The sequence below is a fragment of the Watersipora subatra genome, chromosome 1, assembly GCF_963576615.1.
Source record: "Watersipora subatra chromosome 1, tzWatSuba1.1, whole genome shotgun sequence".
Taxonomy (NCBI): Eukaryota; Metazoa; Bryozoa; class Gymnolaemata; order Cheilostomatida; family Watersiporidae; genus Watersipora; species Watersipora subatra.
This window is the reverse complement of record NC_088708.1, coordinates 60867402-60939490: the sequence shown is the minus strand read 5'-3', so window position 1 is coordinate 60939490 and position 72089 is coordinate 60867402. Positions and strand designations below refer to the sequence as shown.

The window sequence follows — 72089 nt, the reverse complement described above, 5'->3', positions numbered from 1 at the left end:
GTACTCCTGCCAAGCTCTCATCAAAATGCAGTTCTTTTGGTTTTAGATCAGCTCCTCTTTTAAATCCGAAATTACTCCCTGGTTCAACGTCAGTCGTTTCACTCTCACTTTCGCCATCGGATTCACTCTGTTGATCTTCTTTTTCACTTTCATCGTCTTTCCCACATTTTTCTGACCTGAAATCCTCTTCTTTACATTCGAACCAGTCGATATCATCCTCTAAACGAATTTTTTTAGCCAAGCTCAAATAATCACTTCCGTCCATGTTGATCAGCTTTCATAAAGAAAGATCAAATCTTTACAACGTGTTCTTTTTGCACATGCGCATAAGAGATTATTTATAGCCTCAAAACAGTAGTAAAAAACTTACTGAAATTGCTCAAATTATTAATTTTAACACTGGTTTTAAAATAAATAAAACGTTTTAAAGAAGGTCCATCGAAAACGGAAAGATATCGGGATTTTCGGTTTTGGTACTCTGAGACATTGCTCGTAAACAGATAAAGTTCGGTTTTGGATCGCAAAGGGCTGACTGCATTTTTCTCTAGGTAAGCCTTGTGGTGTAGTAACTAGGTGTTTCGATTGATTCTGGCACTAAAAATAAATGGGCTGATCATGAGCAATACACTCTGATCATTCTTAATCAGTCAATCAATGACTCTCAAAATCATCAATCTTTCCTCATAGCATCAATAAAACCATACCAATGAAAATGCTTGCTGGATAAGATGTTGATCTCAATGGAGAGTGCAGTGATTGGTGATATCATTACACATTGAATCTAGATTCTTGCCCACTTCATTAATCAAGCAAACCAGTCAAACATGTTAGACCATGCCAACAATGAATCATGAGCATAAGCTGGATGTGACTGATAGTGATGACACATCCATCCACAGACCAATGATATTACAATCAGTCAAAGTCACTATGCCAGTCATTACTTTCATTAACTATTTAGTAATAGTTAATGAAAGTGCAATGAGGGCGTGCAAAAATCGACCTCCCAGCTGGAGCTGGTTCACACATTTATAGATAAAACTCCTGAATCAATTTTGGAATTTGTGGCCTGACTCCAAAATAGTATCAGTAGGATGTTTCTTGATGAAGTGGAGAGGCTCACTATTCTAGTATTGGTTTTGCCTGCAACTAATGCAGCAGTTGAGAGATCCTTTTTTGCATTGAAGCAAATCGAAACATCGATGATGAGAACTATGGGGCAGGCTCATCTAAATAATCGTCTAATATTACACATATATAAAGATGTTGAAATAGATAAAGAATCAGTTGTAAAAGATTTCTGCCATGGGCACATCGACAGAACAAGAGCCATTGCAATATAAAAATACAGTCAAACATTAATAACTCGCCCACGGATAGCTCGAACACATGGTAAACTCGAACGGCTTCTTTGGTCCGTTCCCACGTAATGATAAATTGCTATAAATAACTCAACCTCAACTCTGTTAACTCGAACAGTTTTTTGCCCAACGGCTACCGAAACGGTTGTTATCGCTCTAGAAAATCACTTTATTCCAAGCCATAGAGGTAAACCTCAACTTTTCGTAGTTCATATGTGTCGTTATTACCACCATCGGCAAAATATTTTTGTCAACGACTTTTCTAAAGGTTTGGTGAAATTTGATTTATACCAAACATCCGCTTAGCAATCGCCCTTTGGAAGCAAGGAAAAGTGAGGTAATCTTTGCATAAACTTCAAGAAAAATCGGCAAAATTGATCGTGAGTAAAACGCTCAAAAGAAAAAGATGTCTTTTCTTTTGAGCATTCCAACAACGATCAAGTTTTGCCAATGTCAATCTAAAAAACGTCTTGGCAATAACATCACCTCAAACAACAAACCAATCTCAAGTGATAGAAAAATCTCTATACTTTTTGATAAAAACGTTTTAAACTTTACATTGGAAGCATTTAATTCGAAACAAGCCATTTGTGCTTTTGATTTATATTATAGCTTGTATATGTACATGTATCTACTAATAAATAAGTAAATACATGGACTTGTGACAGTGCTCTGATAACTTGAACGCTATGATAACTCGAACACTTTCGCTCGGTCCCGTGAAGTTTGAGTTATCCGTGTTTGACTGTATATTGCTCTTGTTCTGTCAATGTCTTTTACAAAAATCGGTAGTGTCATGAGTTTTATATCGTTCGTTGAATAAAGAAAAAGTTTTGCCTACCATGAACTATAAACAATATATTCATGTAGATTTTGTTGCTTACAATTGATTGCATTTATGCATACATTGAGGGTTGTAAATGCTTAAAAGGTCCAGATCTTCGGGACGCTGCTCCGAACCCCGTTTGGGGGCTTACACCGTTCTGTAAACCCCTAGGTGTTCATAATTAGTCACCTAACATTTGCAGCCCCAACTTACAACCACGCAGAGAATACAGGCTTGGCAACATTGTGGGAAATCCATTGCTAGATCTTTCAGCAAATGGTCTCATACAATATTTCCACAATAGTGGAAGAATGTTACATAATACTCCACAAGCATTCCTTCCATGATGTTGCTTCAAAGATATTAGCTAACGTCCCTGGAAAGTTACGTGCAGAAGATAAGGGGGATGTAAATGCGCAGACACTTAAACATTTTGATTACATTTCACAGAATTCTCTAACAAATTAAGTACAAGATTACTATAATGTACCTAGCATAACCTTTCTACAGCATTTCTTCCTCAAGCTGTACTGTTAGTAAATGCACAAATGGTAGCACGATATAACAACAAGAATAATAATATAAAACACAATTAAGACACGCGTATAGCTATAAAAATCTCTTGCGATTTATAAGAAAATCACTAATGGAACCTAGTCATTAATTAGGCTTCAGTAAAGTTTTCCTTCATTGAAACCTAGTTTTCAATGAATTTCAAAAATTGAAATTTGTATTGACCTTTATTTTTCTTGGAATAAATCATTTAAAATTGTTATGTTTCTGCACAGAAGCAATCAAATAGAGTATTAAATTAGAGAAATGTGGTTTATTGCACACTCCAGAGACAACTGATTTGATAACAGAAAACCCAAGTATTTATATGTTTGGTCATAGAAAAGCTTTGTAAAAAAGCTACAAGCATTATTAATAGCTACAGTACTATATAATATTAGCTTGTATAAAGCTTTAGCTAATAAGCATAATGTTTGTTGGCAAAGTACCAATAATACTTGGCACTTGCATGACACCTCCTCACTAAGCTAAAGGTTCTTTCTGGTTCTCTTAGACCTTCGGGGTTTGTCTCTGCTATACTCATCTCCATCAGGTAGACGAGGGTTGCGTGGTCTTCTTCTAGACGGAGGTTGCTCTGTTACAGTTGTAGGGGCTGGTAGTTGCAGTTTTGTCTCCTCTGTTATATCAGGTTTATCTCCAGGGTCTTGATCTTCTTCTGTTGAGTATCTTGGTCTGAGTTGTTCAACATGTCTTCTCCAAGTAGGTCCCTTTGGTACCACTTTGACATTGAGACTACGAGTTCCATATATCTTAGTAACAATGGCTGGAACCCATCTAGGTTGTCTGTTGCGTCTAGGTCCATGATACAAGGCATAGCATGGTGCTCCAAGATTGTAGCTGTGTATCTTGCTAACTGTCTTTTCTGCAGATCGGTTGACTTCTCTGGATTGATGAAACTGTGCTATGTGTGCGGGTGATGGCAATAGGGTGTCAATCTTGCATCTCATCTGTCTTCCATTCAGCAGCTGACTGGGAGAGTATCCTGTAGGAAGTGGTGTCCTTCTATAGTGCATCAGGAACTGTTGTAGTGCAGATTTAGGTGGGAGTGACGATTTCTTCATGGCTTGTTTGAAGGATTGTACTAGTCTTTCAGCTGCGCCATTTGTAGCTGGATGGTAGGGTGCTCCAGTGAGGTGAACAATGCTTCTCTCTTGACACCACTGCTGAAACTCTCCTGAGGTGAAGCTGGTAGCATTGTCAGTGAATATGGCGTGAGGGTATCCAAAGTGTGCGAATATCTCCTCTAAGATGTCTGTGGTAGCTCTGGTAGAAGTAGATGAAGTCCTGTGTATGCATGGATACTTTGAGTAGGCATCTATCATCACTAGCCATTGGCTGCCCATGAAGTTTACTGCATGATCTAAGTGAAGACGACTCCATGGCTTCTCAGGTAGCATCCAGGGATGTATAGGATACTTCTGTGGAAGCTTCTGGTGTTCCGCACAGGCAGTGCACTGTCGGCTTGTCTCCTCTATATCAGAGTCAATGCGAGGCCAATAGACAGCAGTTCGAGCTAGCTTCTTCATTCTTTCCATTCCAAAGTGTCCAAGGTGAAGGATCTTTAATACTTCCTGTTGTAACTTGACAGGAATGACTACTCTGTTGCCATATAGAAGACAACCTTCAGTGATAGAAAGTGAATCTGAGATCTTGTGGAAGAGTGACAGCTGAGTCTCCTTCATCTCTTTGTTACCAGGCCATCCTTCTGCTGTGTAGCGCATTACTGTGGCTAGTGTTGGGTCTTTCTTTGTCTCCTTTGCTAGAACATTGTAGTCTGTAGAGTTGAGCTGTTGTCCAATATTGTGAATAGTGCATACTGTATCAACATCATCCTCATCTTCTCTTGCATCAAACTCTTTATCAGGTCCAACTGGCAGTCTTGAGAGGACATCTGCATTTTGATGATGCTGGGTAGATCTGTATTCTATGGTGTAGTCATACTGATTTAGTACCAGTGCCCATCTTGCTAGTCTGTTGGCTGCTAGAGCTGGAACTCCTTTGGTAGGTCCTAGAAGTGTGAGAAGAGGTCTGTGGTCAGTTACCAAGATAAACCGTCGACCATACAGGTACTGGTGATACTTCTTTAGAGCAAATATGATTGAGAGAGCTTCTTTTTGTATTTGTCCATATTTCCTCTGTGTGCTGGTCAGTGTTTTTGAAACATTGGCTATTGGTCTCTCACTTCCATCAGGATAACGATGAAATAGTACAGCTCCCAGTCCAGTTTCTGAAGCATCACATGAGATTCCAATGTCAAGATCTGGGTTGAAGTGTGCTAAGACACTATCAGTTGATAGCATATCTTTCAGTTTGTTGAAGCTCTTTTCTTGTTCAGTGCCCCACTTCCAGGTCTCTCCTTTGCGTGTCAGTTTATGCAATGGTCCTGTGAGTTGTGACAGATTGGGTATGAACTTGCTGTAGAATTGTGTAGCTCCTAAGAAAGATCTTAGCTGAGTTAAGTCTGTTGGGACTGGCATCTGTTGTACTGCATCTGCCTTCTTTCCTTTAGTGATTCCCTTTGAAGTGAGTTTGTGTCCCAGATACTCTACTGTCGGTTGGGCAAAACAGCACTTGTCTTTTCTACATCTGAGCCCTCTTTCTTCTAATCTTTGAAGAAGTCGACGTAAGTTTTGTAGATGGCTCTCTGCATTGGCTCCACTCACTAGTATATCATCTAGGTATACTGCTACTCCTGGGAGGTCTTGTGTCAGTTGCTCCATGATTTCTTGAAAATACCCTGGTGCTGAGCTTATGCCAAAGGGCAACCTCTTCTGTAGTAGTACTCCTCGGTGTGTTGATAGTGCTAGTCGTCGTTGACTTTCTGGTGCCAACAATATTTGATTGTAGGCATCTGCTAAATCAATCTTTGTGTAGCAATAGCCTCCACCTAGTTTTCTGATTAAATCTTCTGGTAGTGGGATAGGTTTCCTATGTGTTTCTAGCTGATTATTGATAGTCTTGGAGTAGTCTCCACATACTCTGATCTTCCCTGCAGCTTGACCTGTTGTAGATTTGCGTACAGGTACAACTGGTGTTCCATACTGGTTGAATTGAGTTGGTTCCCATATGCCTTTAGCTACACCTGCTTCGTATGCTTGGTTGAGCTCTTCTGTCAAGGCAATAGGAACTGGTCTGGGTCGGCAGAAGACTGGCTTTGTTGAAGGTTTGAAGTTTATCTCTAGTTCAAAGTTCTTGAGACATCCTAGCTCGTCTTTGAATATTTCTGGAAATTCTTTGCACATCTCCTTACACTTGATTTGTAACCTCCCATCTGGCTGGTTCTCTGTGATTGTTGATACAAGGTTCTGTTGTAGCTTGTCATCAATAGAGATGCCTAGTTGCTGTATAGCAGTTCTTCCTAGTAGGTTGAGATTTTGTACAGCACTAATCACAAATGGTAGTCTGACTTCTTTCTGTGCATCCAATTGGGCAGTTAGCTCACATCTGCCAAGCGTCTCTATGAGATGTCCTGAGGCTGATTTGTAGTTAACTGTAGTAGGTTTTAGGTTTGGCTTTCCTAGCTTCTCCCATATTGATTTACAGATGAAGTTGTCACAAGCTCCAGTGTCCAGTTCAAGTGTGAAGTTGTCTCCCTCCAGTTTGATGTTTTCAGCAAGTTTCACCATCTTGGTTGATGTGCATTCTATCATCTTTACTGGTTTTCCTGCTGCAGATGATTTCTTTTTCTTGCATGCTCTTTCTATGTGACCTTGTTTAGAACAAAAATTGCAGGTGGCTGCTTTGAATCTGCAGTCATCCGCTGTATGGTTAGTTCGGTCACATCTGTAGCATAGCTTTCCTTCCTTCTGCTTGTCAGGTGTAGAGTTGTTTTTCTGGAGTGGTTTGTATCTTGATTTCTGTTGAGCAACCTTGTTGACTTTAGACGAGTTTCCATAAACTGTCTCTTTGGCAACTTTAGCTGCTTCTTCTGTTTCCTGTGCTACCTGTATAGCTTTGTTGAAGTTGAGTTCATTGTCCTTGACCTTGAAGAGAGATTTGAGAACTGCTTCATTGTTTACAGAGCAGATAAATCTTGTTCTGAGAGCCTCATCTAATGGATCTGTAATGTCTATGAAGGCACATGTAGTTGCATCTTGACGAATTCTGGCAGCTAACTCTTGAATAGTTTCTCCAGGTTTCCTCTGCATGTCACTCCAATACTTGTAACGCTCTCTAACAATGAAACGCTTAGGGTCATACTGGTCTTTGAGAAATTCCAGTATTTCATCCATGTTGAGGTCGTTGATCTGCTTGGGTGTTGAAAGCTGAGCTGCCATATTGCTAAGCTGCTTGTAGAGTGTAGGCTGCTGGTTGGTGAGAAAAGTGCCAGCAATCTTGTCTTGATTAATAGAATTTGCTGCAATGAAGGTGTTGAATCTGTCTATGTAATCTGTTAGTAGCTCTGCTGTTGGGTCAAAACCTGAGAAGGCTGGAACAGCGGTTGCAGCTGTTTCTTGTTTCCGTTGTAGGTTTTGTAGTAGTAGCTCCATCAGTTTCTTATTCTCCTCCATTCTTTCATCTTGCTGACGTCTGTATTCCTCTTGTTGCTGCTTGAACTCCTCATGCTGCTGTTGTCTATGCTCTTCTTGCTGACGTCTGTATTCCTCTTGCTGCTGTCTCTGGTCCTCCTGCTGCTTCTGCATTAGCTTGATCAGGTCTGCTACTTCTGCCATTGTAGTGGTGCAATTTTGAACAGTTATGATCCTTGTCCTTGTGAAATCCTTGTCGCCAATTAGCTTCTGTTATGTTTCTGCACAGAAGCAATCAAATAGAGTATTAAATTAGAGAAATGTGGTTTATTGCACACTCCAGAGACAACTGATTTGATAACAGAAAACCCAAGTATTTATATGTTTGGTCATAGAAAAGCTTTGTAAAAAAGCTACAAGCATTATTAATAGCTACAGTACTATATAATATTAGCTTGTATAAAGCTTTAGCTAATAAGCATAATGTTTGTTGGCAAAGTACCAATAATACTTGGCACTTGCATGACAAAAATTAACATAGTTTTTCCTACATTACTTTGCTTGTTTCTATATTTGTAATAAAAAATATATAAAACTTGTAATTTGCTTCATTTCATCTAATTTAAAATGATTTTTCATTATCAAAGGGCGACAACTTCCAAAAAAGACACTACGTTTCTGGCAAAACTAGCAAAGCTAAAGTTAACTTAGTTTTTAAAAAATTGTTGCCAGTGTATTTATTAAACTATCGAGAGCAGTTCTGAAAGAGCCAGCTAACTAGCAAGAGTAAAATGTTATTAAACTGCATTATAGGAAGAACATTTTTACACGATTTATTTGAGGGTAGAAACTATGTTGCATGATAATGTTCTATTTACATTGCAGGTCACTGTTATATGGTACATCCATATAGCAATTAATTGGATTCTCAAACGAATTTTCAAACAAGTAACAGATTTTTAAACATTAAAAATAGATTTCCTGTGACATGCAATTGAAGGTGTAAATTATGTTCCGCCATAATGTTCCCTTTACGTTGTAAGTCAATGTTATATGGATGTTTACATTCCAAAATTCCAAAACGACTTTTCTGTAACTTTGCTTAGGCATTTATTTGAAAGTAAAAATGATGTTGCGTCGTAACATTACAGTAATATTGCATGTCAATGTTATATGCATATTTATGCTCAAACATTTCAAAGTAACTTTTATGGAATAATACTGCGACATTCAATAACAATGTTCTCTAACAACGTTATGACAATGCTAGCAAAGTTTATTCCTGTAACATTCTATAGAACGTTACGATAACATTTTCGCACAACATTCTGCAAAATATTCCTGCCACATCGTTGTAACATAATGCAATAGTTATCACCAGATAAAATTTGTAGAACATTATGAAAATATTTTCATAGCATGTTATTTTACGCATAACTTCACAGAACATCAAGTTACTGCTGTTGTTAGTTGGGTTACTGCATTAACTTGAAGTATGAAATGAAGTTTCATCCTTTTCTGTGCATAGTCCACACAATGCCATGTCTATTTGCTTTCAATACGTTTCCTTCTCTATCTATTAGGTAGATGGAGAAGGAATAGAAAATTATAATAATATAATAATTATTATTATTGTCATTATTTTTATTATCACGACTTGTGGTTAATAGTTTTGGAACATTTATAGTTGAGCAATTCATGACTGTACTTAGAAATTTCTTGAATCAGCATGTTTGTTCTTTACAAATATGAATGTCTGGCACTTTTTAATTTAATTCAAGTGTAGAAACAGTTCAAGTTTTATCGTTTCTACCAATACCATTTAGCCCTATCTTCTGATGTAGGAACTATTGGAAAATAATTGCAAAAATATTGAGTCGATAGAACATAGTACACCTACAAACCAAGAGTCAATCAATTGAGGACAGGGACAACTTATTGAATTTTTAGAGTGCATCTGTCATGTTTTCTTAAGAATGAAATCAATTTTTGGCTATAACATGAATTTGGGAGGATCTTTAATAAAATAATTCTGATAATTGTATTGATGTTAAAGTGTTTATATGTATTTTGGCTATGATGTTTGATGTACCTTTAAAATCTATTATAACCTTACTGTAAGAAGCAGCTCTATTATATATATATATATATATATATATATATATATATATATATATATATATATATATATATATATATATATATATATATATATATATATATATATATATACATATATATTGAAATGTATCATACTTAGAACTAAAATCAGAGTGCTCAACATAGGTTGGAGCAGTATAAACTAGAAAATTAAACAGTTCACTAATCTTTCAGCTACTGACAGTTTCCTGCTAGTGCATTCTTCAAGCTGTAGACTTCCACTGGGAGAAGATGGTGACTTTTCAAACATCTCACTCTTCCACGTAATTGGTGGATTTTGTTGCGCTCTGATTAAATTATTACTAAAATTGCAGAGAAGATAAATCTTAGAATGAGGGCAGGATGAGGCAATTTCTGTTCTTTTATTAAGTGTTGACATATCTTTTATTAAGTGTTGAAGCCTACAGCCTGAAGGAATGCACTACAGTAATACTTCAACTTACGAGTGCTCCAACATACGAGAAACTTGAGATACGAACCAGCTTTTAAGCAAGTGTTAGCGCTAACATACGAGCCATGTTTGAAATACGAGCACGTGAGTCACTTGCCAAGTATGCCGGAGGTGTTTTATGAGAACAGCATCACTTTGTATTTTTCAACTGCTCAGGTTATACTTTTGTATCGTGTTTTTTTGTGCACGATTTTCAGTGCAGAATTATGTGAATTAAAAGTACTGTGCGTTGACCGAAAGTTTGCCAGTAAAATGAAAAATAATGCAAAGAAAAAGCGAATGATAACAGTTGATATTAAACGGAAAACTATTGAAAAATATGCGAAATATACATGCGTGATTGAGCTAGCTCAGCAATTTGACAGAAATACATCCACAATTATCAAACAAAAGGATAATATTCAGGGCATTTAGTTCGCAAAAGGACTAATGATAGTTTATAAACAGCACAGCGATCTTCACGATCGCTGATGGAGAGACTGCTCAGACATTAGATAAAAGATAAACAATTGGCCGGTGACAGCGTACTGAAACGATGCTATGTGAAAAGGCCGGGTGCTATCTATCAAAACTATAAAAATAGACATTCGGACAAGTTGGCTAGTGGTCGTGCATTAACCCTTTGTGATGACACCTGTGTTCGTCCTAATCGCAACATGTTGAAAGGCGACAAAGGCAAACGTCTTTAGATAGGTTCATCTTAAAACGGCTGGCTGGTTGTGAAAGCGAAACAAAAGAAAAATTAGCTAACCAGCGAGAAACTTCAAACTATGAGCGCCAAAGAAATTTTAATTACGTTAAGTTGAAAATGAAAGTTTGCTTTTAGGTTTGCTTCTAAGTTTGTTTGTTAAGACATTGATAAAATCCAGATTTATCAAAGTCAACTGTTGTAATGAAGGATAACTTATATCTCCCTCCTTGGCAAATGCTAGCGTTAGCTACTATTGTATGTATTTAATTTTATATTTTAATTAATCACATTTCCTTGCATTATTTTTTATTTGTTGCTTTTTGAAAGCATGTGGTAAGTTAGGACAATAACCAACATGTTCTTTCTGTTACAATATCTTGTTTCGAGTGTTTTATTTGCATTTTTAGAGTATGGAAACCAATCAATATATATTTAGTTGTTCTATATATAAATAAATTGCACCAACATGCGAGTAAATTGACATACGAGCTCAGTCTCGGAACGCATTAAGTTCGTAAGTTGAAGTATGACTGTAGCAGGAAACTGTCAGTAGCTGAAAGATAAGTGAACTATTTAATTTTCTAATTTATATATATATATATATATTTATATACATGTATATATATCTATATATATATTAAATTTATATTTATATATATATTAATAATAATTGTATTGCATTTTGTCAACAAGATGTAGAGACTGCTGAATCAGCAATCTATCATCAACCTATTCCTGTTATTCTACAATAGTTCTTGCTGCCCCTACGGGTCTGTCTGTAAACAGCAGGACAAGTACATCTGTACGATTGACATGGACTTCCCCTATACTGGCAGATGCTGACAGCCCAATCACAAGATACCAGGTGATAATTTATGATAAAAGCCTTTGTTTCTGTTTTACTCAGCTGGGTCTACAGATATCTGCTTAATAGAAACATAGAATAAAGAATAGGCGATAACGTTATAAAGATACCAACAACACTGATTTTATGTATTGTTTAATATAGTAGATGTAACTTAAAATATATTTTCTGTTGACTAAAGGAGCATCGACAAAGAACTACAAAACATGTGTATATTGAGACAACTTATTGCAAATTTTATTGCAAAATTTTTGCTAATAGTTATTTTTTTATACACGTAATTTTGTTCACAACTAAATTTTATAAATTTACTATATTTTAAAAGATTAATCTTCTGTAATTTATTATTTTTTATGCAAAGGTTTGTTGCATACTCCTTATTAACCTCATGCTATATTGAACAGTAAAAAACAGTAATAACAAAACTTTGTCATGTTTTCAATATTGATGACACAATGTCTACGCTTCATGATAGTTTCTTAGATAGATAGATTCTTACTGTAGTGCATCTTTACACAGAGGGGAACATGAAAATACGAGAAATTTCAGCAAAATTAAACATCCCAAAGTCTACTTAACTTTGGGATGTTTAATTTTGCTGAAATTTCTCGTATTGTCATAATCTCCTCAGTGTAAAGATGCACTACGGTAAACTTTTTATCTTGAAGCGTAGACACTGTAAATGAGTGGCATTCTCTCAACAGCTTACAGCCAATTTATTCAAAACTGGCCAACATGAGCATTCAAGTTATGCAGCAATCACCGACAACATGCTTTGAGAAAATACCAAACATCTTTTGAAGTTCAAATAAAACTTCAAAGTGAGTCTGAGAGATGAACTAATCCTCCAGTGAGTGAGTTTGAGTAAACTTCTTAAAATTTGACTCACAATGAAATTTGTTTGGTAAATGGAGAAAGGATTAAAATATACTTTTGATACAAAATTAGTTGGATTCCTTAGAGTGTAAGGATTCCATTGATATATAAATATGCATAGTTACTAGATGTTAAACCACCAAGACATTGAGTAAACAAATTAAGTAAAAATTTGGCAATTCAACAATTGCGTCCCAACTATTTTGTCTAGCAGTGTATATGTATATTATTGAGAAATTGTACCAAATGATTTGTAAAATTGATAAAGATATTCAATGAAAAGTGATAAAGAGTGAACAACCCATGTGTTGCTGAAATGCTTGAAGTATACTTTATCATGTTTGTGGTAATATTTGTAATTATTGAATTGAAACTAAATAGGTGTCAATAATGTTTAATTTATTAATTTGTTATGCCTAATCTAAAATTGTTTGAAATGCAGTTGTCTAAGTTTTTTCTATTCACACTTAGCTGACCTCTGGGTCTGGAAAAATACTGGTTCTGCTTACTGTTGTTTAAACCTGCTGAATTCAGTTATTAGCATATAACAACCCATGTTAACAGCCTTACTTATCTTACCTTACTTTGGATATCAATCATGTTCTTGTTATAATTGTCTAGCCCTGCTTTTGATACACATCCATAATTAATATACACCCAATATATGTCTGGTACTTTACATACGCTTACATTATATTGTAGATATACTGTCGGGTCATAAATAACACATACTATCCAGGGGCTGGAATAGGTTATGAAACCAGTGCAACAGCATATGAATCTTCAATAACTCTTAGGTCACTGCTCCCTCAAGTACAGTACAGATGCTATGTACAGGCAAACACATTACAAGGGTATGGAGAAATGTCTAATCCGCTCATCTTTTGGACTAAACCAGACAGTAAGTCTTTAGTTGTGAAATATTAGACTGAACTTTGTAGAGTAACTAAAGGTTTATTAATAATTCAATTTTGCTCAGTTTTGTGTGGCTTTTTCAGGCGTTTGGTGGAGCTCCTTTGAAGGGTCAACAGTTGTTGACAGGTCGGTAACTCTAACCCTACCAACAGTTATTTACCCCTACTCACTAGCAGGATATGAGAGTATACTGATAGCTGTTCAGTTGTCCTTTACTATCAGTAGTAAACTTACCAGCTCTGACATAGAGATCAATGATGACTCATACATCACAGCTGAGCTCCCTCTTAGTAGACTCTCTGATAAGTTCACAGTCGGAGACAGTATTACATATGGCGTGTACGAGAACAGACCTCTACACATGGGCAACTACACATTCTATATTGGACTGAAACCAATCACTGAGGAGGTGGTTGATTTTACTTCATCTTCCGATTGGCAGGTCACTATAGGTTAGTTTATTTGAGGCATACCTACCCTTATTGCTGCATGCAATATTTAACAATTTCACATTATCTATAGGTAAGAATACAATCTTTACTACAATAATACTTTATATTCATCCGTCTGTACTAAACCACGTTAAAGGCGATAGAAAAAAAGATTGCACTATACAGGAATCACAGCCAGACACTTGTATTCAAAATCGAGCTTGCTACCATCTGTGTGACTCGATCAGCAATCCAAATTTATAATAATCCCAGTTTAAGAATAATTGTTCAGATACGTATTACTTATTACATGTGGTGGATAAGACTACCGGCATGCTAGTATTTAATAATTCAGCTTGTCTATGTGCAATTAGATACCATGGCTTTTGCGAATACATTTTATAAGGTTATTAACTCACACAATAATTTATTTCGTACTTACCACACAAGCACTCTGATATACCGTGAATCCCTTTTTGTACAACATTAATTCATTCCGGTATTGGTAACATAAAGCGAATATGTCATATACAGGAGTATAGAAACCCATAAGAATTATCTAATGCAAACACCCCCTGCTAAAAAAAACCATCAAAAATTTATATATGTAGCCTACTATACATATTAAAAATTAGTTACAGAATAGTATATTAACCTTAGTAACTATAGTTACCTACAGTAACTTTAGTGTATTTAGTGGTTATGATTTGCTTATGATTATGATTCTTACTTCTTCCTTCAACGTCATTATTAATTTTAGGACTTGTGACTAACGAATTAAAGTTATATAGGTAGTTATATACAGTAGTTATATTTGTATAATGAATTAAGCCGCGACCATTATAAACCATCTTGTATGGCTGTCAAAACTTTGTTGAAGTTAACAAAATACTAGTAATTAATTTATATCATTATTTATTATGATTATTACTATATTATTTCATTATTTATGCCCTTATTTATATTATTGTTTAAGTTTTTTTATACAGGTATATGAGTACTCATTCTTTTTGCTACTCATATATGATACTCTATTTTAGTTCCTGGTGCTCCTACGGGACTGTCTGTACAAGCTCGAGACAGTAGCTCAGTCAGACTGACTTGGGTTCCTCCAATATGGACAGACCCTACTAATCCTATTACAGAATATGGGGTAACTAACTTTATTTGTATAAGAAACACTATTACATTTATTTTATTTACAAATGTTCTTTCTATGATCATGTGCCTGTGATCATGTGAAGTTCAGATGCTAGCTGCAAAAACTAATTCTGTCCTAGTGCTCTGTTTATAAAAGGCCTAAATTTCTAATGAGCCAGTTCAACAGAATCCATTTTGGATATAAGTAATCTATTTTGACTGTGCTGTGGATTTGTTCGTTGCTCTTTTGAATAGACGTTCCTCAGTAGATTCGCGTGCTGTTGTAGGGTGTGACCAGACTGCAGGCTCAAAGTGAAATATTTATTTCATAAAATATGGAAAAGCTTTTTTAATTTATAAAAAAATTATGTTGTTGGTTTAACCAATAAATTTGTTGGTGCACCTATATTATCATTAGACCTGAAGTGTTCCTATAGTTTACCTTTGAATACATCAAATTAATTAGAAGTTCAAGTAGCCATACACATGAAACATGCTGAATGAAGTAAACCTAAATTATTAGCCAAGGAAACACTGAGACAATCTTGAGAAAGCGTACTTCATGAGGTTTTTGGTTCTCACAAGTTGTTAGGATCACAAAGATCTCTCAAACATAAAATTAGTTGTTAGCTATTTATTTTATTTTTTATGCAAATGTGAGCAACACGTAAAGTTTGAATTGCTGTCTACTATCGGAGTTGTACAGTCTTTTATGCTCACCACTTAAAAAGTCAAAATGTGAAAATAAATAATTTGGCATGGCTTGGCCATGTTTTATGATTTAGCCATATATTTTTTTATTACAGATATCATGCGTAGTTAGGAACAGTACCTACAACTCATTAGCTAAAACTAAATACCTTCGATCAAGCCGACCTCCAACCAACCTCACACCACTCTCCTCTCAAGTTCAATATGCTTGCTATGTAAAGGTATCTTCACCAGCTGGTTCAAACAAATGGTCAATCCCTCTTGCTTTTTGGACCAAACCAGCTAGTAAGTGCACCACACTTCATTCGTGGCTTCCAATCTAACTTTTTGTTAAAGCTCTTGTAGGCCAAAAACTATTAATATCAGTATTGGTGTGTGATGGTAACTCTTGTCTAGCGTGGTACTGCCTTTACATGTACTACTACTATGTTTGTATATCCCCGATGTATGCACTACTTAAACCCTGTATATTCCATAGCTAAAATACTGTTTACTATGTCACTCTCTCTCAAGATGACTCCAAGGAATTCACTTCATTAACTACTTTGCTTTGTGAGGACTCATTTCTCCCTGATGCAGCTATATAGTTAGGTTATAATAGCGTTTATAATCAGTTAGATTCAGCTGCTGACTTGGTTGATGCTGAAAAAAAACAGGAGAATATTCTAGCAGTACATCGTAAAAAGTATAATGAAAAAAGTCTTGGACTTTACCTGATGAGGGACATAAGGTGACAACAAGCAGCGCCTTTAAGATTTGTAAATATAACTGCTCACTTTGTTTTTGATCAACTAATTTTCTGGTTAATTAATCCCATTTTTGTTCTAGAAATTAGTTGGAGCTTTTCTAATGAAAGCTCCAGAGTTATTGAGAGGCTAGTAACTTTAACCTTACCAACACCTCTTCAACCCTACTCACTAGCAGGATATGGGAGTTTGTTAATAGCTGCTCAGATGTCCTCTAGCATCAGTAGTAAACTTACCAGCTCTGACATTGGGACCCGCAGTGACTTATACATCACAGCACAGCTTCATGTTAGTAGACTCTTTGATGAGTTCACAGTGGGAGACAGTATTACATATGGTGGATACGTGAACAGACCACTCCACATGAGCAACTACACATTCTATATTGGACTGAAACCAGTTACCGAGGATGCGGTTGATTTTACTTCATCTCCCAACTGGCAGGTAGAGCTAGGTTAGTACGCATATAGGATGTTTTCATTGCTATGCCTTTTTATGTTCTATTATAAACTTACACTTTTCATGTTAAGTACTGTCATTGCCTATAACCCAGCTTATTCACATTCTTGTCGATAATATAAGGTAGGCAAGTGTATTTAATCATAGTAATATTTAAATCAATCTGTACTTTTGAGCAGATGAATTAGTTTTTATTCATTATCTAAAGAGAAAAATTTCTCTGTTTACTAAATATTGTTTAGGTCACGATGGTCAATCATATGAACGACATTGGTGAACCTTATTACTTTCACTACTGATTGTTGTTGGACAGATTCAGGTACAGAGTACTCGCTGCTGCCATTACAAACAATCTTATTGCAAAATTTTTATAGTTGAAAACTAATAACTGTGCAGTTTTTAAAGGAGCTGTAGCAGCTATGTCTATGTATTTATATTTCAATTGAATGTAATATTGTTTGACACGCTTCGACATGTTTCAATCAATTTGTTCCAGTTATGTAACTATCTCACTATTTTACCAAACATCTGATGCTATGGTAGTATATCATTACTTCATTGATTTCTTTTTAGGCATTTAACTATTTGTGAACAAGCCTATAATTGTTACTAAAAACTAAAACAAAAGCTTTTTTTGGTTGGAACCGATTTAGTCAAACATAAAAGCTGACTATTCCACTTTAAACGACATTTATTTTGGTCTATTACCTCATGTACAATTGTCAAAGTTAGTCATGGGAAGTTAAATGAAATTTGAAATTTCTTTAATTTCAAAAGGAAAATATTACAGACACTTTGTACTGTTTTTAACACATAAATGCACATCATAACAAATAGTCGCTTTGTGACACGTTTACTGTAACAATATATTTCATACCTGTTCCTACATTTTTATAGGCTCTTCACTGAATGATTGTCAGGCTTTTTGGATCGGATAATAAAGTCTTCTTGTCTTTTTTTGTGTTTTTATATCCCGGTGCTCCAGCTCTAGATTTTAATGCATATTTTATGTTTTGTGTTAAGTTGAACTAAAACATATTACTATAGAATTTTTAAAGAACAATTTGATCTACTTTAGATGGGCATTAGGTTCTTGCTCAATAGAATTACTCATTGTTTGTAGATTTTCAGTCGTGTTTTGATAATCAACAAACTGAATGACTGCTACTGCTCTCTTTATTCGTAACTAAAAAGTGACCTTCACATTGATGTGCAATTGGTAGAAATGATAAAGCGTCATATGGATGTCAAAGCTGATTAATTTTGCGTTACAATAGCAGTTGTTTCAAATATGCCAACCCTTCTGCTAAATTCTGTATGTGATATTAATAAGACAACTAAAGCGTTGGCCAGTATGACGCTTGAATCCATGTCATGCAGATTATTAGACTAATGCTCTACCCAACTGAGCTAATCAACCACGTTATACACCTTTTGAAAGCCTCAGAATAATTGTATTTTAGTTGGGGCGGAGGGGCAAATCCCCCAACTGTTTTTTGCCTGTTTCATTTAATTGCTTTCGGAAACTACTGATGAGGTTTTTTAATTGCAGGAGCTAAAATAAAACTATTTGAATGAATTTATTCAGAGTTCATTAGCTTCCGCGCTGCTGCTACAAGTTTCAGTTTTACTGTTTTATCCACTTTACGTTTTTTGGTTTTCTAAGTTCATCTTCACTATGTTCTAATCTGACATCTTTTCCATTGCTGAACTAGGTGATATCAGCATCAAAATTACATTTCTAGCAGAGCTAGTATTTAATTTAGCCTTGTTGAATAGTTTCACAGAAACAAAGGTGATCTGTTATAAATGGGCACTTATCATACAGGCAAGTAACTCACTGTAATGACAACTTGTAAAGTATCTAAAGGGTTATATAATCTGGAATTTTTTGGGAATGGTCTGGAAGGCGCAAGAGGACAACCCCACATTCCTGCCTCAGCCTTAAACTTTCTTCCCCCAAATCATAATTCTCTTTGAGAACCCTGGTGCCAATTTCCATTTGCTACGTTTTGTGACAGATGAAGCAAATCAATGAATAGACAGGCAGACAATAGCCAATAATGATGTAAATGTGTGAGTAACAGATAAGCTATGTCAGCACTAAAAGGTTTAAAATTGTGGCTGTTTAACCTCTTTTTCTCCAAAGTAGTAAGTATGATAAGGTTGACAACTGTTTACTCGTATGTCGTGGAAAGTATTGTCATTGCTCCAATTGTGCTTGTTTGAACCAAAAGAATATTCTTTGAAAGTAATTTCAGTTTGTGACAATCATAATGTTCAAACCAAGTTTATGAATTATGTTAACAGTTGAATATTTGTTAATAGCAAAACTAGAACAATTGCTTCATTATTTTCAATTCCTTGAGTTTAAAATTAAAAAAAGGTTTTTAGTATACCTCAAATTTACTGAAAAACTCAATAAATCAGCACTACACCGATCATTCTTATCATTCTATTATAGTTCCTGCTGGACCTACGGAACTGTCTGTAAACACTAGGAGTAGCACAACAGCACTATTATCATGGACACCTCCGACATGGACAGATGTTGACCATCCAATCATGAATTATCGGGTAATAACCTCATTAATAAATTGCCTTTATTGTTTATTTCTCTGATTGTTTCTACAAATTTAGGCAATATTATTCACGGAATTTTGCAGAATTTGTCTTTTGCATTTTCTTGCAATAGAGTGCAAAACCTTTACGTGCTTATAGCGCGTGTTTAACTTTATATACAGGTTTTTTTATTTTATACATAAATGTATCTGCGAATCATATACATACCATAAAATCTAAATTTAAATCATCATTGTCAATGACATCAACTTTAGTGTTAGAAGTTGTTGGGGGTGATTTCACAGCGAAAAACTGCAGGAGTGACTTTTAAGATGACAGCGCAATGCCGAGTTTGGAAGAAATTGTGACAAGCTTGAATAATTTTGTAAAAAAGTGTTGGATTGGCAATGAGTGCAACTCTAACCCCTGACAATAGTTACAATAGAGTTTGGAACCCAGCTATGTTTATTGACTATGCCGGTGACCAGCTTTCAATTTTAGGTGGTAGTTATTCTCCCTTTTTTAAAAAGCCAACAACCAGTTTAACCGCTCACGGAATTGTCTTCCCGCAAAATTGTGAATTTTTAAATCCATCAAATATTATTTTCCTGTAGGGTATTTCAGTGTTTAATAAATGTATAAATTGACAAAATATTTTCTGTCAAGTCTTTCTGTTCAAAGAATTTATTAGCTCAAGTATATAATATAAGCACAATTATAACTTAAAGTTTTTGTTTCATCTGCTTGAAAACCTAGCTGCCAATAAATTTCATAAGCTTTTTATATTACGGAACAAATTCTCAAATTTTGTATTTAACCACTCAAAAAATGACATTTAATTTTATATTTAAAGGAGTTTGCTAGCTTTTAAGTTTCATATTGTATTAGTTTTCAACAAAACTCACATATTCGTAGCCATCCACATGATATTCTGAATAATAAAAGATTATAGAAAATTGGATCAACAAACTTTCCTCCATATTTTTATTATCTTTGGTATAATAAACTTCATTAAATAGAGACTATTTTCAGACAAGTCATCACATTGTGAGTTTGCCTTTTCTGACTGGGGACTGGGTCAATCATATGCAATGAAATTTGCTAAAAATATCGTGCATACTGTTTTACTAACAGCCATGTGATTAATCTACATGTATCATAGTCTTGATCAATTGATCTAGCCTTTTTAGTGATGGCCTTGACCTTTTTATTTTGTAGGCATTTCTCTTTATGATTCTAGTCTTAACTATTCCTTTACTTTTAGTGTTTAATTTTTCATTATTGTTGTGTACTAATAACCAGTTCATTTTTATTGCTGCATAGATGCACAACTAATGTATACGTAGCCCATGTGTTACATTTCATATGTATTCACATTGTTTTGTAGGTAAAATGTGAAATTCGCAATATAACATACAATCCTTCAGAGACAAGATATCATCTTTATTTTAACACACATCTACTCTCAATAAATCTCACATCACTCAACCCTCAAGTACAGTACAGATGCTCTGTACGGGCTGTATTATCACAGGGATATGGTAAATGGTCCAGACCTACCGCCTTTTGGACTAAACCACCAGGTAAGCATGTAGTTATGTATGTCAGTTATTCATCTACTGATAAGATATATTAGTTCCTTCGGTGCTATAGTTTCTAGTCTAAAGCTTTTTAGAGACTGATAGAGAAAAGTTTAGATTAGGAAATGCTATTTTTAAGTAACCACGGTTTTTGTTCTAGAAATTGAGTGGAGTTTCTCCAAGGAGCTGGTAGTTAATGACAAGCTAGTAACCTTAACCCTACCACAAGTTACTTACTCTGACTCCCTATCAGGGTATGAGAGTTTGTTAATAGCTGCTCAGATGTCTTCTAGCATCAGTAGTAACCTTACTAGCACTGACATTGGGGCCCACGATGACTTATACATCACAGCACAGCTTCCCGTTAGTAAACTCTCTGATAAGTTCACAATTGGAGACAATAATACATATGGTGGATACGTGAACAGACCTCTCCACACAGGCAGCTACACATTTTATTTTGGACTGAAGCCAGTAACTGATGAGGTGGTTGACTTTACTTCATCTCCCAACTGGCAGGTAGAGATAGGTTAGTAAGCATACAGTTTTCATATAGTTTATTACTTCTTTAAATAGCATCGTTTCACCTTTTTTGCTGGCAGCTATAATAGATATACATTGTACATCTAATATCTAGGCCTATATGTTTCTGTGTCAAATGGAAAACGATGATAGATTTCCCAAAGTTTTAGAAAATGCAGTTATTGTGCAAATGATGAATTGATATCAAAACAAAGTTCTGGGAAATTTTAAGGGGTAGCCAATTGTTTTTAATCAGCTGAGAAATATTTAAATTAAAGCATTTTTGGAAAAGTAGTAAATGCTTTTTCTAAACAATTTATATTTTAACATATTCACGTACTACGCCGCAACTATATATCTTGCTAGTTGCTGATGTATTTTTGTCATTACGGAACCCGATTGTTTTCATTCAGCAGGCAGACTCAAAACACAATGAAGGAAACTGTAGCTGGTATTTTTTCACTTTCCACAAGACAGTCAAGCAACAACTCTGAGTGTTAAAGTCCAATTAAATACATAAAAATAAATATATGTCAGTGTACATGTAAAATCGGCAATAAACCATATGCAAACATGCAGAGTGGGCATACAACTCTGCCTCAACGATCGTTTTGTGCTCCTTTTATATATTTTTTTTCTTTTATAGGCTCCGCCCCTTTTCCTTTGCTCTGCATTCAGTTTTCTATAGTCTTCTCGGTCATCAGGCCATCCTCAACAGTACCTGAGCTTTTTCCTATATTCAGAAGGCTTGCCCTGTGAGCGTGGTGTCCAGGAAGTCGATCGTTAAGGCCCTGGTCCCAGTGCTCTGTCATAACACTCTCCTTCCAGTGGAGACCCTGTGGGCTGTCTACTCTGAGTTTGGAAGGGAGAGCTGTCATGACCAAAGCCGCTGCTGCCGAACACTGAACTCTACCCTGGCCACCTCGATTTCTGCAAGTACTCGATCTGCTCCGCTCAGGAGCCAGGCCCTGATGAGTTGACTTGCCTGCATTGCTGTTCGCTGCCACTGCCTGCTTTCTTTGAGCTGCTGTCGGGCCCTTTTCCTCTGTCGTTTCAAAGATGAGTTCATTTTTTGAATTGTCCCTCTCGTTCTATTGAAAAGGTAGAGGTGTGCTGATTCTGGCTGCCCTTTTCCTAAGTTAAAGTGTCGTCACTTGGGCTCAATGGAACCGCGGTGCTGTGCGGCTAGCGGGAGTCTCTCGATTGACATTTCTGCGTCATCCAGTTGGTAGTAGACCGGGCTACCGACTATCTGGAAGAGGGGAGGTTGGCCATGGTCAGTGTTGGCTGGTAGGGCAGCATCTTCTGGTCAACTGGCCCACCCTCTGGCTCGCACAAAAGACCGCCAGTGAGCCAGGTTGACCAGGTATATTGTCCTGTCACACTCGGCAGCTCAGTGGGCTTTTTGGCGGGCCATCAGCTGATCACGAGATATATATAGGGGCAGACATGCACAACAACGTGTTGTGCTACATGTTGTCTGCTTCTGTGTGCACTCGTAATCACCCCGCATATACCACATGCACCAGGCTCCTTTAGTGCGTATTCATTGCGTTCCCAGGTAGCACCACTAATGTAGCGCTCTGTTTGAATTGTTTCTTTCTTCTATGTCTGTACTGCACCCAGCTTTATCTAGAGTTTCCGCAGCAGTGGCTGCACGGGGCTGGTGACCGAATGGGTCAGTCTCAGTAATACCTGAGATCCGAACCGGCTCAGTGAGCAACTCAGTCCTCTCTACTTCCTCTACCCAGTCGAGTCATTCATGGATTTTCAGTGGCGCCTCAGTAGGTAGACTTTTGGGCATCTTCTTAGACGGTATGATACACTCCGGAAACCTATTAGGGAAATTATGGCTAAAGTGTTGACGCGGTGTATTTCAACTCGAGCCTCTCTGTTGGTAACAGATCTGCTCGGGGAGAGCAATCTTCCAATTTGTCAGGGAGCTCTGCTGTACTTGCTGAGGTAGCCTTGCCCATGCTCTTACACACAAATGCAGTCTTCTCTTCTGAGTCCAGCAGACGCACCAGCAACTCCTTATAGAATATAGTGTCTTCCGCATCTCAGCCAGGGAGTGTAGATTCTTGCCTGCGTTTGCGATTGTTTTAATAAACTTTTGAAAAATTCTAGTAGTTTTATTTGCAAGAGCAAAGCTGTTCATGACTGATTCCTCTGAAAATGCAGAAACAAAAGGTCTTATGTCATCAGTCTTTTCAGCACCCCTGCTCACTTCGGGTGTGGCAGCACTAAACATGTTGCACTCCTGGTTGGATGTTACCATGGTTAACCCACTTCCACTCTCCATAGCGGTCAGGTGGCCAAGTGTTTTGAGTTGGCTGGGGGATTATACCTAGTGACCCCAGCAGCCTTTTTTATAGACTAGGAAGCGGGACTAGTGCTGGACCTGCAGGCCTAACTGGTTCTCTGGAATTTTTTGGTTCTTGCTGTCTTAGTTTTCCTCCAGTTCTTGGTTCCTTCAGAACTCCAGCAGCTAGCCTTCCTGCTTTATGTTAAATACAGGGGAGGTGCAGGTCTCTGTCCTTTGTCTGGCCAGCTCCAACACGACTTCTTCTTGCCTTCTGGCTCTCCCCCATTCATGTGGGGCCTCTTTTTGGCTCTATGGTGGCCAGTACCTGTCCAGGGTCCTCCAGGCTGACATGGAATGGCTTCAGCCTGCTCTCACTTTGCACTTAGGACTGACCCTGCCATTCTACTAAGCAAGTGTGATTTGGCCAAAACTTGTTAACTTGAAAAAGCTCTACAAATTTTGCCTGCAGTTTGGAGCTGGCTCCTCACCTACTCTGTTTGTTTAGGAGCCAGGCTCAGTCTCCTGGTGCATGTAGGGGAAGCGCCACTTAGATATTTTTGCTGGATGGCCATCTGCTTCTTTCGGACGGTCATGTGTGCTCGCTCCAGCCTTTTCTGGTGGTGGATGATTGAGTTTCTGCTGGTCAGAAAGTCACAGCTCTCACCCGAGCATTAGCAGGTTGGCTGTCTCTCTAGTGGCTCAGTGTGGCATTCCAAGATATGTTTGTATTAGTTGAGAGATCAGCTTTTCCCACTCCTCCTGACCCTGGGTCAGTAGTAGGGTTCCTAGGGAGTCATGCAGCTGTCGATGAATTTGCTCGACCACACCGTTGACTTGCAGGTGATAGGGTGTAATGTGGGTCTATTTTACATGCCAGAGTTGACACAGCTGTCACCAGTTGACTCTCGAACTGTGCACCCTGGTCGGCATGGATCTGCTCTAGTAAATCCATGTAGCAAAACACCTGCTCATTCAATGGACTTGCCACCGCTGTAGCTGTGGCCTCTAAGAGGACTATGGCATCCTGCCACCTCATAAATTGGTCTGTTAGCACTAGGGTGCACATATCTCCTCTTGGAGTCTCTGTAATCGGTCCCACCAAGTCCACAGCCACCTTCGGCCAGGGGGACCCTGCATGAAGTCTATGCCTGTCACTGGTTGTTTGGGTGCCACTGCGCTTTGTCGCCTGACAGATGTTGCAGCTCTTAATGAGTCTTTTCAACGTGGCTGTCATCACTGGCCAGTACCAGGTCAGTCGCAGCGAGCTGATCACCATACCCACCCCGGAGTGAGCAAGGATGTGAGTCTGCCTGGGGCATACCATGGGGCATATCATGCCTCATCGTTGCTGGTCATAGGGATGTCTGTGTCTCTAGTAGTATGCTGGATCGCAGCCTGAGGAATGAACCAATTTTATGCATATGGCCTAGTTTTTAGCCGACGAGTTTTAGCTGCTCCCGCGTCAACTCCTGGGCCCGCTCAACAGCGTGGTACATAGTGGCTACTGGTCTTTGACCAGTGACCTACATCTGCACTTTTTTGGCAGTTTTATGAGTCTTTACCAGTGCCATGCCGCAGATTCCTAGAGTGGCCTCAATTGGTTCTAGGCTGGCTCACCTAGCTGTTATAGCAGCCAACGGGCCTATTTGACCGACCTCGATCGCTGTCTCCAGTGGGAAGAGTTTTCTTCCCACTGAAGAAAACTCACCAAAATCTGGGGCAGCATTGCTCACACAACACTGCTTACTGAGCTCAGGGAAATCTCTCCCACTGAAAAAAGCTCGCCAAACTCTAGGGCAGTGCTGCTCACGCAACACGGCCTACCGAGTTTTTGAAAATATTTTTCTTCAAGAACAAGTCCACCCACCCTTCTGCAACTCGGCCTACCATGTCAAGGAAAATATTTTTCCATTACTCATTCAAACAGCGCTTGTCAGCCGCCAGGGGACGGTGATGCTGTCTCCAGCAAACAACCACCAGAGCTCAGGGACGCTTTTGCTTCTTGTTTCAGTCTTGTTGAGTCGGGGTTCCAAATCCACCGCTGCCACCAGTGCAAAGAAAACTGCCAGTTTCGTTTACTTTCTACAGGACGGTCAAGCAATAACACTGAGTGTTAAACTCTAATGAAATATATATTTTAATAAATATACATAAGTATACATGTAAGATTGGCAATAAATCCTATGCAAACATGCGGAGAGTGTGCGCATAAATCTCTGCCTTAACAATCGTTTCATGCTCCATTTAGATCTTTTTTTTAAAGCTCTGCTCATTTGTTTTGGTTCTGCGTCCGGTTTTCTATTACAGTTTTTTCAGTTGTCCAGGCGTCCTTAATGGTGACCAAGCCTTTTATGTCCAAAAGGCTTGGTCCTGTAACCGTGGTGGCCAGAAGATCGATCGCTACGGTCTTAGTCATGATGCTTTGCCGTAACAATACTGTGGAAAGAGTTTTAAACATTTCCATTAGCAAACACTTTATGAAAACTTATTTGTATACTTATGAAGACTGTCATTATTGCTATTTTTTGTGTCTCTAGTCCCTACAGAGCCATTGATAGCACCTGTAACATTAAGAAGTTCAGACTCAGCACTTTTGGAGTGGGCAATACCTGATCAGCTAAAGATAAACTCTTCTGTCATTGGCTATGAGGTAGGGCCATTCTTAGTACCATATGTCTCTCAGTATTTATTCATCTGATCATGTTTTATATAAATTTACTCTCATACCTTTGGACTTGTTATTTACCCATATTAAACCATCCTAATATCTGTTAACTCCTGCTGATTAGTCGAATTAAAAAATTTATTTTATATATCATTGTATAAATTTGATCACTTGTAGACAATAATGATTTAGATATGTGAGTGACAGCTGATCAATGTCAGCACTAGAAGGTTTAAAATTGTGGCTGTTTTGCCTCTTTTTCCCCAAAATAGTCGGTACGATAAGGTTGACAAATATTTGCTTGTATGCGGTGGAAAGTATTCTCAGTTCTACAGTTGCGCTTGTTTGAAGAAAGAGAATATTTTTGAAAGTAAAGTCAGTTTGTAACAAAATTATATTGTTAAAACTAAATTTACAAATGATGTTAACTTTTGAGCATTTGTTAATAGCAAAGCTAGAACAATTGCTTCATTTTTTTTAAATTTCTTTCGGTTCCAATTTAAAAATAAATTTGTAGTACACCTCAAATTTGCTTAAAAAACTCAATGAAGTGCAGATTACCACCATTTCCTTCAATTTGGTCAAATCTAATATGTTTAAAATAGTTATTCTCAATGTGCCTCTTAATGCTTTTCCCTGCTCAGTTTTTCGAACGATGATTCATAATTCACATAGTGTTTTATGGATCCTACTTTTTGAATCTTATAAGCGTAAGCGGTGTTACAAATACACAAAATCTGTTTCAGATATAAAACTTGCTAGCGCAAGTTTGCATGATGTACATCATCTGTTTTTTTTACTGCAAAAATTTACTTTACTTACTGTATATTGCTAGTCTAGAGCAATACTTCTATTTACCAGGTAAAGTTAATTTTTTTTACTGTAGGCCGGTTAGTGCCATGAATTTTGGTCAATTGTGAGAGAAAATTATAAGTTCATCAATATCTGACATAAGTTGAAAAATTCTCACATTTTTTTGCAGTGTTTGCATATTATTTTTAAATTATTGATAGAAACCTAAAGTTGTTTTCAAGTTTTACTTTTGTTGCATGCTTTCTACTAAATTTGGTGCCACTTCTTAATGCGTAAATTTGGTCATATATTTGACAGATTTCATGTTTCATCAGAAACAGTACATACAATTCTGCTGCTAACAGTTCGAGTTCGTATGTGACTCAGAATAACTTGTCAGCAAATGTCACATCACTATTTCCTCAAGTTCAATACAGTTGTCAAGTGAGAGCACATTTGTCAAATGGATATGGGCAGTGGTCTGGGTATACTGTTTTTTGGACTAAACCAGCAGGTAAAATTTACTATGTACTTCATATAGGAAACAGTATTACATAATTTTAATACAAAAAGGCTTTTCATACAGTTTTTAAAAACTAAGTAACCTGAATGCATGTACGCCCTTACATTGTGTAATGGTCGCCGGGGCAGCTGCCTTCAAAGCTGCTTCTGGTCGATAACAACCTGTTACTATCGATTATGCTGACTACCAAGTCCACTTATGCAGTCCGGACAGCGACCCTACTAATCTAACACAGTTTGGTTCTGTCCTTGAAACATATAACGAGCCAAGTCCGAGTAGTTTCCGGGTAATCCGATTCAGTGAATAAGACTGTTTATTGCGACTAAAATATGTATATTTATTGTACCAAGATCCAAAACACAACCGCCCTCCATAGAATTTGGGTTCCTTATATATACAGTCACTACCGGGTAAAACTCGGGTAAAACTTGCCCTGACACAGATAAAACTAACTAGTGGCTGTGCCAACCATAGTCCATGTTTTGAGTAAAGCACAGTACCACCGTTAATACAATATACAAAAAATAAAGTTCATATAACTTTATGAGCACAACTTAATATCAATACAATCAATATACTACTGCAGTTATAGTCAAACAAAATACAACATAAACCAAGCAATAAAAACGAAACCGTCATTATTCGTCTTTTGACTACCGTTCTTTTTCTTGAATATAGTTGTATAAGCATTACAAGACTGTATATTCTTGTTTTCTCTACAATAGACTTTTTGTAATTTTCAACAAAGTAGATTTTGGTGCAAAGACACATTTAGTACGTTGGCTAGCTCAACTTAAGTCCTTAGTCAAAGGCATAGGTGGGACAAGCTCTGACACTGGCTTGTCAGACTTGATGCTTACCTGCCCTTGCGTGTACCATGACACATGCTCTGAGCGTTATTGTCCTGGATAAAGTACTTTCTAACATTAGATTAGTTTTTCAAGGCATAGATTTAAATTGTTTACTTTTCTGTTGAACCAGTTGATGTTATCTAACCAAGGGTGTCTGATTGACCTGTTTAAGCAAAGAAAATTTTGCTACTCAACTCATCCCATGATAGCCAGTATTTCCGCGCAAAGTATGTTACATCTATCTGTTGAAATTTTCTGATCTGAAAATACAAAAGTGATTTAGAGTGTGCACTGATTTACATACTTCAATTCTTGTTGTTAGTTTTTTATAACCATGTAAAAATACTATACACAGAGCTCTCACATATCTTATCAGCCACATTTAGTCAAGGATAAAAATGGTTTATAATTTCAGCAATTGAGTGGAGCTTCTTTGAGCAAAAGCCAGTAGTTGATGACACACTAGTAACTTTAACCCTACCAACACCTCTCAACCTCCAATCACCAGAAGGATATGAGAATTTGTTAATAGCTGTTCAGAAGAAATCCAGGGTCAAGAGGGAGCTGAGCGGTTCTGACATAGAGGCCAATGATAACTACTACATTACAGCAGAGTTACCCGTTTCAAGCTTATCCAATATATTCACAATAGGAGACAACAATACATATGGCAGCTACATAAACAGGCCTTTACAGTTTGGCAGCTATGCGTTCTATATTGGATTAAAACCAGTTACTGAAGATGTAGCTGATTTTACTACGTCTCCCTACTGGCAGATTGAAATAAGTGGGTATTTACCTTTGGTATGGTTAACTATATGCAACAATGTACTATCAACAGTCAGCGGCAGTGTACAGGAATGTGTTACAGCTGCATCACCTATTCCTTACAGTTTCTAAAACTTGTCTTGTATCAGTCTTTAAGAGGTTTGCATCAAGAGAGTAGATCTTACAGAAGCCAGTTCTTGCTTTAGATGTAAACAAGCATAATTATCAGGGTGTTATCATTTGTTATTAATTTTTAGTGGCTCCACCTGGAAATCCATTTGAAAAAGCAGCTCTCATTGGAGGCACAGGCGGAGGTCTTGCCTTTATTCTACTTATTGCTGTCATTCTAGTTGTTTTGCTTCTCCGGAAGCGCTCAAGGTAAGCTGATCAATCTGATATAAAATGAATAATTTTCTCTGCTATTCATTTGACATTCATTTTTGAGCTGTATACATGTTTTCACATGTTGTTGTAATACTTGTTTACACGCTACATTTGGCCACTCTACTGCCTCTGCTTCAGTCAAAAATGAATTGAGAATTATTGATGTTGCTTGTATCTGGTGGTATTACACAATAGGCACTGTATGTCAGCGCTGCTGTGTATCTGATGGTATTAAGCAATGCACACCTTATGTCAGCGCTGCTGTACACAAACATGAGGCACACATGTTGTCGGCGTGATGTGTGATACATTTAAACTATAATGCAACCCTTATTAACATCAACCTATTATCATTATGTTATCATTATATTTATTTAACCAACTAGCTGCAATTTTATTAAACTTTTGCTGCTTTTTATCATATTAGGAAAGGAAGTAAAAAAGCAGTTGGGGCGCAACATACTGGTCTAGAAATGAGCTCTGCCAATGGTTAGTGCTGAGTTCCTATTATTACCTGTTAATACCTATTATTCATATTATTAGTTTCACTGGAAAATCTTTGTCATTTGTCTTTTCATTTCTGGCAATGATTCAGTATCTGACTAAGGGACTAGTTATCATAGTTTGTGGTAATTCGCAGTTTTTTCCACTGTCGTAATGGTAAAGCAATAGATAAGACCTGTATAACCTGTGTAAAGGATCACTCTCTTGTTTGATCAAAGTTCAGAGTATTAACCAACTCTTGGGGTTGTATAGAGTTATTATTTTTAGTAAAATCGGGGCACAAATGTGTATTAACGGTCTTCAATCATAGCCTTGATGTGAAAACTTACTTGCCAAAAAACCAACTATCTGGAGAGATCTGTATTGTGAATACAGAAACGCTCAATACCGGTTATTTGTAAAGCAAAGCAATTATTATATTATTTTGAACAATTGATTTTTGAGCTCTGAAAGAACTTTTATGGGTATGATATAGCAGATGACCACCTTGTTATATGGAACTTGGACTGTTTATTGATTGCACTGTTTTACAGCTATAATGAGGTGGTCCCGTCATATTGAAGAAGAAGCTGCTGAGCCTCTACTTCATACTAAGGAGGATAAGAATCTCTATGCCAATGTTGGTTTAGGGACTCCCAATACCCCTCCTATCCTTGTCTCTCAACTTCACCTGGTGGTTCAGCGGGCTAAGGAAGACAACCCTGACTCCCCGTTTGAGGATGAATATTCAGTAAGTCGTGGGGGACTTTTAGACAAAGTTTTCAAATATACCTCAACATTATAATAAGGATTAATTGATACCTGCCATGTTAATGTCAGATTTTATATGTTGCTTCAAATGTACTTGAGGTTCACAGATGAGTGTAACTGAAAATTATTTCTATCTAGAGAACGAAAGAACATATTAAATACATTTACCGTACCCTTCTAATGCCAATTTAACTCAACAACTTATAATTAAGTCTGATCGAATAAATTTTTATTATGAAGAGAGTTTTGCCCATTTGATGTTTATAGGTCATTCTTACGTTTTTTTTAGCCCAAGTACGAGATTAACACAGGTTTTTTCTTTTAGCAAATAGGCCATCCAAATATGGCCTGTAACGATGGCAAAAAGACTGAGAATGCAAAAAAGAATCGATTTAAAGACATCATGGCATGTGAGTCCACATTTCCCCATATCTCTTTGATTACTAAAAATGTATATGCGTGAAATCATATAGCATTGCTTGAACCCATGACCTCTGTCACCATGGCTTTTCCCGCTGTGTGTATCATACTCTATAATACTTTTCATCTTGAACTTTGAACTGGCTTTTACTTTTACAGACTTGCGTTTGCATATAGTTCTGGTGAGTTTGCTCATGCTTGGTTCAATGGTGCAACATATTAGTTAACCATTATATTTTATTATGTGTGCTTGCCACAGTTCATTTAGTAATGCTGATATCTCTCTCCTCCATGACTATTTTTATATCTTACTCTCTTTAGTTTTACTTTCCATATCAGTCCCATCTCTTCCTATACCTTCTTTGTTATTTCTATTTGCAGTGACCTTCCCTGTACTATTAGTTTTAATAGGCTCATGATTTTATCTTAAACATTCTGTTATCCTGCTATGTGATGTTCTTGTTGTGGGTTCATTTGCATGCCTATCCATCACAGTGTATTTATTCAGAATGTAATAGCTCATATATCTGCTCAGCTGAAACTTTTCAACTTTAATTTTGTTCAAGCTTACACATTTTATTTCATCTTTTAAAGATGAACTTCACAAAATTTCAGTAAATCTCATCAGAACATATCAATATCTTTATATCATTTGTGATTGTTTCTGATATTTGAGTTGGCCTGATTGCTAGGATATTTTAAGATTAAGATAGATAAAACTTAATCACGGTTAGAACACTCAGATGAAGTAAAAGTGCGATAACGATGTCTATAGTTGTAAAGAGACCGACAGAATAGAGACTCGTAATGCTGCAACATGAATGCAACAGCCAATATCAACTATCGTGATGATAACAAGTAGTGACGTTATTTCGAACGGATTTTTCTCCTGAGCGTTTGAATTGTGATCAAGTTTTGTTGGTTTCAATCCTGAAACATCCTGGCAGTCAGATCACCTCAAACATAAAAAGCGACTGCGAATCATAGAAAAGTACTGATACTTTCTGATAGAATCTACTAAAATTGTATATAAGTTCATCCTAGAGGTCATGTTCAGTCTATTATTTATCTAGTCAGATTTATTCCTGTTATGGGAATATGACTAGTAAAAACGCTAGGCTGCGTAGCGCGTGTGAGGTCTTTTAGTTGTGTGTTATCTTTTTATAGTTAAATGTAATTTTCTAATGTCTGAGTATTTAGCAGGCTCATTGCACCATTGGGTTGTCACTAGCTGTAAGCTGCAATTTTTCGTCGATAGTATTGGACACTCCCACTCAGGTGAATCACTTGTAGTAAAATACTAATGCAGACCACAGTTGTTGTTGGTTTTAAGACTAGATATTAGTTTAACCAACATTATTGTTAGTTGCCCTACTACTGACATGACTGTAAAATAGTTTACACTGATCTATTCATCGCTATTAATCAGTTAATGTAAAAGTGTGTTTTTATACCTCGGGGCTTGTGTGTCAGATTAGGCATAACACTAAAGTAAAGGATCTCGTGTGACCCTTCACTCCTCTACACTAAGAGAACCAGCCACTTTGAGTTGTAATGAGCACATATATTCAACTCGTATAATAATAAAATATAATGTAGAGTATGGTATAATCAACACAACAGTCTGGCTTGAGTGCTCCTTAGATAGCACCAGGAGTACGAATCATGCATGTCTTTTTTATAACCTTAAGCCCACCCCTCTGGCTCGAATGGCGCTGGCTGGTCACCTTTCCTCTGGCCGATTTTGAGCTGGTTGGGCTTTCTCTCAGTTTAGCAGGACTAAAGTCGAGGGTTGGTCGAGGTTCATTATATTGGTCCAAGTCAAAGGCGGGCTGGCATCCGTTATACTAGCATTCGTTACTGGTCATTCCATGTTTCTCAAGTACGGTTGCACATCAGCATATCGAGCCCATATAGCCCGAGATATTGCACAGCACATCTCTGTGGCATGAGGTTCACCAACTTGCGTTCACATCAAACCTCATTGCGAATGATCAATAAAATTCTGCAAGAACAGTATGTGTAGCCACAGCTAGCCTACAAACTGATGTGTAGCACAATTTATTTTTATGATGTTTACTTTTAATTGTTTTGTTGCATTGGCTGTTAGGATGTTATAACATCATTTTGCTAGGTGCTGTTTTAATGGTTTTGGAGCTGCATAGCCAATAATTTCCAGGTTCCATTGCGTCTACACAGTTGCCAAATGTGGGAACACCTTGAGACTTGTGTTGGCTAAAGAAATGTGAAAATATTGCATGTCTTGTATTTAGCACCCTGGTATTGCTATTAGATAAGTGTGATCCTGTCTGCCACCTATCATGAATGTGCGAAGAGTATTGACTAGCCTTGGATACTTTGATGTAGAAAAAGACAATGTTTTCCTATGCAATTCTTGTGTGCTTTTCATGTCAAAGGTCTGCTTTAGTTGTCATGTTTGTTGAAAACTAAAGCAGACCTTTGACATGAAAAGCACTGGTTGCCATTCTTTTCCTTTCACTACCTTCATTCTGTAGCACGCAGTTCAACCTTTACACAATGTTATTTCACGGCTCAGAGATCTTTTACAGCACCTTAAAGGTTGACTTGCAATAAAATTCACATTACAGCTATTTGGTATCAAAAAATTCGCCATGTCTTACTCTGTTGTGTTGTAGGTGCCAAATATGTAGGAATGTGATTAAAAGCTCTTAAAAGCTCAAAAACGAACAGAAAATCGCAGCCACATGAGACCGCCGTAGTTTGGATTCACTTTCCAAAAAGGCTAAAATGTGACGTATATGTGTGAGATAGTTTAGGTTTATACTTTCATGCATCCTTATTCGTCGAAATATTTTCACAAATATACTTCACGCTTGCAATAAAAACCATGTCTATTGTTCTTACGCGTCTATTTTATTGGCATCGTAATGCTGCAACTTTGAGCACTGATATCTCAAAACCTAGCATAAAAATATGTTTAATTTTTTTAACTTAGCTTGAACGATTGCATATCATCCTCTGATAAAAATGATGAGCCTTTTGGTCCGCTATGATGGTCGAAAAATGCTGTAGAAATTGTTTGCGCCATATGGCGGGAATTGTAAATCACATGATCAGATAATGTTAGTTTCAGTTCAAGTTTGTTCTATCGCAAATAGCGGACACGCTTTTTCGTATTAAACTTGTTAATTTCAATACGTCATAATGTCTAACGCGTCACATCGTGTTTGTGAAGCTGCCAAGCTGAGAAGCACCTTTTTTCTTGGCCAAGAGCAGAGAATAGACCAGACCTTCACCGGGCGTGGAGCAACTGGGTGAAGCTGGATGTGCCAAACTTTATTTATTCGCCTGCTTACTCTTACCTTTGTTTTTCGCCATTTCAAAGACGACCTGTTTTCTAACCTGTTTGCATACTCCACATGTCACCAAAGCACGTGAGTAATTTATTTTATGAACTACTTGTATTAGTAGTAGTAACTCGGGTTATTTTCTAGTATTCTCCTAATACTACTGTATTAATCTATATTTAATATTACAATTTTAATGTCATTTAATTGTAATATGATATTATTAGTATTTTATCTTTTTAATTACGTGTATTATTCTTATTATAATAACAAAAATAATTCATACTGCATATCTATCCGTAAAACGTAATATATTAATCTATAATTGGTAAAATAATGTTATAAGTTTCACTCTTAAGCCCACTCACTTATAGATATGTTATATAAAATAGTTATTGTCATTTTCTGGTATCATCGTTAATAGCATATTAATATTATTAGATGATTATTATTAGTATTAGATGATGAAGAGTTTGTGCCAACCAACTATAACGCTATAGAGTTATAGCACTATGTTGGCCAGCGTCAAACGCTGGCAATTACATGTAAGATAGAGCTGAACTTAACCAAACTTGACAAAATATAAAGAATATCCATAGAGTTATTACTCACATTTTTATGTTTACAATATCATGGATTCTGATAAGGTTTTGTAAAATCTGTGTCATGATTGTATGGCTATATATTTATTCTTTTTCTGATCAAGCAAATATGATATAATAACAGAAAATGATGTTGTACAAATCTTATTGCAAGTCAACTATTGGGTTGTGATTTCAGACACGAATCCTCCTTCAAAGTGGAGAAAATAATAGTAAGTCTGACAGCACTCCAGCGACTATTTCACTGCCACGCCTGCGCCCTCCCCTGCTCATTCACGATTGTGCGAGAAGGCGGATGGGTAGAGTTCAAGGTTACATGTGCCTCCTGTCACCAATCATACACTTGGGAAACAACTGCCAGGGTGAACAGAGCTCACGTAATCAACCCCCTGCTGGCAGCTGCATCACTCTTTTCTGGTGGATGCCTTACGCAGAACCTCCGTTTTCTGTCGCTCCTGAACATCGCGATACCAAGCCACAGCGTTTGCCCCTACCAACAAAGAGAATACTTACATGATGTGAGTGTTAATATTTACCCATAAACTCGGAAAATGTGAGTAAAAGCTTGGCACACTAATTGAATAACGACATTTAGAAGCAATTTTTTTCTTGAAATGAAAATATGTTATCCTTCAAACGAAATATATTATAATTTAAAATTCTGATTCTTCATCATAATATAGCACAAAAAGGGGTAAGAGGATTCTACATTCTTAGACTAATGATAATGATACAAATTAATCTTGTATAATGAAGTTTTACAATATTTTACAGTGTATTGCTGAGCAGTACACCCTGCATAACGAGGGATTGATGGCAGCAATCGATTGGGAGCTTGATTTGGCAGGTGACGGTAAGTGCGATAGTCTGGGGCATTGCGCAGTATACGGGGCCTACACTATGATGGATCAGAGCTGCGGTTTAATAGTCAGCAGCCATCTTGTCAAGGTAAAACTTTGACAGTTTTTACTTCACAGCCTGACAAAAACCCAAATTTTTTAGTAGTCATCAATACATAAACATGAAGTTGCTGATCTAGCTAAATAATTCATTCAAATAATGTGAAAGTGATTGTTGGTCGTAACTTTCTTTACTTTGCAGTCAACGGAGACCACCAGCTCTAACGCTCTGGAGCTATAAGGCTTCAAGCAATGCCAGTCCGATCTAATTTCCCACGGCCTGAGAGTGAGGTCCATTACAACGGATGTTGTTACAAAGGTTGTGTGCATACCACAAGCTTGTGTTTTGGCTTATGCCGCAAATTCGTCGCGGTGAGCGACGGCCTCTACCTGCCTGCTTGGTGTCTAAGATTCGGGCTCTTTTCCCACCAACGGATGACGAAGAAGAGTTTGCAGACTTGCAAACAAGATTTGTGGCATAAGCCAAAACACAAGATTGCGGTATGCACACAACCTTTTCCGAGCATTTGGCGATGGCTCTCCAAATGGGAATAGATTATCTACCAAAACAATTATTGAAAAACAATAATTGCTGATCATCAAAACAATCTCGATCTTTATATAATAAAATCATAAAACTAATACACTCTCTACTGTAGTAAGTGTACAAGCCAAATATAACAGTTCTCCTTGTGTTCCACGAGTTCAGAATATGTGTGTTCAACCGATGCATTAAATTTGTAACACAAAAATTGTCGATAATGCTTGACACATTAGCATAGCTTTGGTGTTGTTGGCATTAAATGAAAATCCAACTCACTATGATATCGCAGGTAATTATTCCACCCCAACTCAAGGGGTGCAGGCACCACAAGTTCGTTCACACCAGGATGCATACACAGGCATTCATGCTCCCCGCGGTCATGGGGACGATGCGCAAACTCAACATCATGGCAGCACAAACATTCAGGAAGAGATGGCATGTCTTGACAGCGCTTGCAAACACACCACTCTGTAGTCGGTGGTATTAGCTCCTAAAGAAATGAACAGATATGTCTATGCAACCATAGCTAATACATCAGGTCGCTGTTATCCAACAGTATATCAGTGCAGCACTAGATTTAAATATTAAAATTGTTAATGTTGTCAGTCGAGAAAAATCTGTAATTATTTTTTCGCAATATGAAGCAATAATTATCATCATTAAAATCATATATATATATATATAATAATATTCATTCTATCACTCTCTAGGTAAAACTATTAGGTACTACTAGCTAGCTTGGCACATAAGAGTTGGCTAGTGACGGTGCTTACTTGCTAGGAAGTTTGATTCTGTTGAGGATCTTCTTCAGATAGAGCGTCAGGCTCGAAACGCCAGGGTCTTAACTCTTCAGAATTTGACATTTTTTTATGATCGCAACTCAGACATGTACACGTACGTTGAATTGTCGGACGGAATGGCCAAGCTGAAACTGTAAAGTAGCGAGCATCTATATTTGATACGGGGTCTTAGGTAAAACCCGAAGTGTTTGTCATAAACTATTGCGACGAGAAGTTTTATATTGAGCCTTTTAATTTACGTGAGAACATCACGTGACCAAACAATAACCAAATTTCATGGCTACGTCAGAGAAATAAAGAGATTCCAATCTACGGTTGTTTTTCGTTTTTAAGCTTTTAAGAGCTTGTAATCACATTTCCACATATTTGGCACCTACAACACAACAGAGTAAGACATGGTGAATATTTTGATACCAAATAATTGTAATGTGAATTTTGTTGCAATTCAACCTTTAATAAATACTGCAGGTAGTTACACATAATAGTCAAACAAAAGCCGTATCTAAAATTAAATTAAAATGTTTTCTTTGTTACTATACCTTAAATACATGCAAACAGACGTTTTTCTCAATGATATGTGACATCAGATCTAAATATTTTATGTACAGTGCACCCTCGGACTACGATGATGATCCGTTCCAAGGTTGGCATCGTGTGGTGAGAAAATCGTGTGTAAGGGTATAAAAACCATGGTAATTATACAATGCAAAATCAAAATGGTGAAAATTGGCCAAAATTTTATGAAAATGGTGCACATATTGAAAGTTAGTAGCAAAATAGTATATATATATATAAGCTTCAAATGTTGGAGTTTTTATATGTCGGAGACTTCGTATGTTGGAGACTTCATATGTTGGAGGCTTCATATGTTGGAGACTTCATATGTTGGTGACTTCATATGTTGGAGACTTCATATGTTGGAGACTTCATATGTTGGAGACTTCATATGTTGGAGACTTCATATGTTGGAGATTCCGTATGTTGGAGACGACATATGTTGGAGACTTCAAATGTTGGAGACTTCATATGTTGGCGACTTCATATGTTGAAGACTTAATTTGTTGAGGTGATCATTAGTAGAGGTTGGACTGTATATATACGTACTTGGGTAATCCATAATTCTGTGCTGAAATTCTATGCGAACTCTTTTCATATTTACCTTCTCTATTTGTTTTGAAGTGTTTATTTATTCAGGACGCTATATGTATCTCTGACATGGTGAAAGCATCATTTTATTGCCATGTGTTACAGGTGACGCTACAAGAGTAAAGCTGACTATAGCCAATGACTCAGACACAGATTATATCAACGCTAACTACATTAAGGTATTATGGTAGACTTATCAAGGCTCACTATCCTTATATGGCCAGCTTTTCTAATCCCTTGTTAGTGATGAGCAGATATCTCATGCAATCTCATGGCCTGGGTTTTATGCCTTTAGTGAGCCTTCACTGGTGAAGGGAGATGAGCGCACTCCTACACAATATAAGTAGTTGTGGGTTCGTAAAAATCAGATATAACTACCAAGTAGTATGAACCTTGCCAAAGCGTGTCATTACAGCTTTTTTAAACAGCCAAACCTATGTAAGACATGCAAAAAGCTTATGAAGTCTGTAATATTTTTTCTCTACATTAGTATGATATAAAAACTGTACCATGATAGTTTCTGTATTTTTACTGTACCCTTGCAGAAACTGTTTAATTCATTACACAGTTTTCTGCACTCTTTGATTTTACTTTGCCCGTTGCAACTAAACCTGTCATTATATCAGATTTCTTGATCTGCTAATAGATGTGTTTTTGATTATCAATGTTTAATATTGTGTCATACAGTATGCCCTGTCATTAAAACCTCTAAGGTTACATGGTCAGCATTTCATGAACTGTAAAAAGAAACAGTGAAGGTGAAGCGTTATAATTTTAGTATATTTTGGTAATTATTTTTTATTAATAAGCCTTTTGATTAGACCTCTTCAGAACATTGAAAATTTTCCTCCAGAGTTGCGCCCTCCTAGCAGTAAAGGTGACATAATTCCAAAATTTGCTTTAACGTAGGATATACATGTAGTTTTCTGCTAACTTAAAGCTATCAACCATCTCTATATGATTGCAGGATGCCAAGAAGAGAAATAAATTCATAGCATGCCAAGGTACCCTATCAATTCTAAGCAATATAGTTCTTTCCCATGTTTATTTTTGCACATATGTCACACATCATATTTGACATTTTACCTCCTATAAAGCATTCTCTTGAGTTTAATAATATGGTATTGACTCGCATTCATTCTACTGTCAAACTTTCATTTTTGACGATAATCCATTCCAGAAGCCTGTTCGAAAAAAATGACTTATTCGGAATATAATTTTTTTTGTATTATTTTGTATTAAACTGATTATATTAGTTTCAATCATCATATGCTGTTGTTTTCATGGCACTATTACATCGGTGTCCATATACTATTATATTGTTACTAATGAGCTAATGTAGTACTAGCCACTATTGCATCGGTGTCCATATACTATTATATTGTTACCAATGAGCTAATGTAGTACAAGCCACTATTGCATCAGTGTCCATATACTATTATATTGTTACCAATGAGCTAATATAGTGCTAGCCACTATTGCATCGGTGTCCATATACTATTATATCGTTACCAATGAGTTAGCGTAGTACTAGCCACTATTGTATTGGTGTCCATATACTATTATATTCTTACCAATGAGCTAATATAGTGCTAACCACTATTGTATTGATGACCGTATACTATTATATTGTTACCAATGGGCTAATATAGTGCTAGTTACTATTGTATTGGTGTCCATATACCATTATATTGTTACTAATGAGCTAATGTGATGTTAGTCACGTGTTATTGTATTGGTGCCGATGGAGTGATTTGTTACCCATGTGCTGTTGTAATACTGCTCACTCTCTATTATTTGGTTATCTCAAAAGCAGAATATGCAGCCAATGACATTTTTTTGCTTTATTTACTGATTGTGTTTACACATTTGTCAAACACTTGACTTTGTATATTGCTCAATGTTTCAGAAGCTGGTTTATGTACTTAAATTTAGTAGTTGTTTCTCTTGCATGTATTGGCTGCTCTGGTCATCTTACCAGGTCCAATTGACCATACTATTGAAGACATGTGGAGGATGATTCATGATACCAATTCTTCCACTATTGTTATGTTGACGAATCCAGTGGAGGCCAACAGGGTAAGATACTCGATTTTCAGGATATACTTTAGTTAATTGAATACCTGACATCATATGGGTAATAAAACAGGTTTTTTCCCGAAAAATTAATATTTATTTAACATACAGCATTTACCATACTAAAGTTTATATGAAGGCATTGGAGCTAGCTGACACCTACTATTGTCATTTCCACACCACCATGAAGTAAACAAATGGCTCATTACACATTTTTAGGGTGGTGGCTTCTTCAGTAGCATATCAACCCCCAAAATTTATAATATTTGTAATATCTCTGGAATTTGTTTGTTGTATACAAAATTTATTATATCAAAATAAAAATAGAAATCTTTTAAAATTTTATATCATGAGAAAGGTGTTTTGCGCAGTTCAAAAAATTTACAGAAAAAATAAAACAATGGTGAATGGGTTTAAATGTGAAATAATTAGCAGGTAATGGCTAGATCGAGTCTTTTCTACTACAATGATTGCAATGCAAACATTTGATACTGAATAAAAATTATGAGTGTGCAAAGTTAATTAATAACAACAATTTAGGACGTAGAACTGTGTGTATAAAAATGATTACTATTTCTGGAGAAACTATCCAATAAATTTTTGAATGTAGCGATGCTGGCACTAACGTAAAAATGAGGTATCGGAACAAAATACATCAATGAAGCTCGAGGGGGTAACCAATTTTTTGATCTGGACGAGAGAAGAGAGAATGTAAATCACAAGTTTGTGGCGTTCGAAAAAAAGTGTAAAATAATACATAAAACAAATACTGTAATGAGCTTTTATGATGAACGAGTGTAAAGAACTCGATACTCGTCTGTTGAAGAAAGGAAATTATTCATGTTATTATGCTATATTCATATTAGATTAGAAATCGACAATATTCATACAAATGACCATGTTTTAAATGAAACTGATAAAAGTTAGTTATAAAGAAAATTCAGGTAAATAAAATAAATGAAGATTTAATGTAAAAGCTGTAAATAAAGAAAAGAAGCAAAGTTTTGTTCATTATCAATGATTTTGGCCATTGCAAGCTAAGATCCAAGCATGCTAGTATTTTTGCAAGCGCTGCATATGTATGTGCCCAAATAATTTGTGGTACAGTAAGCTGGAGGCTCTGAGTTCCAATCTTTGTGATGCGCATTTTTAGTTCTTAAAACTTTATTGCTACAGCTGGACAGACTAGCGACAGACAAACACTGTGATTTATATACAGTCAAACATGGATAACTCGAACTTCACGGGACCGAGCAAAAGTGTTCGAATTATCAGAGCGTTCAAGTTATCAGCGCACTGTCACAAGTCCATGTATTTACTTATTTATTAGTAGATACATGTACATATGCAAACTATAATATAAATCAAAAGCACAAATGGCTTGTTTCAAATTAAATGCTTCTAATGTAAAGTTTAAAACGTTTTTATCAAAAAGTATAGAGATTTTTCTATCACTTGAGATTGGTTTGTTGTTTGAGGTGATGTTATTGCCAGGACGTTTTTTTTAGATTGACATTGGCAAAACTTGATCGTTGTTGAAATGCTCAAAAGAAAATACATCTTTTTCTTTTGAGCGTTTTACCCACGATCAATTTTGCCGACTTTTCTTGAAGTTTATGCAACTTCAAGAAAAAGTTACCAAAGAAAAATCCCTTACTTTACCTGGGATTCGTTAAGAGCAACACTCCGAGGCAGTTCAATTAAAAGTTTTACGAGGTTTAACGGTACATTGTATATCACTCACGCTTTTTGAATTGATACTTATTGAATGTACACACGTATTCTGTGTTTAGGTCAAACGATGAATAGTTTTTTAGCTAAGACAACGTACGTATACGTTTAATAAACACAATTTTAAGACGTTTTAAACATTCAACATTCCGACGTTGATTCAACACGGAATCAACGTCGGAAAACTATTCGTCACGGGCTAGCCAGGTCACGCACTCAAGGATTTTCGCCACGCACATACAAAACAACATGCTGTTTTTTGTTTTGTATGTGCTTGGCGAATATCCTTGCGCGCGTGACCCGGCAAGCCCGTGCTATTAATCGTATAGCAGTATAAATCAAATTTGACCAAACCTTTAGAAAGGTCGTTGACAAAATTATTTTGCCGATGGTGGTAATAACAACGCTTATGAATTACGAAAATATGAGGTTTACCTCTATGGCTTTGAATAAAGTGATTTTCTAAAGCGATAACAACCGTTTCGGTAGCCGTTGGGCAAAAAAACAGTTCGAATTAACAGTGTTGAGTTCGAGTTATCTATAGCAATTTATCATTACGTGGGAACGGATCAAAGAAACTGTTCGAATTAACCATGTTTTCGAGCTATCCGTGGCCGAGTTATCCATGTTTGACTGTATTTATACTAGCTGTGCTACCTGGCATTGCCCGAGTAATAGGAAAGCCTTTTTGCACAGAAAATTGATTTGTATTTAATATATAACGACATTTGCCATTCTATCTTTTAAACTACATATCATGAGAACAGTGTTTTGTCTTATAAACATTAAGAAGTAGTGAAGGTTGCTTGCTATTAGCCTGGCACATTGCCAATGGAAAATTTGAGTGCTTTTAATAATGTGAGCCAACAGCTTTTCGTGACCTTTTGCTATGACACACGTCGTACGGAAAGCCGTTGGGTATTGCCTCTCATATAATGACTTATATCAGCATGCTACCAACTCAATCTTGCTGGCCTAATGGGTACCATGTTGGACTGATAAATGGCAGGACTGAGAACAAATCTTTGGTACGAATTCTTTAATCCAAGATTTTAAGATCTATAGCTGGAAAGACAGACATAGTGTATTTTCACATTTATATATATTGATATATCTCTTGATAAAAAATGGAATGAAACTAGATGAGTGTATATTCATTTCTTGTTGCAATTTATAGACGCAATATAGGTCACTAAATTGCAACAAGTTTTGCCTTGTTGCAATTTAGAGACATAACTTGTGTCAGGTAATTGAGTAAATTAATATTTATTTTTTCTGGAATAGGCCAAATGCTCTATCTACTATCCAGAGGGAGAGATTTCTTGTGAAGTATTTGGGAGGTTTGAGGTGAGGCTGGTGGAAGAACAAAGGTTTGCTGAGTATACCATCAGAAAACTCAAATACACTTTTGGAGAAGTAGGTACCACCCGTTCATTCCCCTACTACATCTTGAACCATAACTGTCACGTACAGCTTTTATTGTATTTACTAGGTAAATCAGACACGCTGATTCCGATTTTGTACTCAACATAAAGATGAGTCCACTAGCTTTCAGAGTAATGAAGGCTTTATTACAATGTTTTAATATTGGTCTCGAAAACAACACGATCAGCACAACAAGCTCCGCCCATAAATATGTGACGTAACCTAGCTTTTTAGGAACAGAAATTACTTATGGATGTTTAGACCGATTTAGAATAATAGAGATGGGTGTTTTAAAATCCATTGATATCTAAATTCAGCCTTAAAAATAATCTCAGTTTTTTCTGAAAGGTAGATAAGCTATTTAACATTGCATATTTAAAAAAGCGAGATAACAACGCTAGCTTGTGATAAAACCGCGCTTTTTGAGCTCATTTTTCTCGCCGTTCAGCCTATTTAAACATCATGTAACAAGCTATGAGCAATTTTAAATAGTTTATATACTTTTCACAAAAGAGTGAGATTATTTTACAGGCTGGATTTAGATAATAATGGGTTTTAAGAAACCAATCTCTATTATTCTAAATCGGACTAAACATTCCTAACTTTCGTTCCTGAAAAAGCTAGGTTTCGTCACATATTTATGGGCGGAGCTTGTAATGCCGATTTTGTTGTTTTCGAAATGGATATTGGAATGCTTTAAAAAAGCCTAAATGACTTTGAAGGATAGTGGACCAATCTATATTTTGAGTACAAAATCGGAATCAATGTGGCTGATTTACCTAGAAAATACAATGAAAGTTGTACGTGACAATTATGGTTTAAGTCTGTGTCTCCTAGTGTGTTCGGTCATTCAGTGTTTGCGCTTACGTAAATTCTAGTCTAATAATGAATTCCTGATATATCTTTCTCTCCTCATGGAACTGAATATTAAATCATTTACCTTCCTTCTTGCAAGCAGTTTTAATAATTCCTTTGTGTTTTTTTTATTGGTATCTCTTTTTTGCGCAGAATATGTTCAATGAAATGTTTCCAAAATAGAAATATAGGAAATTGCCTAGGAGTGAAAATGAGACTTCTAGGTTGATATATGTAGTTAATTTAGGGTAGCAAGTTGTCTGATGCTAGACGACTAATAATTGCACAAGGGTGCAAACTGCTTTATTTTATGTCTATCTTACGTGTCTCTGCCAAAGTTTTTCTTTACGCTATATTTTGTTTGTTATTCTAACCTTTATCATTGTTTCAGTATAACTTACAGCACTTGCTATTTCAAAGTGACAAATTTATTAACGGTGATGTCTTGCCTTTACATAAAAAAATTAACAGAGAGATTAGATGAATTTACAGGTGTATAATGATAACAGTGCAGCCATTTTCATCTTTTACAACTACTGTAATTATATAGAGCTACAGTTTGGGATTTTTTATTTTGGTTGCAAGTTCAAACTTTTTATTTTATAAATACCTTCTAAAGGAAATTGCTTGCTAAAACAATATTCATTGAGAATTTGCATGACATTTAAAGTTGTATAATTATGCACAATGTATATTATTACAACAGAGCATGGAAATGGTAGGTAAAACTGCTTCCAAACTAATCAGATGAAGATAAATAGATTCACATGACAGTTATAACAAGGGAAAAAGGTCATGAGGGAAAAAAGGTCTAAAGTTCTAGAAAATGACAGAAGATCAGTAGCGTACAGATCATGCTTTTCTCAAAGCAAAGTACATTCAACAAGTTGTTTTGGTGTACAACAGCCTAACATGCTGAGAAATTATGTCTTTAGAGAACAAGGGCAGTCCGACTTTTTCACTTTACCGCATGGCCTGATCATGGAGTTCCAACTACTGCTGGGTTACTAGACTTCAGGCACAGAGTCAAACAGGAAATGGCTATCAATACAGGTCCTACAATAGTACACTGCAGGTGAGTACGAGTACTAGTATTTTACTAGTCATATCCATCCTCAATATCTTCCTTTTCCACCTGCTGCTAAAATAGTTTACGAACTTGATCTGCTTTTAACCTTTTACCCTCAGAATAAAGCATTTAATTATTTCTAAGACGCTGTCTGTGATCTTAATGTAATCTAATGTAATTCTACTCATATATCTGTTTTTAGTGCTGGTGTTGGAAGGACTGGGACATTCATTGCACTAGATCTGCTGATTGAAGAGGCAATGAACCAACCTAAAAAATCAGAATCAAAAGTGAATGTGGCGGCTTGTGTTCATAGAATGAGATTGCAGAGGCCTAAAATGATACAAACTGCGGTATGGTTTTTCGGAGATCTGATGTAACAATTTTTTTAGTATGATCGAAAATAGTTGAGGTAATGTGGGGATATATATTGATCACCTACGACCAGTTTTAGCATTAGTACCTCTCTACTTGTTTCAACATTAAGACCAGTCACCAGGTTAAGACCAGGTTAATTCAAAATAAAAAGTGATTTAGGGCCAAAATGATATTATTAAAAATATTTGTTTATCAACTGTTTATCCTATTTGTTATTATAACTTGATCAAGTTTAGTAGTAAGCCAGGTAACCTTATTTTCTTGCAATCGTATAACTAAACTAGAATATTTTTCGTTTGAGAGACTGTTCATTTCATTGCCTGTCCTGTTTCACTGTTTTAACATAATTTAGATTTTGCATTGTTTATTTGCGTATATCTCTGTGGGTATGTTTCAGGAGCAATATGCATTTCTCTATGAGGTACTGGTAGAAGCTCTTGTCTGTGGAGAAACTGCTGTAACTTGTGCTCAATTTGATGAGGAACTGATCAAGTGGAGGAATGTAAGTTTCTAAGCTGAACCCAGTTCACTGATAGCAAATGCTGCTTCTTATAGTGAGAAGTTGTGGATTTGGGTGGTGAGAGAATAGGCGTATATACAATGCCCTAACGGCAAGATGTGTGATGGTGAATTGCGGCTCTAAAAAGAAAGGTGAGGTGCATAGGCATAGACGGTACTTGTAAATCTGCAAATGAGTCGGCCTGCATTGCATTAGACAGCGTATGACCATACAAAGTAGTTGCAAATTTTGACTAGTCAATCCATCCAACTTTTTTTCTCATAGAGAAATGGTAAGGAGAAATGCACATTGGAACTGATGTTTGATAGAAGCAAGATTACATGCTCTCCCATCACCGATAACCAGTTTTCCGCAGGAAAGGCTCTCGAGAACAGAGATCGGAACAGGGACCAGAGCGTGCTGCCGCGTATGTCAACTCTCACGTTTGTTGTCTATGGTAGTTCTACTGTTTATTTGCTTTCAGGGATTCTATTTCCAAAAGAATTAACATTATTTTTTCATCACAAGCGGTTTATTACCATGATGCTTGGTGTTTTATTCAGCGCTAATGTAAGTTCATAGTAGTGAGTATGCTAGTAGACCGAACCGATAGCAGGTTTATGAAAGAGTTTCCTTTTTCCACTGCGTATATAAATCAACTACTATCAACTGCATCAACTAAAATCAACTATATTGATCTCGTTAGCAAAGTAAATGATACGCTTGTAACTTTTTGCTTTATGGTTTGGCTAATTTAGAGAAGTACATGAAAAATGATACAGTCTATGTACATCCATCCCTACAACATAAATAATTCGTTCCGAAAGTGTTTACATTATGCTAAGCAATACTAAAAATACTAAACATGATAGTTGACATTCTCATTTCTAGTATTAGATTTTACCATTTTATCGAATACCACATAAGTTTACCAGCCTAATTTACTGCTTGGAACATTCATTGTAACACGTCCATTGATAATGAAAAATGACTCCAAAACCAAATTTTAAAGTATTTTTACTACAGCATGTTTTCAATGTGCTGTGGTCATTATTACTTTACCTAGTTCCCTATTTTAAATACTTTGGCATTAATGTATGAAAATGTGTGACAGTAAGTTAGGAGTATCATCTCTCGGTGCGCTTTTCAGTTTTCAACTAAAAGGGGATGAGCATATGAGGTGTATGAGTGTATGCCTCAGTAGGTAGCATTAAAACTATAGCTTAAAATCTTTGTAAACCACTAATATTAGTAGTTTATAATAACTAGTGTATTTATTGGTCATTTAATTATAATTCTGATGTCATTGGAAGTGAAATGCAAAGGAAAACTCTAAGTTTAGGGGTGTGTATAGGTGGCAACAGTTGCTCATCACATAAAATAATCGATGAGGTAAATTTTTAACTGCGTCTTAAAAGGTTCAGTGTAAAAGACTTGAAGCCATCATAAGAGTGGATGCCAAAATAGTTTGTACTGGTTACCACAGTGTATAATGTTGTTAAAGTTTTCATGATTCCTGCAGAACTTTGGCATGATTCCTCTGCTAAATTATACAATCAGCCAGGTGGATAGCAATGCAGTTGATAAGACAACTCTATAGTTGGTCAGGTAGAGACAGTTTAGTAGACTCGATTTAGATGACAGTTTACATGATTTGATGACTGTTTGTTGAACTCTGTTACAGTTGAGTCTCACAGAATCCTGTTACCAGAAACCCAGGTTAACAAAGCAGGATATATTAATGCTATCAGTTGTAATGTAAGTGAGTTTCTTGTCTACATGCAGTATATTATTCTTTATTTTCTATACTGTATATTAGCTGTACTATGAGTGACTTTCTTGGTGATATACAGTATATTACTCTTTAGTTTATGTAATGTATAGTAGCTGTAATATAAAAAAGTATCTTGTCTATATACAGTATATTACTTTTTAGTCAGTGTGCTATATAGTAGCTGTAATATAAGTGACTATCTTGTCTATATACAGTATATTACTCTTTAGTCTCTATACTGTATAGTAGCTGTAATATAAGTGTCTATCGTGTCTATATACAGTATATTACTCTTTAGTCTGTATACTTTATTGTAGCTGTAATATAAGAGACTATCTTGTCTATATACATTATGTCACTCTTTAGTCTGTATACTGTATAGTAGCTGTAACATAAGTGACTATCTTGTCTACATACAGTATATTAATCTTTAGTCTGTATACTGTATAGTAGATGTAATGTAAGTGACTATCTTGTCTACATACAGTATATTACTCTTCGGTTTGTATACTGTATAGTAGCTGTAATATAAGTGACTACATTGTGTACGTACAATACAGTATATCACTCTTTAGTGTGTATGCTGTAAAACATCCCAATACACGGATTGAATTTTTCTATTCTAAATTAATGGTGGGAGGACAGATGTCCTGATATGCATGCAAAAGCTGAAAGCCTTTTCTAAATATTGAAATTTATTGAAACTTTTATTGATGGGTGTTGACATCTGTCCTCATATTTTAAACTTGTGAAATTTATTCCTTTTCTGGCAAATTTTACTCAACCAATAATATCATAGAAAATACTACAACCAGATTTTTTTCTGTAGTGCAATTACTATGAGCACTATTTTGGTGAGTTACACAATTGATGTGCTTCAATGGTAAGACTTCAGCATTGTCATTACAGTTTTGCTTTCTAATTCATATCTCTTTTTGATTTTGTTTTTTCTTTTTCTTGAAAAATTAGGTTGCTGCAAAAGTCTATCACATCTCCTGAGATTCCACTAACTTTTTGTCGATACTTCCTTAAGTTCTTTAATTCATCGCAGATTCTTTATTCTTTCATTCTAGTAATTAATTTTATTTTACACTTGCTCATTCTTTGCCTCCTCCCATATAGGGAAAATATACGATTTAAATAAAAACTGTTTTTATTCGTTACTCTTCGAGGCTGCCATACCTTCCACATTTTTTTTAAATCTTCAAGGTTTATTTTGGTATCATTGTATATTCTTGAACAATTGAAGAGTTTTAGGAATTATTGTAAGGATTCTTATACAATTCAACTGTGATTTTCCATCACAACTTGTTCCGGAAGGCTGTGTTACTACCAAACTGTTCAAATTCCAAAGCAATTTATTTCAATTAAAAATATTTTAAATAATATTAATTTATTTCACAACTATAAAACAGCTTTTTAAACTATTTTGCATTAATTTATATCATCACCTGCATATTAAAAACCACACATTCTGGAAAATTAACTCTCTTATAAATCTTTTCCTTATGTTGAAGGTTAGGAATATATTTAAATCTTTAGCTAGCTGTATTCTAAAGAACTTTCAGAAGTTGCAGTAAAATAGTTTATGTATTCTATTTTATTAAAATCTAAAATTTTACACTGGTCCACTATGCAAAACACAATTTTCAGTCATCATGTCCTACACCACAACAAGCATGTCTGTTATATGCCGTATTTTATCAAAGATAGCGAGAGTGTAAATTGGCCACTGACAATAACTATTGGGTATTTCCAGTTTATTCCATGAATATTTGAGCCATAGTTTTTCTAACAGCCAAAGCAAAAAATATCTTTATTTTTTCAGCGTTGTCTTTCTCAAAATTTATGTAATTAAAAAAACAATGTGCGGTTTTCGTTTTTTTAACACAGAAAAGCTTGTATTTGTGCTAAATAGGTTTGGTAGAAGGCATGTAACCACAATGCTTGATGCTTTTTAAGTTTAAAATTTAGTCAATTATTATACAGCGCATCTGCTAAAGATTCGTCGTCAAACAGTATTCAAGACCGGAGATCAAATCGACAGCTTTCAGACTGAGAAGGCATATTTGGGTCATGGTACATAGTGATGTTGCTATGGTTGAAAGGGTGTCGTTAAATTCTAGGCAGATCGTGTTTTATATTTTAATCAAGTTGTTTGTTAAGTTACGTAGATTGAAGTTTGGTTGTTTTTGTTACTGGCTCTGAATTGGTAGGCCTTTTTTATTTATTTCATTGTAGTATTTTACTTATCTTAAGTTTTATTCTGTGTAGGCTCACACATTTGTAACTATACAACTGTGGTCGTGTAAACCACAAAAATTACTAGGAATGTGTTTATCACATTGCGCTATGCTTTTATGTGTTCTGCTATGCTGCTGTATGCGCATAGGGTATTATTCTTAGCACCCACAACCCACATCTTCTTTTATATTGTGGTTTTGTTTATCTGAACTTCATGCGTTTCACGAAATGAGATGGGCTTGGGATGAAATTTGGTGGGTATGTATTTTCTGGCATTTTTGTTGTAGGGTTACCATACAAAGTCTGGTCTCATTGTCACACAGACACCCCTCGCCCATACAGAGCATGACTTTTGGAATATGCTACTCATGAGAGAGTCTGCTGTGATAGTCCACCTTAACAACAATGAGGTAAACTTTTTTTAAATAGTTTTGTGATTGAGCCTGGTGTAAGCACACTTGAACTGCCCCTATGATGGTAGAGTTTATTGCGCTAATAAACATACTAAACATTCTATGTTTACTAAACTGGTCAGACATCTTATCATATACAATTGTTAGTATTGTATTTACTCGTTAATCTTTTTAAACGCTTTACCTATTAGTATAAAACCAACTCATTTATAGATTCATTACTATTCCTCTAACTGACCATCATATATTTCACTTTTCCCACTGAACTAAAACTGAACGTGTATAAACAGGTGTAGAGAGGAATATCTAGAGACTATAAACATGTGTAGAGATTAATATCTAGAGACTATAAACAGGAGTAGAGATGAATATCTAGAGACTATAAACAGGAGTAGAGATGAATATTTAGAGACTATAAACAGGTGTAGAGATGAATATCTAGAGACTATAAACCGGCGTAGAGATGAATATCTAGAGACTATAAACAGGTGTAGAGATGAATAACTATATAGACTATAAACAGGTGTAGAGACGAATATCTAGAGACTATAAACAGGTGTAGAGATGAATATCTAGAGACTATAAACAGGTGTAGAGATGAATATCTAAAGACTATAAACAGGTGTAGGGATGAATATCTAGAGACTGTAAATAGGAGTAGAGATGAATATCTAGAGACTATAAACAGGTGTAGAGATGAGAATATAAACAGGTGTAGAAATGAAAATATAAACAGGTGTAGAGATGAATATCTAGAGACTATAAACAGGTGTAGAGATGAATATCTGGAGACTATAAATTGAGTAGAGATGAATATCTAGAGACTACAAACAGGTGTAGAGATGAATATCTAGAGAATATAAACAGGTGTAGAGATGAATATCTAGAGAATATAAACAGGAGTAGAGATGAATATCTAAAGACTATAAACAGGTATAGTGATGAATATCTAGAGACTATAAACAGGAGTAGAGATGAATATCTGGAGACTATAAACAGGTGTAGAGATGAATATCTAAAGAATATAAACAGGTGTAGAGATGAATATCTAGAGACTATAAACAGGAGTAGAGATGATTTTATAGATATTATAAACATGTGTAGAGATGAATATCTAGAGATTATAAACATGTGTAGAGATAAATTCAAAGTTTAAATTTTTTTATGGTTCAAATACTTTCTACTAAAGACGTTAATGGATAGCTATTAAAGTAGGTTAATTTGATATTCAGTCAATTTTTCATGCAATGCCAACATCTTGGATCGCTTAAAAGTGATTCCAATGAACATCTTTATTATATTTTTAAACTTCATGTGAAATATTAAATAAGGCTTATAGTTTACTTGTTATGACACCTTTTACTTATTTCGGTCACTACTTTAAGTATGTAATTATTTCGAGTTCTTATCATAATTACCTGTACTAATCATCAATCTTCGAAGAGGCACACTTTAAACTTTAGAAATGGTAAAAAAGTGAAATAACACTATACAGTTTTTACATGAAAGTAAAAAGTAGTTTTTGCATAAGTTATCAAACCGTGTCCTGAATTTTTAGGATGAGCAAGCATACTGGCCATATGAACCTGGAACCCAGACCGCTATCAGAGACATAACTGTGCAATGTGTACACTGCATTTTGGGATCTGATGGCTGCTCAGAAACGGAACTCTGTGTTGTACATCAAGGAGTGAGTGTTTTGGCATTCATATAGAGATATGGCATTATGGAATTAGAGTTTGTGGGCGGAGTCTCATATTTGTAGAACACTACTTCAACCTTTCAGTTGTACACAATTTGCAGATATTATCCCTGAACTACACACTATGACGATGTTTAAATTGGCTCTTTTTAACACTGTAGAAGTTAGAGTTGCTAAGTAGGTACCACTTTGAAAGACATTAAAGATCTTGGTCTAGAACCTTAAATACTCTTTTACAACACTCTAATATGATGAAGACAGTTTAGATACAAGTTTCATTGCAAGAGTTTTGCTAACTTTTAGGTCTGTTAACAAATTACTGGTAAGGACTGACAATTATTGGTGTTCATTCTATACTGTTTTTGTATCTCATGTTATATTCCCATGACCAAACGAGCGGAGCAAATGTTTGAGAGTTTTTATGATAAATGCATGTGCACACAACTCAGGAAAATTATTCATCAACAACGTCGCAAACCCTTGTTCTGAAATCTCATCAACAAGTTTAAACATTTTTTCTGTGGAGTCGTTTAAGTATAATAACGATACAAAACACATATAAACCTATTTAAATATATTACCAAGTCTTTGAAAAGTGTCAACAGTATCTTAAAACTTACCCATCTGATCTGATTATACATAAATAGACAGATATATTTGGCCAAAAGTCACCACAAAACGCTTGAAAAGCTTGGTTTAATAATAGTGAAGACCGGCCTACAATACGCCAATAAAGCCGTGTGACAGATAGTACAACTATTTGGCAGTGCGCATTTCACGAGAAAAACATGCTCATTTTTACCAGTCTATGGCATTGTTTACTTGCTAAAGTTTTTAATATTTTTTTAGATTTAATTATAAGAATAATTAATCGAATTTATCCGAAGGTTTCTGTAATAAACGTAGACCGATTGAGGCGAAGATCGATTTACAGGTACGAAATTGTGGTACACAGTTTATCAGCCTTGTTTTTTTGTCCTAATTACCAAAGGTTTACTTAAATTATTTAAAACGTTAGCTGAAATTATTTACAACTTACGTACAAGCTAGGGCCAAACTACAATGCCCCTTTATGACGAGAACATTTTTTTATTTTGCTCCAGTTTGCATAAAACTTCCAGACGCGTGAACGCTCGTACTTGCTTTCTGTTAAAGATCACTATCAAAACCATTCTACATACAACACAACCAACTTTCAAACTGCGTATAGTACACAGTAGCTTGCCATTTTACATGTACTTCTAATTTTGCATTTCAGAGTTATAATAAACATATTTCCTTATTGTTGTTGTTAAATTACATACATTACAGTAGGTTAGGCCTACAGCTTTAATTAATATTTATTTTATTGTTGTATAACATAGGTTTGAGATAGTAGAAAATTAGGTGTGATTTTTTGTGTGATTAGGTGTGATTTATTGTTGTAAAACATAGTTTTGAGATAGTAGTAGATTAGGTGTGATTTTTTTTACAACCTTTTGTCTTGCATAATTGACTTTTTGAATTTAATTTCAAAACAACTTGACAACTGCCATGGACATACAACATCCCAGAACACCACGTCGCGGCTAACGCAGTGGCCGTTATTTGTTATTTCCAGATTATACTGGTCCAAAGTTTCTTCCCGAACACCCAAACAGTTTTCTAGTTACACCTATCAAACGTACTTGGACTGCTGGCCATGCCACTCTTAGTCGCACAGGCATTCCTCTCGATCTAGCATGGGGTTTGACAATACACAAGAGTCAAGGTCTTACCATGGCTAAGGCTGTCATTGATATAGGACACCACAAAATGACCGCTGGAATATCGTTTGTTGCTTTCTCTCGAGTTCGAAACATTAATAACTTGTTAACAACTTTGCTAGGGAGTGCATCACTCGATTAGCTATCAATGACCAAATCCTACAACGTAAAGGAAAGGAGACTAGATTGCGTGGCCTTTAACAGAACGCTGAACTTATCTATATTTGTTGAAATTGTTATTTGCACCTTTTTGAAGTCGTGCTCCCTCAAATTTATTTTGTCATCTCGAACAACTTTCATTTACACTATACTCCGCCAATTCCTGCTGACAACTACTTTTTCAACAACCAGCACTGTCATTTCTTTTTTCCATTATCACTTATTCCATTATCGGAAGAAGGTCGTGGGCTGTATGACGGGAATTTCTCGTATAATGTTTACGTATCTTCATCATCTAATTCTACTTCCTGCAATAACTTCTCCTTAATTGGTTACTTTCTATTTTTTCTATGTCTATTTATTTCGTTTTCCAACCATTTCTCATCTATTCTACTATTTTTCTTCCATGAAACATCATTGCCATTTCCTCACTGACTTCGAGTTTCTTCATACGCTTTTCTATACGCATTTGCATATGTTTATTTCCAAACCTTTACCTTTCTGGCAATTTCTTCCTTGACCTTTGCTATTTTTTATTAGAATGTTCCCCTATCGATGAGCATATTCCTTTTTGCTTTTTATCATTAATATATATTTTAATTTTGATCTTTTTCCAGTGAAAGTTGATTGTACTTTTCTAAAGTGTACAGATAAGCTCTGATCAGCTCATTTCACTGTTACCGGCTCTGCATAGAATCTAAGTTCAGCTCTGAAAAACCCAGTTTTCTAAACTAAATCAAGTGCATTCTTTCTTACTCTTGAAAATGTCATAATTGTTTCACAACACTCAAATTATTTCATGAAACATGTTGTGTACCATAAATGATTATCTTTAGTGGAATTACAGAAGCGACTTGATGTCCTACTAATAGAGTTGCAACTGCCAAATGGGGAGTTGCCTAACACCATCCAGCTGTTAACTCTGTGTCGCAAGATTGAGAGATATGCTTCTTCTTCGCGGGATACTATAACTATTCAGTGCAGGTATTTTACTAGTTCATTCCTTATTCATAACTATACAGTGCAGGTATTTTACTAGTTCATTCCTTACTCATAACTTTACAGTGCAGGTATTTTACTAGTTAATTCCTTACTCATAACTATACAGTGCAGGTATTTCACTAGTTCATTCTTTACTCATTACTGTACAGTGCAGGTATTTTACTAGTTCATTCCTCATTCATAACTATACAGTGCAGGTATTTTACTAGTTCATTTCTTACCCATAGATATACGGCGCAGGTATTTTACTAGTTCATTCTTTACTTATTGCTATACAGTGCAAGTATTTTACTTGTTCATTCCTTACTCATAACCATACAGTGCAGATATTTTACTAGTTCATTCCTTACTCATAACTATACAGTGCAGATATTTTACTAGTTCATTGCTTACTCATAACTATACAGTGCATGTATTTTACTAGTTCATTCCTTACTCATTACTATTCAGTGCAGGTATTTTACTAGTTCATTCCTTACTCATAACTATACAGTGCAGGTATTTCACTAGTTCATTCTTTACTCATTACTATACAGTGCAGGTATTTTACTAGTTCATTCCTTACTCATTACTATACAGTGCAGGTATTTTACTAGTTCATTCCTTATTCATTACTATACAGTGCAGGTATTTTACTAGTTCATTCCTTACTCATAACCATACAGTGCAGGTATTTTACTTGTTCATTCCTTACTCATTACTATACAGTGCAGATATTTTACTAGTCCATTCCTTATTCATTACTATACAGTGCAGGTATATTACTAGTTCATTCCTTACTTATTTCTATACAGTGCAGGTATTTTACTAGTTCCTTCTTCACTCATAACTATCCATTGTAGGTATATCTCTAGGTCAATCCTTACTTCAAATTTAAACAGTGCTAGTGATTAACTTTTTTCTTCCTCATTTAAAACTATTACTAGTGTTAACATCCATATATATTACATAATAGCAGATTCATCAATTTGTATTTCAGTAATGGTAACACACTGAGTGGTCTGTTTGTGGTAGCCATGAATCTTTTCTTGAGGGCTCGCATTGAACAGGAAGTAGATATTGTTCTGGAAGTTAAATTGGCTCGGCGGAGTAGACCAGAGTTCATAGATGACTTTGTGAGTACCAAATATATTATGTGCCTAATGTTATCATAGAATGCTGTATACGAACCTGATTGTAACGGTATTTGATGACAAGGAAAAAGGTAGATTTGAACTCTATAACTGGAAAACACTAATTTTGCTAAAACATGTAAATTTATCTCAGCAAATTAACCCGCCAATACATAATTCTTCAGGGAAGTTTTTGCAAAATAATTGAGATCCCATAAACCGATTTCAATTAAAAAGACTGGTTGGTCCATTGTCTGACTTGTATGTAAAACCATTGACGGGTTCAAAAACCTTCAAATAACTTATAGGTAAATATGATCTTTTAGTTTAAGAGTCGCCGTATGGTGATACGCAAGGAGATACTTGCTGTATGGTAAATTCATCTCTCCAACAGTTTAAGTTGTACGGTACATATAATATACTCTTGAGATTGTTGTCAGTTATATTGTTATTGCTGGTCTCATTGTAAATAATTCACTACTGCCACAGAACCTTCTGAGTCTATTAAATTTTCAATGCATAACTTTGAATTTGGGTATTTTATCTCAAGCAAGACCTATTAATCATCACATGGATACTAACTTGGTCATGTTAAAGGTTGACATGCAACAAAATTCACATTACAGCTATTTGGTATCAAAAGATTCACTATGTCTTGCTCTGCTGTGTTGTAGGTGCAAAATATGTGGAAATGTGATTACAAGCTCTTAAAAGCTCAAAAACAAACAGTTATTCGCCGCCATCACGAGACCGCCGTAGATTAGAATCAGTTTATTTCTCCGATGTAGTCATTACAGTTGATTCTTGTTTTGTCACATGATGTTCTCACATGAATTGAAAGGCCAATAAAATGCTCAATATAAAACTTCTCATAGCACTAATTTATGACAACCACTTCAGGTTTTAGCGAAGAGCCCTTACCAAATATAGACGCTCGCTAGTTTACAGTTTTGTTTTGGCTTGGTCTAATCGTCCAGTCGTAATCTGATCATGTGACCCATCCTTCCTACCAAGCAGCGCGAATAATTTTTGCACCATTTTTCAACTATCACAGGTGACCAACAGGCTTGTCATGTTTATCAGAGGATGATATGCACTCCTTCGAGCTAAGGTTAAGAGCTTGTGAAGCTTTGTGAAAGTGTAAACAGAAGCCATCTTGTACAACTATGTCCCGTTTGAGCCATTTTGGGAAAATATTCTAATCTACGGCGGTCTCATGATGGCGGCGATTAACTGTTCGATTTTTAGCTTTCAAGATCTTTTAATCACATTTCCACATATTTTGCACATACAACGCAGCAGAGTAAGACATAGTGAATCTTTTGATACCAAATAACCGTAATGTGAATTTTGTTGCAAGTCAACCTTTAACAATCTTCCGAAAGTATGAATAGGAATTTAGATCTATTTTAGGAATTTAGATCTGGTAAAAACATTTTGCATTCTCCAGCCTGTGCTTTATATCCCGACTCAAAAATGCAAAGTTCAATGTGTCGCTCATGTCTGTTACTCTTCTTTATTTCAGGCATCTTTCAACCTTCTCCATGAGTTTGTTACAACTTATCTCTCAGAGTTCAGCGAGTATTCCAACTTTAAATAACATGAAGACATCTAGCACCCGTTTATAGATGCCAGAGCACTGTTATTACGCTTGTATGTGGCACCATTGTACAATTTTGCTTTTTCGTATTTACCACAAATTTTTGCTGTGTTTTATGGTCATAAATATGTTCACAATCAGACCTGACTTCCAATAGTGAATATGCATATGAAACAGCAACATGAATCAAATATTGCTACCGGTATTTATGACAATTGTCATCTTAGAATGTGTACTAGCAAATTTTAAACCTGTTATGTAGGTCATGATTTCTATCTAAATGTTCAACTATATAATATGTTTTTTGTAGTCTTACATTAATTAAAATATAGCTATACATGTCATGCTCGTACTCGTAGTCTCAATGATTACCGCTGGTGTATTAGCTATATTTGAGAAAGTAGGCGACTTGGTTGTAACTAATATAAAGTCATTCGCTGCAGTGAAAACCACTTTCACTGATGTGGTTTAACCATCAGAACATGAATTATAACATTAAGCATAACATATCGAATGACAGTTTCTATTCATGGAATCTGTCAAATGTCATAAGTTATTTGTGTCAGTTTTGTTTGAATTAAGTTCTAGGTAGTTCACCATTTTTTATTGAGACCTTGGTTCATGCAAGCTCGGTGAATATGTTTAGGTTGTTGTGTTTGTCGATGGTGAGGTACATGTGTAGTGCATTTCACCTTGATCCTGGTTCAGCTTTGACATCAATTGCACTTCTCAGAACTTTCTCACAAATTGTGAGAAGTTGTCTACACAATAAAGCTAACTGCTTTAGCATATTTCTGGTAACTCTTAAATAGTATTTTAAACATTCTTATTCCAACTACTTATTTCAGCTGTGATGGCTACACCAACTGAATAAAGTTGATAGCAATGGATGGCTGATATATGTACGTGTACATGTATGTTCCTTGTGGAATGCAGTCTACAAATGTGTATTAGCCAGAAAGAACAACTAATGACATAGGAGGCATACATGCTGGTTGGCAGATTTGAAATGTTATTTGACAGGAATTTAAAATCACATCTATTTATAACAATTTACTAATAAGACTTATATTTCCAGCAATGATGATCATGTTAAAAAAAAACAGTTTAAGAGACATAAACACCCGACATGCAATCATCAAACAATGACATAAGGCAGTGTACTGGTTTTTGTCTTGGTCTACCAGTGTACCTAATGGCGACCTGACAGGTCGGCTTACATTAAGCTTGCCGTGCTTATAACTGTATGTGATTATAGAAGACCACGTCAACCCTAAGGTCCGTCGTCTGATTAGCTTAGGTCGACCTCTCTTCCTATAATTAGGTCGACCCAGTCAGGGCACATTAGCTGTTGACCCCGTAGTCAACTAGCTGACCGATGATGCCTATACTGGTCGACTATCCGGCATTAATTCTTGCTGACCGCTCAAGCGAGAAATGAAGAGATGAAGTAAACGCTCATAGCCAGATGGACAACACTCTTGTACAAGGTGGTGGCCCTGAAAAGGGCCCTTTGGGAGAAAATCAGCTCGGAACTATAGGCTATAGGCTATAGTCCGAGTCGATCACGAGGGTCAGGTCAGATCGTGAAGACTACTCGCTTTGAAGGAGCATTCTGTGCGGTAGAGCGCCGTGGTTGCGGCTGATGTGTGTTAGAACTAGCTTACGGTATTTATGGGTAATAAGCGGGCGTATCGGAGAGAGGACTTGTAAAGCGGAGGTAATAGACACTCGTTTTGTTTGTTTTGCGCTAACTTTTGTGGTAAGATTTGACTGGATCTTATCGTTTTGCTGTCTTATCTATGTGTGTAACCAATTACAGTCAGTAAAATTGACCTATATTATTTTAACCAATTATCTTAGTTTTTGCCATTTTTGTGTGTATATAAGAACAGGCAATCGTGTTGTTAGAGCGTTCTGCTCGTGTTGTGCTTTGTGCTGATATTTGTGAATAAACTTTGACGCTTTCTCAAAGTGTTGTTAATTGATTCATAGCAGACTATCTAGTAGGGAGCACTAGCTTTATTTGTTTTGTCTTCTCCTCATAAGCCGTGGCTTAAGACTGCGTTTCATAGCTGCAGCCACACAAGGCTTCGAGGGACGACAGACAGATTTGGCGAGTCTGTAACGCTGTGCGTAGGCACGTGGTATTAGACAGCGAACCACAGCTGCATCCACGCTAGTGCACCACCTCAGCCAGACAAGTGTTCTGCCAACTAATAGGAACTAGACATTTAATGATAGTTGGATAATTTCATGCCTGAAGCCGAGTAACTCTAACTTCCAAGAGTTTTGTTCAGGAGTTACAGTGTTGGGGTATACCGGCAACCAGGTTACGAGGCCAGCGTTCGGTCTTATCCTACGAGGCCAGTATTCGGTCTGATCCTATGAGGCCAGTATTCGGTCTGATCCTACGAGGTCAGTATTCGGTCTGATCCTACGAGGCCAGTATTCGGTCTGATCCTACGAGGCCAGTATTCGGTCTGATTCTACGGGCCTGTGTTCGGTCCAAATTCGTCAGGGCCAGTCTTCGGTCCAGCTTAGTCAGACTTAGGGTAGCCCCCGTATAATCTTGACGGTCGGGTGTGGCATCATTAGCGAGTATTACTTTATTGGTGGCAACAGTGGGATCTTGCTGAAGAAAGATCAGAGAACCCACATAAAACAGGAGGATGTCGACACCCCAAGCCTCACCAATATCATCACGAACCCGGGCAGCTATTGGAAATAGCTCGATTACAAGACAGATGGGAGCCATAGCAGCTGATGTGAATCATATGGCGGAAGAAACTGTACACCTAATGAAGGCATCAAAAAGGGCAAATCTACCTACACCTACGTTTGATGGGACCTCCGATGTCGATACATTTATACACGTTCACGCGAGTTGCACAGTTAATGCAGTGGGAGGAGCCAGAAGCTGCTATTAGATTTCAGATGGCGATATCGGGGCCTGCTAAAAAGGGACTAACAGCAACATCCTTCGAGGGGATGTGTACTCAGTTAACCTCCCGCTACCGTTTGAGTGAAGATAGCGCAGTGAAGCTATTGAAATCATTGAAGTGGAAGGCGAATGACAATGTTCATGAATTTGCTGCTTATGTGCGCAAATTGGTAGAAAAAGCTTTTCCGGAGCTGGATGATACACAGCAAGAGAAAAGAGCCATTAAGGAACTTACCAATGCGTTGCCATCGGGATGTCAGCCGCTTTCATGGGAGCTGCGCCATCGTACTCCTGATAGTTATGAAGAGGTGGTTGAGCTTGTACAGTCGTTTGGGGAGCTAAATTTTGGAGGACCCAATCGCATAAACCAGGTCGAGACAGATGAAGTGAGTTGCCTGCGGAAGGAAGTTGCAGCTCAGGCCGCCTTAATTGAGCAAATGGTAGCTTTGCAGGCGCAAATGCAAAAGCAGCTGAGCGCTGCCTTGACACAGATACAGCCCAGGCGTACACCAATTACATGCTACCGTTGCCAAAAGACTGGGCATATGGCCAGGAGTTGTCCGACCATGCCTAGACCGGCCCCAAAGCTGCAAGCAGAAAATGGCAATGTTCAGCAGGGTCAAGCCTGAGCCCTGCTGAACAGGACCCTATCCGGCAAACCATTGTATTTAACATTGGAGGGCGCACATCTGCTCTATTTGTTCCTACCAGGTTTGAGAACAAAACTATGCCCATGCTACTCGACAGTGGTTGTACACAATCCGTCATTCCAACCGCGGTGCTGGAGACCTTGCCACGAAGTTGTTACACACCGGTATCGCCCACCCGAGGTCGCGGGGTGCTCGCTAATGGGGAGGAGATCCGGTTAGATGGGGTCACAACACTAACCTTTAAGCTGGGTCGTCTACAAGTAAGTGCACCATTCTGGGTGGCGGACATCAACAACCACGCCTTATTGGGGCTCAACTTTTTCCAGGAGCATGACAGCTCAATCGACTTTAAAACTTGCCAGTTCCAATGCGATGGTATCAAAGTCAGCTGTTGCTCAAAAGAGGGAGAACCCTTACAGGTCGGGGTGCAAGCCAGACACGCAAGCAGGATTCCTCCGCAAACGGAATTGGTCATACAGGCCCGACTAAATCGTGTCTGGGTACATGGGGCTGGGTGTATTGAAACCACTCAAGCAGCCCCAGGAGTGGTAGTGGCTAGCTCGTTGCACCGCCCTAATGGGCAGCTCTTACCCATACGGGTGATGAACTATAGCAATCATCCAGTGACCATTCCTGCGGGCAAACGGATTGCGGTTTGTACAGCAGTACAAGCAATAGAAAGCCTAGACATGGCCACCCCAGCCATACCAGACAAAAATTGGGAGGATATCGTCTGCAGATGGTGTGAAGGTCTGGATCAAGAAGGATCCGTAAAAGCAAGGAATCTGCTCAGCAAACATCATGCAGTATTTAGCAGAGAGAAATTTGATCTGGGTCGAACAGATGTTGTACAACATGACATAAATCTCAACACTGGAGCTAGGCCTATCAAACAAAGACCGTATAGACATGGGCCTGTGCAAGAGGAAGAGATTGAAAAGCAAGTCGAAGAACTAAAAGCACATGGCCTGGTCAAGGAAGGTCATGGTGCATGGAGCTCTCCAGTGGTGCTGGTAAAAAAAAGAGATGGCAGTTGGCGTTTTTGCGTCGACTATCGTAAGCTAAATGAGGTCACACAAAAAGATGCTTACCCCCTCCCGCGCATAGACGACAGTCTGGATGCTCTTGGCGGGAGCCGCTTGTTTAGCACCTTGGACTTGACATCCGGATATTGGCAGGTGGGGCTAGCTAAGGGAGCTCGAGAGAAGGCAGCCTTCGCCACACGTTCTGGTTTGTGGGAATGGCAAGTCCTCCCCTTTGGTCTAACCTCAGCTCCATCGACATTTGAAAGACTAATGGAACGAGTACTGCGAGGGCTACACTGGCAAACTCTGCTTATATATCTGGATGATATAATCGTGTTTTCCAAAGATTTGGACAGCCATCTCAGTAGGTTGGAAGAAGTATTCACCCGACTGAAGGCTGCGGGGCTGAAATTGAAGCCGAGCAAATGTACGCTTTTTGCAAAACAAGTAAACTACCTGGGACATGTTGTCAGTGCAGATGGGGTGGCAACAGACCAAGAAAAGGTTGCAGCTGTTAGAAATTGGCCAGTACCGCAGCACAAGACTGATGTGCGGGCTTTTCTGGGAACTTGCGGGTACTATCGTCGGTTTATTGCCGGGTTCTCCGAACTCCAAAGGCCACTCAGTCAACTTTGTAAACGGGAGGCAAAGTTCCGTTGGGATGAAAATTGTCAAAGAGTATTTGATATACTCAAAGAGAAGCTGACATCAGCTCCTATTTTAGCTTACCCAGATTACACTTTACCCTTCATTTTGGATACAGATGCCAGTCAGGTGGGAACTGGAGCTGTTCTCTCCCAAAAGCAAAAGGAAGGTGAGAAGGTTGTCGCCTACTACTCCAAAATGTTTTCGCCGGAAGAAATGAACTATTGTGTCACCCGCAAGGAGCTTCTGGCCATAGTCAAGGCAGTAAACCATTTCCGGCCACAACTATACGGCAGGAAGTTTGAGATACGGACGGACCATGCCTCACTTCTCTGGCTTTTACGAACCTCTGTTCCAACTGGTCAACTTGCACGTTGGATGGAAACACTGTCAGAATTCGACTTTTCCTTGGCTCATCGTTCCGGTCGCAAGCACAACAACGCTGATGGATTGAGTCGCCAAGAGTGTCAGGACTGCAAGCAATGTGCTAGGTTGACAGGGGAGATTAAGTTGAGTGCCTTAGACAACCCAGAGATTCATAAGTCAAAAATAACCTCCGAACAATTGGCTGACCCACACATTGGACCAGTCCTACAGGCCGTGAAATCAGCAGGTGCTATTGATGAAAAACATGCATCGGCAGAAACTCTCAAATTGTGGTCAAGATAAGAATTTTTGGAGATAGGCCCAAACGGGGCTCTCCAGATCCAATTGCCAGATGGGCGCCATAGAAGTTACCAAACTGTGTGCCCTCAGGAACGGCGGTTGCCAATCATGACTGAAAATCATAACCAGGCACACCTGGGAGTCAACAAAACCCTACTAGCTATTCGTCGACAATGGTATTGGCCTGGTATGACTGGAGACATCCGAAGATTCGTGGCGTCATGTACAGCGTGTCAACAAGCCAAGGTAGCTCGCCATCGCCACTTCCACCCCAAGAATCATCTAACGGCAGGCCGGCCTTGGCAAGTGGTTGCTGTAGATTTGTGCGGACCGCTCCCTGAGACAGAAGCGGGAAATACGCAAATATTAGTGCTGGCAGACCATTTTACCAGATGGTATGATGCCATTCCGATTAAAGATGGCAAAGCTTCCACCGTGGCTAAAATACTGGATGAACGGGTGTTCTCATATTTCGGCATTCCTGAAACATTACACAGCGACCAGGGGGCGCAATTTCAGTCCCAGCTGCTAGCGGAATGCTGCAAGCTCTGGAACTGTAAGAAGACCAAGACGGCACCTTATCACCCACAAGGGAACTCAGTGGTAGAAAGATTAAACCGAACGGTAGGGAATTCCCTGCGTGCCCTATTGCGTGATTCAGAGCATCGAGAATGGGATGAGCTTTTGCCACAAATTATGAGAACCCTACGTGCCACGCCCCACCGGATGACAGAAGAAACACCGAATTATTTGATGCTCGGAAGAGAAACGCGACTACCACCTGATCTACTCCATGAAGGACGGGAGGAATCCGTGCTGCAAGAAGATTATGCCCAGCAACTCCAGGAGCGTTTACAGATAGCTGGAGAAAAACTTCGAAGGGAACAGCTAATGCCTCGAGTCTCAGATAGTGAAGAACCATCAAAATATATGGTTGGGGATAAGGTATGGTTGAAATCCTTCTATAAACCTACTGGGAGGGGCCAAAAACTTCAGCCCAAATACATTGGTCCATACCACATTACGGCAGTGCTTCCATATCAGAGTTACGAGATGAGCCGAAATGGCAAGCTATCCGTTCAACACGAAGGACGTATCCGGCTATGGCAGGGAGGGGAACAATCGCAAATGGAGGAACCTCCAGCTCAATCAGATACAAATGAAGACACCCAAGAAAGCCATGACATAGGCCGCCAGGTCGCAAGTGCCGTTCAGAGACAGCAGGTGTGGAAGTCACCCCGAGGAAAGAGGAAGTCTCGTCGACCCAGATACCTAGATGAGTTCCACTTGGACCTGTGTAAGGCTCAGGAGATGTTTCCGGTTGACAAAGAAGTAGCTATTCTGGGACAGAATTCAGTTCTTGTCGAGGGTAGTGAAGTAAACGCTCATAGCCAGATGAACAACACTCTTGTACAAGGTGGTGGCCCTGAAAAGGGCCCTTTGGGAGAAAATCAGCTCGGAACTATAGGCTGTAGTCCGAGTCGATCACGAGGGTCAGGTCAGATCGTGAAGACTACTCGCTTTGAAGGAGCATTCTGTGCGGTAGAGCGCCGTGGTTGCGGCTGATGTGTGTTAGAACTAGCTTACGGTATTTATGGGTAATAAGCGGGCGTATCGGAGAGAGGACTTGTAAAGCGGAGGTAATAGACACTCGTTTTGTTTGTTTTGCGCTAACTTTTGTGGTAAGATTTGACTGGATCTTATCGTTTTGCTGTCTTATCTATGTGTGTAACCAATTACAGTCAGTAAAATTGACCTATATTATTTTAACCAATTATCTTAGTTTTTGCCATTTTTGTGTGTATATAAGAACAGGCAATCGTGTTGTTAGAGCGTTCTGCTCGTGTTGTGCTTTGTGCTGATATTTGTGAATAAACTTTGACGCTTTCTCAAAGTGTTTTAATTGATTCATAGCAGACTATCTAGTAGGGAGCACTAGCTTTATTTGTTTTGTCTTCTCCTCATAAGCCGTGGCTTAAGACTGCGTTTCATAGCTGCAGCCACACAAGGCTTCGAGGGACGACAGACAGATTTGGCGAGTCTGTAACGCTGTGCGTAGGCACGTGGTATTAGACAGCGAACCACAGCTGCATCCACGCTAGTGCACCACCTCAGCCAGACAAGTGTTCTGCCAACTAATAGGAACTAGACATTTAATGATAGTTGGATAATTTCATGCCTGAAGCCGAGTAACTCTAACTTCCAAGAGTTTTGTTCAGGAGTTACAGTGTTGGGGTATACCGGCAACCAGGTTACGAGGCCAGCGTTCGGTCTGATCCTACGAGGCCAGTATTCGGTCTGATCCTACGAGGCCAGTATTCGGTCTGATCCTACGAGGCCAGTATTCGGTCTGATCCTACGAGGCCAGTATTCGGTCTGATCCTACGAGGCCAGTATTCGGTCTGATTCTACGGGCCTGTGTTCGGTCCAAATTCGTCAGGGCCAGTCTTCGGTCCAGCTTAGTCAGACTTAGGGTAGCCCCCGTATAATCTTGACGGTCGGGTGTGGCATCATTAGCGGGTATTACTTTAGAGAGAGTGTGTGTGTGTATATAATTGTATTGACTAGATTACAAAAACAACTGCCTCCACTGCGGCTATGCCTTCCTTTATATAGGTTGCAGCTCGCCCATATAAGGGCATAATGACTATATATGGGTTAATGACTTGGGGTTGACTAATAATGTAAGTAAGCATGCACTTGAAAGGAGCTGTATAATAGGAGGAGTAACAAATCTGCCACATACGCCGCCCCTATAGACGGCTATCCGTCTATATATACATATATATAAAATGATAGTAAAAATAATAATAAAAAAGGATAGTAATGGTGATAAAATAGCGAAGGAAATGAGTTCCAACTACTTGTTACCGTCGTAACTACGGTCTGGCCTCCTGCTGGTCGGCCAGCTTTTCTAAATATGCGGCCGTCTTACGAAACTGCCGAGCTTCTAACCTCAACCGGTCAGCGGCTGACATTGACTCCCTTGGGATCGAGATTTCCAACCTCTCTGGACGTACACTCACAGTCCGAACGGAAATCTGAGGCTGGTGTTGACTGAATGATTGGGGCATGGCAGCACATTTTAAACTAGCAGCTGCCGATGACTTAATCGCTCCCGAATTGTTTAATTGGATACTGTTCAACTCATACTCCCGCAGGTGCGGAAGCAAATTCCTACTCCTCCGAGGCCTGCTATCGTTGTCTGGCTGTCGGTGGACAGCTGGCTCTCCTGCCTCCGCACTTGCTGGAGTGCAGTTTTTTGTACCTCGGCATTGTCCACTGGAAGGCTGGCTCTCTGGGTTGTCAAAAGCTTCCTTAGGAGTTGTCCCATCGCCACCTTCGGAGTTGTCTTTCCTATTTGCCTTTTCTGCATTTTCAGCTTCTAAGACGGGCTCTGCCTGAGTTTTTCCATTGTTTTGCCTTACTCCACGCATGTTAGGCCTTCTACTAGGCTCAAGCAAGACTGGGGCTTTTCCATGATAATTGCTGCAGGGTTTGTAAGCTCTCAACCGGTGTTCAGACTGTACAGAACGCTGTCCCCAGCGTTCGATTGTGTACGTGTGATTTGGAAAGCTTTGGATTACCCGGTAAGGCCCAACTCTCTTGGCCGACCACTTGGAGTTCTCCCCCTTCCGTCGGCGTCTGCGGGTCATCCAGACCAGGTCGCCAGCCTTAAACAGTGGTGGTTCAGTAGTGTCTTCCGCCACGATTTCTAACTGCCTGTGCCTGAGAAGCTCATGGGCTTGTAAGAGCCGATCTTGGATTGCAATAGCGTACTCATTCGTACTCTGAAAAGATTCCACTGAACTCCCATGTTGGAGTTGGTCAGGGAGGCGCAACTCCCGACCGAGCATCATGTAATTTAGAGTTTCTTTGGTGGCTGAATGGGGAATCCCCCTCAGTGTTCTCATTAAATGTGGTAACACGAGATCCCACTCCTCCTGTCCTCTTCCAGTAAGGAGGGCTCGCAGGGAGTCTCCGAGTAGCCTGTTATTCCGTTCGACTATACCGTTACCTTCAGGCCGGTATGGAGTCGTCCTTGACTTCTCGACTCCCCAAAGTCGACACAGCTCCTGGAATAGGTCGGATTCAAACTGGGCCCCCTGATCAGTATGGATTATTTCTGGCAATCCGAAATAACTGAAAACCCTTTCCTCCAGCGTACTGGCCACGGTAGGCGCGGTGGCATCTGGGATTGCGATAGCATCCGACCACCTAGTGAAGTGGTCGGTCATCACAAGAGCCCAGATGTTTCCTCGGGTGGTTAAGGGTAGGGAGCCGACCAGGTCTACAGCCAATCTCTGCCACGGTCGACCAGCGTAGAGCCTCTGTCTATTGGAGGTTGTTGCACCAGTGCCATGTTTGGCCTGTTGGCATACTTCACAGGACATTACCGTCCGACGTACGTCACTGGTCATTCCTGGCCAATACCAGTCCAACTGGACCCTTTTTAGTGTCCGATCTACGCCACTGTGGCCCTGTCTATGTGTCTCCCAGATTAGGTCTTGCCGCACAGGTAAAGGGCAGACGGTGACTGCTTTGCTTCTACCATTTCCTGGGATTGTCGCTGTCAAGACCCCGTCGGGATCGATCCGTAGCTGTGAAAACATGTTGGCTAGCCTCTTCAACTCTAGGTCGCCTAGTTGTAAAACTTGGGCATCTATGGGTCTACCAGTCAACACTGCCTGGTAAATTTTCCCGATTGCCGTCTCTGCTCTCTTTTGTAGCGGAACAATTTCGCCAGCTTTCGTCTGTGCGGAGGGCTGTTTTTCTATAATAGGGGGGGGGGGCTGACCTAAGCCTTGGTCGACCTTCTTGTTTACACTAGGGCGCCCTCCTGGATTGGCCTGGGGCTGGCCTCCTTGTCCCTCCGAGGCCCGCTGTTGGGTCCGACCTGGTCAATCTCCACATCTGCCGGGATGCCCACTGCTTGGTTCCTCCATCTCTGGGGTTGCTGGGGCAGAAGTGGCCACTCAATCTCATCCAGATTTCCCGTGGGAACTCGACTTAATGGAATCGTCCCCTCCTGTAACTCCTTACAGATCTGCGAGCGGGGAGGCCCACCATCTCGTCTATCTATTGAGGCACATTGCTTGCAGTCTTCACACTGTTGCCTAATCAGGCCATCAGCATTTCCATGCTTCTCTCCCTTTCGGTGCACAATCTTGTATCTGTGTTCCGACAAGCTTTCCAACCACCGGGCTATCTGACAGGAAGGTTCCTTTCTCCGGTGCAGCCAGACTAGGGAAGCATGGTCGGTCCTGATGACAAACTCTCGACCGTACAAATAGGGCCGGAAATGTTTCACGGCTAACACCACCGCCAGGAGTTCTCGCCTCGTGACACAGTAGTTCCTCTCCGCAGGGGAGAGCTTTTTGCTGTGATAGGCGATAACTCGCTCCTGTCCTTGTTGGACCTGGGACAATACGGCCCCAGTTCCGACGTTGCTGGCATCTGTGTCAAGGGTGTACTCTAAGGTCGGATCTGGGTAGCCTAGTACAGGGGCATGCGTCAAGAGCCACTTGAAGTGACTGAAAGCTTCTTGTTCAGGTTGACCCCACTTCCAGGTGGACCCTTCTGCCGTGAGTAGTGTCAAGGGCTTGGCAACTGAAGCGTAGTCGGGCACGTATCGGTGGTAGTAACCGGTAGTGCCGAGAAAAGCCCTCAGCTGAGTCACATCGGTTGGCTCCGACCACCTGTGGATCGCTTCCACTTTTTCCGGATCCGTGGCTACCCCAGTTGAACTCACCACATGTCCGAGGTACTTCACTTTTGTCTGCATGAGGGTACATTTAGATGGTTTTAGTTTCAAGCCGGCTTGTTGAAGCCTGTCTAGTACTTCTAACAGCCTAGACAGGTGACTCTGGAGGTCGGCTGACATGACTATGATGTCGTCCAGATACAGCAAGAGCGTCTTCCAGTGGAGCCCTTGCAGCACTCGCTCCATAAGCCTCTGGAACGTGGCAGGGGCCGACGTCAGCCCGAAAGGCAGCACTTTCCATCTCCAAAGCCCACTTCTCGTGATGAAGGCTGATTTCTCCTGCGCTCCCGGTGACAGGGGTACCTGCCAATAGCCGCTCATCAAATCGAGAGTGCTGAACAACTTGCTGCCTGACAGAGCATCCAGACTGTCATCGATTCGAGGAAGTGGATATGCGTCCTGTTTAGTGACCGCATTCAACTTCCGATAGTCAATGCACAGTCTCCAGGTTCCATCCTTTTTCCTGACCAGGACCACAGGAGAGCTCCAAGCTCCATATGCCTGCTCTATCATTCCCTGTTTGGCCAGCTCAGAGACCTGCCGATCTATTTCCGCTTCCTTCTTAGGGCCAACCCTGTATGGGGTCTGCCGAATGGGTTGAGCATCCGTTATCGTGGGTATCTCATGTTGGACCAAGGTAGTCCGACCCACATCTCCATCCCCTTTACTGAAAACATCGGCATACTGATCAAGGAGCCTAACTACCTGTTGTCTGTCGTAGTCACCCCTACAGTGCACTATAGCTTGGCTATACAGCTCTTTCACGTGAGGAGCCACCTTTGGGTCAGGCCGGGTATCCTAGCTTGGTCTCGCTCCCTTTGGCCCCCCCCTCTGTCCAGGGCTGGCCGATTTCAGTTTCATCGACTCCTGTGTAGCTGCCAATCACAGTTCCTGACGCTACCTGTACAGGGGAATCTGTCGGGTTCAAACAACGCAGGGCCACTCTTCCCTTCTCATCAGGTAGGTGGAGGCTGGCAGCCACCATGTACCGATCTCCTGATCCCTCTACCATTCCTAAGGGTTGGTAGGTGTGAGTCGTGAGGCGGCATGTAACCACCATCTCCGACCGAGGTTGAAGTGTCATGGTACGGACAACCTGCACCTTGCTCACCAAGGGTCGTCCGTCCCGATCTGTGCAGATCAGCTTCTGACCATTCACTACCAATGTGGATTTTTGGAAATTCATCTCACAGCATTGGTCTGTCAAGAATGGCATCCCGATGATGGCATCTTCTTTTAGGGGGCATACAAGAAGTGATACAGTCACTTGTACACTTCTGACTCGGATGGGTATGGTCAACATGCCATGAAAGTTTAGGCGAGACCCGTCAGCCATCGTGCCATAGTCTGTTCTCTCTTCCAACTGAGCCTTCAACCCCGCGGGAAGCCGGTCAAAGACATGACGGCTGAGTAGGTTGGAGGTGCATCCACTGTCTATCAGGAAATGAGCAGGTCGGCCCATAATCTTCCCAGGTAAGAAATAGCTACTACTGTACGGTTTCCAAAGGGTGTCCGCAGCCACTCTCTCAGGACCGACCTGCTGAGTCGTCCGACCGGTGTGCTGCCACCTCTTACGCCGTCTCCTTGTCTGGAGCTTTTCTGTAACCACTGGGTTTGGGATTTGGATTTCCTCTGTTTGCTGCTCAGTTAGTGAGTCAAAGGAGTTTTGTAGTAGGACTGAGGTCGACCCATGGGGGGTCTGAGGTCGACCTGTCCAACGTGGGATTTGCCAAGGTGGCTTTCTCTGGTTTGAGGGTCCACAGTCAGTATGTCCCCCTACTGCTGTGGACGATGTCCGTTTCCCTGCTGCTGGTTTCTTGCTGGCTGGGTAGCTGCCATCTGAGGACACTGTCGTCTGACATGTCCGACTATTCCACATTCCCAACAGCTGGTCGCCCTTCTGATCTGCTGCGGCTCTGGAGTAGTCCGACCTTGGCTTCTGGGTCGGCTACCATTGACCGCCAGTCCTGTCGTCAAGGTGGTCAGCTCCT

The 72089-nt window shown here is 38.3% G+C and overlaps 1 protein-coding gene across 1 annotated transcript; it reads left to right on the top strand.

The window, feature by feature from the left end:
* The first annotated feature begins 27563 nt into the window (after positions 1-27563).
* Positions 27564-58649, top strand: LOC137389904 (receptor-type tyrosine-protein phosphatase epsilon-like). Its single transcript, XM_068076075.1, has 20 exons — positions 27564-27585; positions 28890-29261; positions 29500-29620; positions 30054-30115; positions 30664-30860; positions 31206-31290; positions 38726-38799; positions 39588-39624; positions 40602-40699; positions 43712-43843; positions 45643-45782; positions 45979-46129; positions 46552-46656; positions 46939-47080; positions 48338-48411; positions 50959-51081; positions 52643-52774; positions 55538-55674; positions 56672-56807; positions 58330-58649. The coding sequence occupies exons 1-20, from the start codon at positions 27564-27566 to the stop codon at positions 58402-58404; spliced, it is 2415 nt and encodes an 804-aa protein (XP_067932176.1). The 3' UTR covers positions 58405-58649.
* Positions 58650-72089: the final 13440 nt, after the last annotated feature.

Bases quoted from the DNA above. Each gene is read 5' to 3' on its own strand.
- LOC137389904 (XM_068076075.1), top strand. From the start codon at position 27,564: ATGGATATGGGCAGTGGTCTGG. The intron at 48,412-50,958 runs GTAAGTGAGTTT...TTTTTGTTGTAG, and splicing joins TTAATGCTATCAGTTGTAAT to GGTTACCATACAAAGTCTGG. The intron at 56,808-58,329 runs GTGAGTACCAAA...TCTTTATTTCAG, and splicing joins CAGAGTTCATAGATGACTTT to GCATCTTTCAACCTTCTCCA.